Source organism: Sebastes fasciatus, chromosome 1 (genome assembly GCF_043250625.1).
Source record: "Sebastes fasciatus isolate fSebFas1 chromosome 1, fSebFas1.pri, whole genome shotgun sequence".
Lineage (NCBI taxonomy): Eukaryota > Metazoa > Chordata > Actinopteri > Perciformes > Sebastidae > Sebastes > Sebastes fasciatus.
Window position 1 is genome coordinate 14738806 of NC_133795.1, and position 62841 is coordinate 14801646.

General features: G+C 38.6%; 2 protein-coding genes and 1 pseudogene across 12 annotated transcripts; 1 reads left to right on the forward strand and 2 right to left on the reverse strand.

Annotated features, from left to right (window-relative positions):
* Positions 1 to 4715: 4715 nt before the first annotated feature.
* On the reverse strand, positions 4716 to 30597 carry elmo2 (engulfment and cell motility 2). Of its 4 annotated transcripts, none has more exons than XM_074631330.1 (24): positions 30280 to 30597; positions 23932 to 24001; positions 23502 to 23599; positions 22655 to 22695; positions 21976 to 22048; positions 21841 to 21891; positions 20240 to 20409; positions 20007 to 20106; positions 19439 to 19584; positions 17925 to 18003; positions 14796 to 14831; positions 14413 to 14463; positions 13522 to 13644; positions 12366 to 12485; positions 12144 to 12248; positions 11949 to 12057; positions 11660 to 11796; positions 9655 to 9818; positions 9445 to 9557; positions 9246 to 9353; positions 9017 to 9099; positions 8836 to 8913; positions 8066 to 8269; positions 4716 to 4805 (listed from the first exon to the last, which is right to left on the reverse strand). In XM_074631330.1, the coding sequence occupies exons 3-23, from the start codon at positions 23577 to 23579 to the stop codon at positions 8069 to 8071; spliced, it is 2166 nt and encodes a 721-aa protein (XP_074487431.1). In that variant the 5' UTR covers positions 23580 to 23599; positions 23932 to 24001; positions 30280 to 30597; the 3' UTR covers positions 4716 to 4805; positions 8066 to 8068. The 4 variants fall into 4 exon arrangements, with proteins under 4 accessions (XP_074487431.1, XP_074487426.1, XP_074487439.1 ...); XM_074631325.1 differs by having other exon boundaries at positions 19433 to 19584; XM_074631338.1 differs by lacking the exon at positions 14796 to 14831.
* Positions 30598 to 35073: 4476 nt separating this feature from the next.
* Positions 35074 to 51030, reverse strand: arfgap1 (ADP-ribosylation factor GTPase activating protein 1). Of its 8 annotated transcripts, XM_074631345.1 has the most exons (14): positions 50789 to 51023; positions 46784 to 46854; positions 45689 to 45798; positions 45430 to 45601; positions 44587 to 44687; positions 44415 to 44501; positions 44210 to 44324; positions 44047 to 44103; positions 43886 to 43918; positions 43616 to 43645; positions 42720 to 42776; positions 40573 to 40632; positions 39980 to 40035; positions 35074 to 39418 (listed from the first exon to the last, which is right to left on the reverse strand). In XM_074631345.1, exons 2-14 carry the CDS (start codon positions 46841 to 46843, stop codon positions 39079 to 39081), a joined length of 1278 nt encoding a protein of 425 aa, XP_074487446.1. In that variant the 5' UTR covers positions 46844 to 46854; positions 50789 to 51023; the 3' UTR covers positions 35074 to 39078. The 8 variants fall into 8 exon arrangements, with proteins under 8 accessions (XP_074487446.1, XP_074487453.1, XP_074487459.1 ...); XM_074631352.1 differs by lacking the exon at positions 43616 to 43645 and having other exon boundaries at positions 50789 to 51030; XM_074631358.1 differs by lacking the exon at positions 40573 to 40632 and having other exon boundaries at positions 39980 to 40029.
* Positions 51031 to 53563: 2533 nt separating this feature from the next.
* LOC141765329 (ammonium transporter Rh type B pseudogene) lies at positions 53564 to 55357 on the forward strand (annotated as a pseudogene).
* The last annotated feature ends 7484 nt before the right edge of the window (positions 55358 to 62841 follow it).

A 62841-nucleotide genomic window follows, 5' to 3' on the forward strand; every position in this document is an offset into this window, starting at 1 on the left:
TAAAAAAATAGGCTTTAGCATGTGGTTATTTCATATAGACAATTTATTTATTTATTGAATTACCAGAAAACAGGCTATATCGTGATATATATTATCGAGATATGAAATGACCTATATCGGGATAGAAGATTTAGACCATATCGCCCAGCCTTACTTGTACTTAAAGGGACTGTTGGTAACTTTGTAAGCGTATAAATGTAGCGGGTCGGCACACATGCGCGCTCGCATATTCGCGTTCGCGTGTAGCCACTGTACCCTCCTCCTCTGCCTGCTCGCCTTCACTCAGACAGCGCGCGCGTTCTCGCTCAGCTTGCTCCACCTCTAGACGTGAACGCGCGCTCACTACACACTGCAGAGTTAGTTTAGCTCTGAGAATATCTAGTGAATGCAAAGGGGACGTTTGTGCAGAAATAAATGCTGCAGCTCCTCCAGACCAACAGAGGTTTTCCGTGTCTTGTGAAATGACAGAGCTCTGCAGGGAGTTACGTTGTCTTCTCGTTACCGACCGGGTGCCGGTGTCTCCTCTGCTCTCTCAGGCTGCGGGCGGAGAGCAGGGAGACACGCTGCAGAGCCCCGCTGCCTCAGCCTGCACTTAGGCAGGAAAAGCCAACACTAGGGTCAGATCTAAATCATGTTCATGGAGAGACCTTCGTCTGGTCAGCTAACATTACTGCCAAGCAGCTGAAATATAGAGTGATATTGTGGTTTTAGCTGACGTGTGTCGCCTCACTGTTTTGAGCGATGCTCGTTCAGGTATATTTAGAGCGAGCAAGCGCGAGCCCGACGCTGACTTTCGTTGATTTCACGGCCACAGGTGTCGCTGTTAAGAAGCATTTCTGAAAGTTACAAATAGTCCCTTTAAGTGAGCTTATGAATATGGGATATATAGCTTTAAAATAAAATGTAGATAAAAATGTAGATAAAAATACCAAATGTAGATAAAAAAAATAGCTTCAACTTTGCCAGCTACAACACTAAAATACTACTTTACAACAATCAACATATGAGATAGATGTGATGGCAGGGGCTCTCTGCTTACATTTGTGATGTGTTTGGCTGCTAATATTTCTGTACCTTTACTGAAATAAACTGAATGAATTCTGAACTTTTACTTTCCATTTTAGTTTAAGGGGTCCTGAGTTTTCTTCTAAATGAACAAAAGTTATATTTACATTCATGTTTTACTCACCAAAATGCATTGTGTGAAATCCATGAGCTCTAACCAATATGCTGAATTAATTCTGTCCTCATAACACAGTTTTAAAGCTGATTTTTAAAGTATTTGTTTAAATCCAGCATTGTTTACATCCATGTTTACTAGCAGCATGCAGTCTTCTTCTTCTTCTCTGCCTTTACTGGCACAGTGCTGCACATGTTGGTGTGTTACCTCCACCTGCAGATCAGTGGGATAGTGCGACACCACTGGTCGGACTGTGTATTGTATCAGCAGAGAGCGCGTGCATGCATGCGTGTGATCGTGCGCGTGCCCGAGATGAGCTATAAACGGGGACGCGCATAGAGAAACAGCTCCACTAGAGGATATAACACACCACAGGGAAACTTTATGGAAAATATCTGAATAATTGTAACACTACACTGTCAAACGTTTTTTATTTTTTATATTATAAGCACTGCAGTAAAACTGTCCACATTTTCATTCTTTGAGAAACACAAATCCTGTGTTTCAGTTATATATCTGAATATATTTTAACCCTCTGAGACCCACAATAGACCCATTTTTGTCCTTTTTAGGGGGTACAGGGGGTCTTTAAAGGGAGATAGCAGGTCAACTGTAGATGACACATAGAGGTGGTGTACATCATCTGAAAGCTGGGAACCTGGAGATTAATTTAAGATGCAGCTCAGCACTGTGTGACAAGTTGTCATAAATCACAAATAAACATGGAATTACTAATTGATTATTCAAAAGGAATAGTAAAGTGTATAAGGGCTTAGAACATTATGATAGAAGTATGTGATGGCCATTCCCATGCTCACTTGTGTTTGGGTTGATATTTGTTACACAGATTTGGTGCTAAATTTAACTGTTTTTTACCACTGGAGAATTAATAAAAATGATCAATAATCCCTCCAAAATACTACATTAAGACACCAAGACCTTGAGGAACACCATAGAAAAAGCCATGCTGTGATTTGGGATCAAAAACTTTTGACATTTGGAGATTTCTGCAACAATTGCATTTTTCGGTGATTGGATGGCGAACACTTCTGTTCTGGAAACTGCTCAGAAACCCCCTTATTGTCAATCTAGCTAGGAAAGCCATCCATTCCCTGAATGCTCTAGGTCTTTAGTTTATGGTTATAAAGTTTCATGAGGTTGTGATTATCCTAGAGGTCACCACAGGTCATTTTATACAGGGAGCTCAAATTAAAAAAAGAAATGGTCTCACTACAATGAAATGGCTACTATGGGGACTAACACCATCATCACACATGAATACAGTCGGGCTCATTGGATCCACAAGAGTCTCAGCTTTACAGTGATACCTAATTTATGTAATTCCAAGACTGTTTATGGATCCCAGTATGCAGAAATATTCAAACATATCATTTTAGAATAGGTGAAAATAACACATTTATACTGCATAAAAGAAACTGCATGGGTTTTGTCCCAAACTGCATGTGATTATCATAAAGTGGGCATGTCTGTAAAGGGGAGACTCGTGGGTACCCATAGAACCCATTTTCATTCACATATCTTGAGGTCAGAGGTCAAGGGATCCCTTTGAAAATGGCCATGCCAGTTTTTCCTCGTTAAAATTTAGCCCAACTTTGGAGCGTTATTTAGCCTCCTTCCCGACATGGTAGCATGACATGGTCGGCACCATGCCTCTGAAAGACAGTTAAGTCAGTCGGGTCTCAGGGGGTTAATTTATGTGGTTGATTAAATCCAAGTTTAATCAGAAAGGTAGTTACGGAAAATCACTGGCCAGTAAAAACACACTTTGAACAGTAGTTAGACTCTGTATTTATTCACACAAAACATAATACATTTTCTTCAATAAGGCAACACAATACTGTATATACATACAATGATCTATATGTATACCATATTTAGATTTGATGTTGTTATTTCTCATCTAACAACATGTCATTCTTTACTATCACTAGCAAGTGTAAATAAATAGTTTAGCAAGTCATGTAAAAGAGTCATACTGTTAGTACATCCAATGCAACAATCCTTTACTCACTGTGGTACTTCGTGGTTACTTATATATTTTAGCTGCAGTTCAATGACTCACTGGATTATAAAATAACATTTTTTAAGCAGTTAAAGGGGCCCTGTGGAGTTTTCTTGTAAACAAACAAAATGTTTATATTCAGTGTTGCTCACTAAAACACATTGTGTGTCCTTAAGGTCTAACAAGCGTGTCATAAAAGTTGATTTTTTTAATCATTTTAAATCCAGTATTGTTTACATCCATGTTTAATAGCTTGCAGAATTCTTCTACCCTGCCTTTTTCTGGTGCATTGCTGCATTTTTTGGTGAATTCCCGCCACCTGTTGGTCAGTGGAGTAGTGTGATGTGAAACCATTGGCAGAAATGTGTACCGCATGTGCATCCTCGTTTACGTGCACGAGACAAACTAAACGGGGACCCACTCCGAGAAAAGCAGCTCCACAGCACCACTAGAGGTCTGAAACTCCACAGGGAACCTTTACAACCTCCAACATCAGTTAAAAACCAAACAGCAAAAACATTATTTGAAAAAATTTCAAATATTTCTTTTTCACAAACAGCATCAACAATAATGGCAATTTTCATTATTCCCATTAGCATTATAAGATACATTAACACTGACATCATCGTTAGGTGCTGAAGTGGGTGTCATTCCTAAACAATATGAGGTGCTTGTAGTGTGAAAACACGGTTGTGACCATAGACTGTATAAAAAGATGGACGACATGACGGCTCCCTAAAGTAAAGCCAAAACATCTGGATCGCCCCCTGGTGGCTGGTTGCAGTATAGGTAATAAATCCCGCCCCCTCTATGTTAGCGGATGGAACGTGGGCCAAACTAAAAAGTCAAAATACATCAAATACATTTTTCCCAAAGATGGTTTCTGTCATTTTAGGTAGTTCTTATCACGCTGGTGTAGGTTCAAGTGTTAATTTTTCTGATAAGTTTGGTTTTTATTAGTTATTTGATGCTATAAAAAGTGGTTGAGACGTCATGATTGGCTGCTGTGAGTCTTTCTCGCTAACAAGCTCGCGATTATTTCGGGCGAGTGACCGCAAATCACTCACTGCGCAGACTCTCGCTCCAAGGATATTTTGTCTTCATTTCTGTACAGTGGGAGGAAGCGTAGACGCGTCATCCATTTTTATATACAGTCTATGGTTGTGACTTTAAAAAAATATGAAGACCAAAAACATTTTGGTCATGTCCTTCCACAGTAAATGAGCGTGCTGAATGTACCGTACAGAGCGACGCAAAGTAAAAATGCTGTTAGTTCGATACCCATTCTCTTCACAGCTGATAAGATTGTACAATCATTTACAAAAATATAATTCTATTCTGCATTAACAAGTGACAGTAGTGATTAATACATTAAGTGACGTGAATAAAATACACAAACCAAAGACACTATGGAAATAAGAAAACGACATCAAGCAAAAGCACTAAAATTAATCTCACTGTATACAAAGCACAGAATACTGTCTGCTCATATGATACATGAGCAGCACTAGATGTCTCTCAGCTGTTTCTGACCTGCTTCCAATCATTTGAGGGTCGAGCTTCTAAAACAGGTCAACAGATCTGCTCTATGGTCCCGTTCGCCTGAATAGTGTGACAAAAAAAGTCTAAAATCAAGCCTCAAAACTGCTGATTCATTCAAACACAAGGGGCATCAAACACTCTTGGGATGTCACGTAAGTTTGTTTAACCGAAAATAAACATCACTGTAACGTCACTATAATCTTTACAAATATGGTAACACTATATTTGAACGCAAACCTGGTGTAATTTAGCATTTATAAGCAGTATATAAACAATTCATTATAATGTAGTTGTAGCAGAAATGAGGAGAATTTTAAGTTTTTATTAATGTCTTTGTTAACAACTGTTAACTCCTATGAAGCATTCAGAACTGGTGAATTAACAGTTAATCAGTGTTTAATAACACAGTAGTTGTAATAATACTTAGTCATATTTTCAGTAATTTTATATACACCTTTAAATAGTTTTAATCCTGCTGTACATAGGGCTGGACGATATGGTCAATTTTGAAAATATACCATATCTCGATATATATCATGATATAGCAGGTTTTCTGGTGGTTCAATAAATAAACAGTCTCCATGAAATAACCACATGTTAATACCTATTTTTGAATACTCCTGTGTGAATTAAATACTTGACAAATGAAAAGTATCATCAAGAGTATTTTCCAATTGAATTAAGAACTTTAGTGCAAAATGAACATAACAGTTTCAAGTGAAATTATAGAGAAAAAATAAATAAATATTTCCATATATGTTCTGTTTGTTAATCACATTGAACTGAGTGGTGATGTAAAGTGTGATGTAAAAACAAAACCGCAGTATTCAAATGTTATTCCCTCAAAATATTTCACATCAGATATCCAGATAAATTAGTTTGAGCTTGTTATCATCAATTTAGACAACGTAATTGTGTATCACGATATCTCGATATATTATTTCATCATGATACAATTACATTTAAAGACAATCAATTATATTGAATTATCGCCCAGCTCTAGCTGTACATGTATACAGTCCATGTAAACAGTTAAATGATTTATAACACACTGTAAAGTTGTTATACTGTAAGCCAATATACAGCATGACGAATTGTTAACTATTGAAGATATATGATTATATATTATTTTAACTGTTTTACTGTTATCAAATATTAATTAACTGTTCATCCATCAGTAATGAACGCTTCATAGGAGGCGTCATAGTAACACACAATGTGTTAGAAACCATTCATGTACTGCTTATAAATGTTACCCAAAACATATGTGACTTTGACTGATAAGGCAATGCTGTGACTATGATTCAACAAAAAAAGGGTCATTCATGTATTTTAATGTGTTGGATGTCGGAGCTTTGACCCTGTCTTCCATGAGCCTCACGCTCATAATATCATAATATATTCCTCCTTACATCGCTCAACATAAACGACTTACACTGAACCTCAAAATCTGCACACACACAGACACATAAAGTAGGCAATGGTATCTTCACACCACGTACTTGAACAATTTCAGCTCAATAGGATCCGTCTACTCACAACATTTAACAGGCTATGTTAGTCTGAGGAGAGAAGTGAGTCAAGCGATCTAAAGCAGCATGAATGTCGAGTAAACAGAAGCTGTAAGAAGGTATATGCTGACAACAACACTTTTGTGCAGCTGAAACGAATATCGAGTATCAACTGATTATTTGATGGACAGAAAATGAATCTGCAAACATGTTGAGAAACACTTAATCCTTTCAAGCAAAAACCTCAAAGCTTCTCAGATAAGACTATTTGCTGTTTTTCTTTTGACTTCCGTAATAGCAAACTGAATTTTATGTTCACTTGAGAACTTCTCTTCTGGGGAATTATGGTGAGTATTTCCTACTAATTTATGTTGTTTCACAGATCAAATGATCAATTCATGAAATTCATGAAAACAACGTCCTCGTACGACGGTTCGTATGACATCTTATGAAAAGTTATTCCTCATTTTTTGTGCGTTTTCCTACGAATGTCCAGCAACACATCAATATCCGCTCATTACATGCATACAGTCTTTTCAAAAATAAACTTCTGTCTTCACTTGGTTAGGTTTAGGCAACAAAGCTACTTGGTTAGGTTTAGTAAAAGATTGTGGTTTGGGTTAAAATAACTACAAAAGTGCCGCAACTAATGTATGGAAGTTACGTGACAAATAAATCAATGTTAACTTCTGGTTTCACACGGGGTACAAACACCGGTCTCCTGGGCAAAAGTCTGGTGTTTTTTGACAGACCCATCCAACCCGATCTCCTCCCTACGCGCCTCTTGGTACTTCCTGGTTCACGATTACGTGGATTACATACAAATTGATTTTGTGGGACATATACGGATTACAGTGCATTACTTTTCGTAGGTATAGATACGAACGGTGCCTGACAGCAGCCTGATGAAAATAATTGTTAGTTGCAGCCCTAGGCTTCTGTGTCCCAGTAAAAACATGATAAAAGTAACAGATATTATAATAACACCTTATCTCCCTCTGCTTTAAAACAAGTTGATTTTTCTTTTTAAATTGCGTTTCTATCTCTCTTTATCACTGAATTTCAACAAGTTTCTTTTTCAATACTGAACTGCTGGTCAAATATCTTCACATTAAAGAGACCTCGATGGGCAGCAAAACAGTGTACCGATTAGGGAGACCGTCCTTCCACCAGATGTTTTCGACTATCCCTCCTACTGAAGTGACCTTGAGCAAGACCCTGGCTGTGTGAGTGTGTAAACTCTCGGCCCACTCACTCTACCCTGTGTGACGTTTCATCGTACGTCCGTCATGTGGAGGGACAGACCTAAAACTGGAATGGCAGCCACTTCATCTTCTGTTGCCATGGAGACCGTACGCATGGCTTGACTGACCGGTAATGCCACAATTTGAGAGAAATATACTTGATTAAAGACTAATTTGCAGATTTGTGCAGCTTGTCATCCATATTTTCCCATCAGACGCAGTATTCCTTCACTTTATAGGCAGGTTTATATCTTTTAAATAGTAAATAAAGAGTGGGGAGATGTTGCCTGGAGACTGCACTGATAAATGAGATTCACTCACTGAATCCCTACCAGCTCCAGGAGTAACTGCTCTGTAGTGGACCCTGACTTCTGAACTCTCTGTGAAGCTATAAACACATTCCTCCTGTTTAACCATACAGCCTCACAAACACGGATGGAGAGAAGTCTCCTGGGCTCTGAAATGTTAAAAAAGTAACCTTTTACATCTGCGGCTAAATTCATCAAAAGATGCTCATCCTTGACAAACACACACATGCACTGTAAACACACACACACACACACACATCTCAGCTGTAGTTGTAGGTGAAGTTATACGAGCTAGGCTCCTTCGGCACGGGGGGCGGGGCCTCTGGGATGGTGATGTTCTCAAGGTCGAGGAGGCGGAGCTTCATCTCCATGCTGATGAGGGTATCTAGGTCACTGCGCGTCAGGTCGCTGCCCATCTCTCTGCCCAGCAGCGCACACAGCCCGTCAGTCCAGATGCAGTACTGCTCGAAAAACATCACACAGAGGAACATACGTGAAGGCTGAGAATAGTGCGTCAGTATTTACATGGTGATATGTAAGGGAGGACTATGGGGGTTGCCTGGACATGGACAGACAAAGAGGGGCCCAAGGGACAGCAGCCGGGAAACCACGCCCAGAAGCACCAGGGACAGAGCGACAGGGGTAAGCAAGGCCAAGTTTGCACCCCTGCTTTAGCTGCTAAATGTTCCAAGTTAGCTAATCGCTAACTGTGTCTGTCTGCCGTATTGGACAGGTGACGTACTGTGGGTTTTTAAAACTTTTTCTCTGATAATAGCTGCCTGCTGCAGCTGGAAGCGTAGTTGATGAAAGCCGGTGAGAGTGAACCAAAACAGCAAAGTTACGGTCAAAACAATGAGCTGAAAGATGCTAAAATGGTCATTAGAGCCGGGAGGAAGTGCAGAGTCAGGTGATCATTCTCTGTGGGCTCGTCACTAAAAGTGACACCTCTCCAATTACACATATTTGGCCCATTGTTCAAATTAACATTGAATAGTGCAGCTTTAAGCCTCACTGTTGCTGAGCTTACCTCGTACTTGTTGGGTGCAACAAAATTGAGTGTCTCATCGGGATCATAGAGGACAGAGAAGGCTAACTCCAGCACCTCCTGAGAGAAGCAAACAACACACTCAGTGACAGCAAGGAGTGAAAAAACAGCCAGGTGACTAGAATGACAATAATAATAATAAAACAAATTAAAACAATATTACCTTGTTTTGTTTCAGAGCACTTTTTTCTTTCATATGAGGGCAGTCCTTCCCGGTCACCACAGACTTGATGTCAGAGACGGGAACTGAGAGGAATATAAAAGAGAGGGTTTATTAAGGTCAGCCTGCTGACAGATACAGTGTGATCGGCTAGTGAATGTGTCATCATGCGTGTAATGAAAGGTTTATGAGTTGGGAGATTGAGCCACTCGAAGAAATAAAGGTGTCTTACTCTTGTCACTGAGCAGCTCGAAAGGCACTTCACCCTGAGGTGACTCGTCGAGGTCTCCATAGTGCAGCACTTTGTGATTCAGCGAGAGCCTACAGAACCAAAACTTCTCTACAAAAGAGGCAGGGTGCACAATGTTTAGCTGATAATCTAACAGCAGCAGCAGAAAACAGCAAAGTGATTGTATTGATACTGTATGTACCTTGCCTTCGGCGGTTCCCCAGCTTGCGGAAACAGCTCCCCTCACACAGCCGGTTGAGTCGCTGCTGCTTGATGAGCTCCAGGATCTCGGGCTGAATTCTCTCCCGCAGCTCACTGGAGGACAAACACAGCATGAGCAACAGGGACAAACACACACAAATGTGTACAACACCATACTATTGACTATTCTTTATATTTACGACAGACTGACATGATGGGAGGAGACTGGAAGTCGTCCTGGCTCATTCTCTCTGACTGCCGCAGACGCAGAATCTCCGAATAGTTGAGGCCTCGCAGTTTATTCTTCAGCTGGTCTAAAGACGATGGCTTCATCGCCAGAGCCCTGGTGATCTGCTCACGGACCACCTGCATCACCTGCTCAGGGTTTAAGCACACAGACGAGTACACGGAATGAGTCAGTTGGCAGATCTAACATTTTCAGGTCTACCTGCATTGGTTTTTAGTGAATACTGTTAAAGTTGTAATTCACAGAACTGTTATTTTCCCATTGAGGAACTCATTCTGCTGACAGATTTCCCCATCGAAAGGCATGAATGTTAAAAATACAACGATCAGCCATAACATTAGGTCAGCATGGGCACCCTACCCGGTCTGCGGCTACGCAGCCCCATACACAACAAACTGCGTTGCACTGTGTGTTCTGACACCTTTCTATCGGAACCAGCATTAACCTTTTCAGCAATTTGAGCTCCAGTAGCTCTTCTATTGGATCGGACAACACGGGCCAGCCTTCACTCCCCACGTGCATCAATGAGCCTTGGGTCTGACCCTGTCGCCGGGTCACCGGTTTTCTTTCCTTGGTCCACTTTTGGTAGGTCCTGACCACTGCTGACCGGGAACATCCCACAAGAGCAAGAGAACATCCTTACGCTTGCCCATTTTTTCTGCTTCCAACACAAAGTTCAAAGGACAAAATGTTCACTTGCTGTCTTATATATCCCGCCCACTGCCAGGTGCCATTGTAACGAGATAGGTGAAGTGAATAACATTCACTGTCAGTGGTCTTAATGTTATGGCTGATCCGGCTGATCGGTGTATATACTAGATGGTGCCAGGTATTTAATAGATTCCTCATCCATTTAAATAAATGTCTGCATGAGCAGTAATTGATTTGAATGTGATCATCTGTTCTTTGACTCGAAATAGACAGCATTATGGATATAATTGTAATTAAATTAAATAAAAATGTATTATTTAAACCAAAAGCCTTTCAGCTGTCAGACAGCTGAGTGGGAAGCTCACTCACAAACAGCAGAATACAGCAGCTACAGTAGTTTTTAAATGTGTTTCATACGGAGCAAACCTCAGTATGAATCCTTGCTGCAGGATTCTTAGTTATGCAGTTCATTCATTCATTCATTCATTTATTCATTTATTCAGCGCTCCTCGTATGGGTGCTTCACCTCCATTTAAATTCCAACAGTTCCGGGCAGATGCAGCATATCCAAACAATTTCCAGTTAGTGGATTTTATTCTATAACAATTTCAGTTCTATAAATAGGGGGTGTAGGGGTGTAAGAAAGAAATATAGAGTATCGCGATATTATGTTTTGTGATACTGTATCGATTCTCAAAAACACGGCAGCGATTTTTAATAGTTTATATGCAAAGATCAACTCAGTCAATTCTTTATTTCATTTGCAAAGATGTACATCCTCTCAGTGTATGAGCCCTCTCAAAGTAGAGCTATGATGCTGGATGTTACAGGAACTGTGATAATTGCAAAAAAAAAGTAAACCTCTTTTGGTAACACTTCATTTTACAGGTCCACAAATTTCATGGTAATAAGGTGATAATTAGCAAGTAACCTATTTGAAATTTATTTGGAATTACTGCCAAATTACCCCAATATTTACCTAAAAATATATCAAAAATTACTTCATTATAAACATTATTTAATAATTATATTTCGCTAAGTTAAGTGTTACCCTTCTTTTTACTCAGATTGTATGCATATGGTGGTGTGTCTTTATACTATGACAGCTATTATCATTGCGATTCAATATATTGAATCGTAACCCCCGTATCATGATGCGTATCAGATTCTCGCCAATACTCAGCTCTAATATTTGTGAGGTCTGGGTTAGGAGGCAAGTACACAATGAAAGTTTGGCCAAAGCAGGGAATGTAAACATAAACATATATATGAATATGAATGTGTTAAAGACGACTGTGAGAGCACTTTATTCTCTGACCTTATTGAAGTCCTCAGCTGTGGCTCTCATCTCCTTCCAGGTTTTATTGAGCAGCTGGATGCAGACACAGAAGAACTCCTCCCATGCCCGGTCATGAGTGAAGAACATGGGGTGGTAGTCGTTGCAGCCCTCATTAGCTACACAGAAGAAAAATATTTCAATTGTAAACAATTTTGAGGCATTTCCTATCCTGGCCTGGAGTAATGAGTGTCTTACCACAATTTCTGAGACATTTTAAGATTGTGAATTAATAAAAGTTACACCTCTCGTCAGATGCAGATCTACTTACGCAGTTCTCCAACCTGGAGGATCTCACACAACATTCGAGTGAGCTCGATGGCACACCGGCCAAAGGGACATTCGTGCTTGTCCTCGCGGCTGCTGTTCTCCAGCACAATCTGTCACGAGTGAGAAGATATGTTGAATGTGGCTGACTTTTCCACCTCTGTGAGAAGAGCAAAGTCATGCACGAGGCCAAACTAACCCTGATGTACGTGTCCTGGTGAACCTTGGCGAGGTACAGCATGTTGTCCAGAGCCAGCATTCCCGGAGGAGTCTGGGTGAAGTCCATGGCCGGATTCACGTGGTTCTGCACGTGAAACAGAAATAACGTGAGCCAAGTGTTGAGTGTTTCTATTTAAATCTATTCATACAGCTGGTGTTACAAGTGTTACAGAGGAAACTGAGATCTGTAGTGAAGACTCACAGTGAATCCCAGCATCTTATAGTCCTTGGTGTACATGGCCTTCCGTTTTTCTGTACCAGTGGGGTCATTTTCTCCATCGAAAGCAATCCTACGCAGCTCAAAGATGATGTCTCTCTGAGCCTGAACCACAGCAAGCAAACATGTTATCAGCATAAATATTGACACTTTTATCAATATAGCAGCAAAATAATAACGATTCTTGACTTTTTTTTTGGAATTAAAAAAATCGAATCTCAGGAAAAATAGATCAGAAATTAGTTTCCTGTCTGTGGAGCTTTTACACGGCGCACTTTGTGCATGCAGATTCAAAGGCCACTTCAACACTGTAAACAAGCACTAAAGCAGATCTATCAGAGTGGACACCCAACTGAGAGAAGGTTGTCTCAAGGATGCAGATCACTGTTTGATTAACCATGTTGTTCATTTGAACATACCATGGATGATTTCTTATTAGGGCTGTCAATCAATTAACATAGTTCATCACAACTAATCGCAAATTGCTCACACATTTTTTATTTGTTCAAAATGTACCTTAAAGGGAGATTTGTCAAGTATTTAATACTCTTATCAGTATGGGAGTGGACAAATATGCTTGCTTTATGCAAATGTATGTATTTATGTATTATTGGAAATCAATTAACAACACAAAACAATGACAAATATTGTCCAGAAACCCTCACAGGTACTGCATTTAGCATAAAACAATATTGCCAAATCATAACATGGTAAACTGCAGCCCAACAGGCAACAACAGCTGTCAGTGTGTCAGTGTGCTGACTTGACTATGACTTGCCCCAAACTGCATGTGATTATCATAAAGTGGGCATGTCTGTAAAGGGGAGACTCGTGGGTACCCATAGAACCCATTTACATTCACATATCTTGAGGTCAGAGGTCAATGGACCTCTTTGAAAATCCAGTTTCTAGTTTTCCTCGCCAAAATTTAACGCAACTTTGGAGCGATATTTAGCCTCCTTCACGACAAGCTAGTATGACATGGTTGGTACAAATCGATTTCTTCTCTATTCTACTTTACATGACGTGATACCAATATCTTCACTCTAGCTTTAAAACTGATTTCGCTACAACCGGAAAGTATCAAGTTCTGTTAATGCGTTAAAGAAATTAGTGCCGTTAAAACGTATTTGTGTTTTACCTGGTCATTAGGATCCATTTTGGTCATCATTCGTTCTTCCAAAAGGTTGAAGGTCAATACCTGCAGCACGTACAGCTGATGTGCCATTTCTGCTTTGATTGGTCGATTTCCTCTGATAACATGCTGATAAAAGAAGAGCAACACATTAAGGGCAAAGCTTCTAACTTGTGCACAAACGACACATCCAGTCACAAAGCACAAAACAAATCTAAAAAAACAATTGAAAACTTAATGGGAAGCTAAAGCTTGTCTGTAATGTTCGGAGAATCCCCTGAAGACTCGAGACAGAAAGCTGATAATGCTAATCATTTTTATAGACTCATAATGTGGCATCATAAAAACACATGCTGAGGGTCCAACAAGTAACCGGGTCTCATTAACAGACTGGCAGAGCACACAATGCTGGAGCTGCTCCAGGATGCTTCCTCGCTCCAGGCAGAAGGAGTGCAGCGTCTTCCTCACTGACATTTGAAGCCAGTTCAGTCAGGCACTTCCAGAGGGGTCGGTGCCAAAAGGAATCATTTTCAGAGCAGATTTGGTTCCACTTCAAGGACTTCATGCCACATCACATTTACTGGTTCTCTGTCGCAGCTCTCCAAGTCAGTAAATCTTTACACTTTCTGAACTGGTGGTCCTTGAGATGAAACTTCCATCCCCCCCCCCCCCAACAACCACCAAACCCCAGCATAGGACAGCCTCAAAGAAGGCTGAACAGAAATATTTTGCTTATAGAATGTTTTAATAGCCACTAGTTTCAACCTCTGTGGGAACTGCTCAAATCCTGTGTTCATACCTGGATATTTCTCAGCCGCCTGAAAGCTTAATAGCCAGTAAAGCAGAGCGTTACCGCCAGAAATACTTTAAAACTTTCATTTCAGACTTGCTACTCACATTGAGGATGATGGATCGCAGGTGTTTCTGAGCCAAAGTGCTTGCCATTTCCTGAGGGTAAAGAGATACATTATTCCAACACACAGCGCAGATGAGGGAAGATGCTTTATCACACAGCAGAGCAGTAAATGGGAATTTTAAACAACTACTGAAATGCAGCAACATTTCCATCGCTGGTTTGAACCATTTGCCCTTCACACCTTCTGTAAAACATCTTCAATCTGTCAAAACAGTCTGTCTGTCTGCTGCTGCAGCAAGTTCTACTTTCATTTGCATGGATTATGCAGTGGGTGTCCATGACACAGAAAGAGACAGAGAGCGAAGGAGGAGAGGGGCTGTGGGGTGGAGAGGACGCTATGAGATGCTGAGGGATGTGTACTCACAGTGAGGTGCTGCTCCAGCGGGTTAGTATACTCCTCCTACAGGTTGAAGGGAGGGAGGAGGGACGTGGGTGCAACAGTGATGGAAACAAAGAGCGCACACACACGGACAATGAGATACAGGGATACATCACCGGCACAGCACGCAACGAAATAAGAACATAAAACAACATGTCAACAGCAAGTAGTCACGACATATGGCTGTTTGAAAAGCCTCACATGGCCTACATGCTTTATCAGACGACCACGCATTTATTGGTTCATCCAACTGGTTTTGAAAGGATTTCACAAACTGAAGAGCTGTGAAATTCTATCAACCCACAGAGGAAAACGGGATCTTTAAACCACCAGTTATGCATGAAAATCACTGCGCTGTCCTGGTAGCTCCCTTAGGGGTTGATCACGTAACCTTGTTCTGTCGAGGATTTTATTCACTGTAAAAATAAACTGGAGACAACTCATCAGTGATGGTATGATGTATTGGACTGTGCTACGCTGCTGCCAGAATTACTGCATGATTTTAAGGATTATTTTCACTTTCATTTGAAAACGATTAAAACTGCACAAGTGTGAAGAAAAAACATGCATAAATCTAAATTTTAAAGAGTATCTCCGCTGTAATGTACTTAATGTTAGTACTGTTTGTGATCTGCTCAACACTGCGTGTCTCTCTGCTGCATTTATCTCAAAAGAATTGACTCAGTTCGCCCTCCAGTGGTCAACAACAGCAGCTGGAGATGAATGCACGTTCAAGGACAACTATCCGAACATACTGTGTGCGTCATATGGCCCTCATACAACCCACAGTAAAATGAAGGCAAATACTCCCCCTTCTCTTCTCACAATGTCATCTAACCCTCCGCCTTCATAACTCTGCTTCATTTTTCATCAACACTTTCAAAACTGAGTGAGGACTCAGGATTTGAGGAACTTTTGCATTTGGAATATTAATATTTTACAATATTAATTTTTTCAGTCTCAATTTGACCTAAATTCAATGTAAAGTGTTGATTTACAGTGAAGCTACTGAAGCAAATACATCTTTCAGTCAATCAAAGTCATGTTTCCTGAAGCACGAATCAGTGACATCTGAACATCTCACTGCTTCGTCCATCTGATGTCGTTATTTTGTCACTTTTGGCAAAATTAAAGTGACCACCATAAAAACATTTGATCAAAGTGTTCGGACTCATTTTTAAAAGGAGGTCATGAGCGGCATTAACGTAGCTGTTTGTCAAACATTTAACATGTAAGCATTTATCATCTCAGTATTTGCTTTAAACAGCCCCTGTCCTTTTCCTGCATATCCTCAGCTCTGACTCCATGAACTATCGTTACTAATTTATATATAAATTGCAATTTACTGTTTAAGTGTTAATTAAACAGTTAATTTTGTTACTGAAATCTGACATGCAAAAGCATAGATACACAGATTGGAGAGGAAAAAAAGATGTCTGTCATAAGTTTTTGTATAATTTGTTGATGAAATGAAAATAAAGTTTGAGTTCGATGTAAATGTATGGTATTTAAATTATACTTTATGACGGTGATCAGACTGCTGAAATTCATAATATTTTTATTGTTTTATTTAAGTGAGATTTTATTGTGCTGTAGGATGTAATTAGTGAGTTTCTACTGTTCAATTCTCGCTCTTGTTCCTCGTTTTCCTCCAATTTAATTCCTGAGATATTATTCTCGAAGGCTGCAACTAACGAATATTTTTATTGTCGATTAATCTGTTGATTATTTTCTTGATTAATCGATTAGTTGTGTGGTCTATAAAATGTCAGAAAATGGTGAAAAATGTCAATCAGTATTTCCCAAAGCCCAGGATGACATCCTCAAATGTCAAAGATATTCAGTTTACTGTCATAGAGGAGTAAATAAACCAGACAATATTCACATTTAAGAAGCTGGAAACTGAGAATTTGTACTTTTTTTTCTTTAAAAAAATTACTCAAACCCGATTCTCAACTCAAAATAGTTAGCGATTAATTTAATAGTTGACAACTAATTAATTCATCGATTAATCGTTTCAGCTCTATTATTCTCTAAGTCTAGTATTGAATATCTTTATAATAGAACAAGGCTTTAAAGTGTTTTTTCCACGGTAAAAATGCAAAAATACATAACACGTACAAATCAAATTTCAACATGGAGAACCGTAATTATAAACGAGACACACAGGGGGCAAGTGACGACGTATGAAACAGGATGAAACACTGCAGGGTGCTAGTGGTGCACTGTGTGAGCTGGGACAGAAGTTATCACTGCAGGGTGACAGATGAGACATTATGACAGTGATGATGAGTAACATGCTGGACAGACATCCAAAGAGGCACTCGCTCCTTTAGTCTCTGTACATTTGGCTGTGCTACAGAGATATTTCAGAATCTGTTTGGGATGTTTCTGTCTGACTTTGTTAAACGGAACTTACTGTCATATTTTAATATATTTGGATGTTATATGAATAATCTTTCACGCTACATTTTGTTAAATCTTGCTCACACTGGCCAGGTTTCACTTAATCATCTCAGTGGATTATTTCACACTCTACTCTCCATCATAAGCACATAGTGAAGAATGTCATATAGTGTACCACTGGCTGGCATCGAGTCCAATCCTTGAGTTTAATAGAAATAAGCACTTTTAAACGAATTTAGCCGATAAAATGAATCCTTAATTACTGCCTTCTGCTCCGATCCGATCCCAAGCTCTTTGTCTATTTGGCACAAACACTCATCCTTCATCCTTGGTCTATCTCGCTGAGCTATTCTGAAATAACTGCAGCATAACAAATGTGCAAACTTCAAAGGAAAGCGAGTATTATTTTGAGTGAGTGTGTCATTACAGCGATGGCTGTCAGACAGAATCATGACAGCTGGCAGACAGACATCTAATTCATGAGATTAGCTTCAGTAAGTAACCCACTGCTGCAGCCAGGGTGAGGCAATATCTGCAGCTCTCTGACACCAAAAGACATGCAGCTATTATGAATAAATGTCAGTCTATTATTTATGGAAGGCTTATTTTAGAGCGTAATGTGAGGATGAAACATTATTAGTATTCTAGCTAGGTCTATCTATTATGCACACTCAGTTCTCTTCTCTAATGCAGCACACTGACACTGACCTGCCGTCTGTCCTCTGGAGCCTTCAGGAAAAGAGCGTTGATGAGGGCGATGGCGTAGGTTTGGATCTCCTGGTTTGACCTGAAGAAATATCAAGCATCGTAACAACCAGTTAGAAGCATCGTGCTCCACACATGTCCTTACAGAGTTCAAACTAAAGGCTAACAACTACGCTACATAACAATTCGTCTTACTTTTATCGCTACTAATACTTGGGATTGGTGCAGGATTTTTAGAAGCCCCTCTTTCACACCAACAGTTTTGAATAATTGTAAGTAATTCTTCATTTTGTTATTCGAGCAATAAAACTAAGAGTATCTTGGAAATTTTAAAAGTCATTGGTAATATCTTTACTTCCATAAAAAGACCAAAACCAACGAATGGATCCTACTAACAAGTATTGCCTGATATAGTTTTTTTCTTCTGTGCCACAGAGCTCCATTGTTATTCAGAAACTATTACAAAACACATCTAAGAGCCAGACTGGGTGACATGTTCCATTAATACAATTAACAATGGCATTTTGTGTTATTTTTAGCAATCCCACATACACCGTCCTGCTGCTGTAAATACTCACTAGAGAAGCTGTTCTCAACCAGTGGGCCGAGGTACTGCCGTGGTGTTAGATTCATTTTTTTTTTTTTTTTTTGGTCATTTACAAGGAAAGTTATTGTTATATCTAAATGTGCTCAAGAATTTACATAAATAAAAAATGTCAAGTTAAAATGCATAATTTCAATCACCATGGCAATTATGTCCCATCATCAGGTAGAGACAAACGTGTTATGCCACTATTGGCTAACTAACGTTCCCACACAACAACCCACACACACACCAGTAAAATCTCCAAAGTGTGTGGTGAGGAAATATGACCCTGAATACATTAAATTTTAATTCATACTGGCAGACAGTGATGGGTGAGGGTAAGCAGAATATTTATTTTGGTCATTAAAGCGGACAGTGGCATACCGCATATATACAGCACAGTTTATTCTTCTCCCTTTTTTGTCATGTTGTTTTTTTCTCATTTATTTTCAAATAACAATCAGAAGTGGGCCTCAAGTTACCGAATGTTGAGAAACCCTAGACTAGAGTACCAAATGTTAATGTTAAATATTAATCCGCTGCTGAAAGTAGTCCCGAACAAGAGTGAAAACTTTTTCTGATTGAGCAACGTTTGCTAAAAGCTTAAAGTGCCCAGCTGTTTTAGAAAATTATGCACAAGTGATGGTGACCTGTTTTTTTAAGGTTTACGATGTCTTCAATAGGAACCAGTGGGCTCGGGGCTGAGAGACACGAACGGGATAGAGAAGTAGGAAAGTATTGAGAGACAGACTAATGCATTGGTGTTTGATAGGGGTCATCTAAGCATCCTGAACTCACCCTTTAAATAGTGCCACGAGACAAATATCATGGCAAATTATATTTAAGTTACCCCACACTGCAACATTTACTCATCGCCCCCCAATATCAGAGTGCGTGACGCCCCTGTGCATGTGTGTGTGCTCACACTTGCAGGTGCCCGATGAGCTGTCCCACGGTGATCTCCTGTGCGACCCGGTGGTAGAGGCTGTGGCTGTTCAGGACCATGCTCTCCAGGATGGCCAGAGAGCGCTGCAGGATGGACACGTCCACCATCGGTTGGTTCACATAGCCTGCGATCTGAGCGAGGAAAGAGAAGACCAAGCAGCATGAAGAGAACTCTGAACCTTTAACATCATCAATTCAACAAGAGCTTGTAATCCTTAAAAGATTAAAACCACCAAAAGTAGAGTTCCCTCTCCTTATGCAAATGTAAATCTATCTGCAAAAGAAAACTAGATCAAGAGTTCAGAAAGTTTTCAGAAGAAAACTAGTCACATACTGTACATACTGAAGGAGCTGGAAAAAATGTTGCTAGGCAACTGCACCCACTCATTTCCGGCATGTGGGAAGAAAGGTTGGTGAAGTAATTAAATAAAAGCGTTTGAATAAAAATGAATAAAAAAGACAGACCTTGAAATCTAAAACCGTTTCAAGCTGTCCGGTGGGCTCTCTGTGAAACTAATGTGTCGGATGAATTGCTCTTTTGTTGAACAAGGTACCTGTTTGATGAAGGAGAGGGAGATCAGGTCCCAGGACACAATGCCGTGATCCATTAGCTCCAGGAAGGCAGTGAGAGTGAAGGCCAGCATTTCACCAAAGCTGAAGGAAGCAAAGAACAGTTAGTAAAGGGCCTTTTTCAACTGACCTTGTCCAACTACCAAGAAATAATAAAACATGTATAAAGAAGTAAAAAAAATATCATCGCTGTCAGAAAAACAGAGTTTGTGCTCACTGGGTGCCACTCTCAACAAGACGTGCCAGCGTCCCAATGCCCTCCATATTGATGAACTCTGCGGCAAAGGTCGGGTCTGCAGACAGCTTGGCGAGCTCTTTTAGAGCCTCCAGGCGAGCGTCGATACCGTGGGACTGGATCCTCTCCAGGAGCTGACGAGCAGCGCGAGCCTGTCGGACACAATAACCATCACTTTCATGTAGGGCTGTCAATCGATTAAAATTTTTATTCTTGATTAATCGCATGGTTGTCCATAGTTAATCTTGATTAACCACAAATTAATTGCATTATAGCATTTTTTATTTGTTCGAAATGAACCTTAAAAGGGAGATTTGTTAAGTATTTAATACTCTTATCAACATGGGAGTGGACTAATATACTTGCCATATGCAAATGTATGTATATATTTATTATTGTAAATCAATAAACAACACAAGACAATGACAAATATTGTCCAGAAACCCTCACAGGTACTGCATTTAGCATAAAAAAATATATGCTCAAATTATAACATGGCAAACTCAAGCCCAACTTTATTATGGCGATAACTTTGACAGCCCTACTTTCATGATAAGTTTACCACTTACCCACCCAGTCACTGAATTATGATTTTAAGGCTATGCATCAGATCATTTTTAATCAGACCTACGTAGAAGTACTTCCAAAAGTTTGTTGTTGTATTTGTACATTCTGTTGGTTGGTAATTGACGCATTGTCTCCATATACTTCCAGGGCTAAACAACTCTAATGTGTAAGTGCTAACCGTTTAAATATTACATACTGTATGTTGTCACCAAACATGTAATTCTTAATTTAAATTTTTATTCCAATACCATTTTGATATAAACAGTCATAAAAAAGTCATAAAAAGAAAAGCTGGGCGAAAAAAAAAGGAAAAAAAATGTGTTTTAGTTCTGCATAAAAATGTTTGCATTTCAAGGAAACTTTTAGCTGTGGTGAAATAATTTGGTGAAACTACAATCTAATGTATGAATAGCAGTACACATGATTCATGTAATGACAGGTGGGTCTGAAGTGTCACTACAGCTTCAACTCAACATACTTAACGAAGCCTGTATGATATAAATGTTCCTGCCTTTGTCTGAAGTATTGTTTTATGTTTAGATGACTTTCAAAGGCTAGCAAGAGAACTTCAAAATCAAACATGAAGGGCTCTACTGATGGGAATCTACGCACAGAGCATGAAGAAATGCACGGCTGCTTTGAACGTGAAAGGTCAAAGTCGAACCAGGAAGAAAAAGTTGTACTAAATCCGAATTACTCTTTAAAGAGCAGCCAAGTGCACGCAGTGCGCCGGGAAGCACCTTGCTGTGCATGTTTTGGTGGTGGCGACGTGAGGTGCACCCACAGTGCTTTTGGGAGGAAGGGTGGGATTAAGAAGAATATATTATCATTCATTATTATTGAGTGTGTTGGGAGGAGGCTGGTATCAACTATGGCAAATCACATCAACCCCTTTTAAAAGCAATCACGCAAAAAAATCACCATCATGTGCTGATAGTCAGGTTATAGAGTACAGACAAGCGTGTTTTCAGAGGAAACCCTTTCAAGTTCAACAGGGATAAACAAAGCTGACTCACAGGTGAAATGGCTAATCGAAGGATGGTCCCGTTCTTGATTTCACCACGGCTCTGTAAGATAATGAAGGAAGAATGTTTCTACACGTTCAACACTAATTTACAACACAAACTTAGGGAGAAACTAGTCAAGCTCACCTGCTCAGTGATATAAAGCTGAGGGCCGTCAGCATAACGCAGAGCAAACTGCTCTGAGCCTGATAAAGACCAGCTGAGGATGAGGACACAGAGAAGTGAGATTTGAGTGGTACATAGCAACTAAAGAAGCAGTGGGACTTGTTTTAATGCAGCATACTGTAGTATGCACGAACATGCTGTTGAAAGTCACATTTCTCCCTCCAGCAGTTGTATTTACAAGAAAACCGAGAGATTGTGGAGGAGAATTATTCAGTGGGTGTTAACAGTAAAGTGCAAAGAATTCTCAGATTGAACTGGAAAAGGGAGGCAGTGGGTAGATACAGCCAAGAGGTGGACGGGTAAGATAGAAAAATTGCAATATTCATCACTAAAGTACACGACAGAAGAGCAAGTAAAGACAACAGTGAAGCGTTAAGACACAAGTAGACACGATGACAGATAAAAGAGAGAAATAATGGGTTATGTAAGGTGTCAACAGTCAGATTGTATCTCTGTGTGCGATCCACTGGAATGCTGTGATACAACTGGTGTCTACATAACTGTGACAGGACTGGCCATCACAAGTTTAACAACTGCTATTCTCTGATTTGTTTCAGTCTTACATCATAGACATGCACACATTTCATCATTTGGTAATCAAACAGAAAGTCAGAGACAAATGTGTGGGAGTAATGCTTACCCATCACATACTTCCCGTATTATTGAAGACAAAGGTCTTTTCTGCAAACGGAAAAAAAAACATCACCAACAATGGCAGCTTGTGGTAAGGACACATACTTTTAAAAAGCAAGACTACATTTCCTAAATCTGTTACTCACAAAGGGTTATTTATTATAACAACCATTAAGGTACTTAGCTGTATTCTGCATAACTAAAACACATCGCAGCATTATTCATGCATTTTACATTCAGAACAAATTAAAGCACAATTCACCCGTTCAATAATCAAATTACTCTCTAAAAGTTTAGCCACTAACAGCTAGCGGAAGGCGAGTTATTAGTGGCAAACTGGAGATGTGTTTAAAGGGCCAGTGTGTAACATATCGGGGATCTATTTCCATAAATGGAATATATTATTAACAACTATGTTTTCATTAGTGTTTAATCACCTGAAACTAAGAATCGTGTTTTCGTTAGTTTAGAATGAGCCCTTCATATCTACATCGGGAGCGGGTCCTCTTCACGGAGTCCGCCATGATTTTACGTTACCTGAAGGCCACTGTAGTTCTCAAACACGCTTGTGAAACTGCGGTAACATGAGCTGCAGAGTGCAAAACCGTGTTACCGCCATCCTCCATCTGACTTCTGTTGCTCCTAAAGTAGTGTTATTACAGTATGGATGGACTCGGAGCGAGGCGAATGGCGCTACCACGGTTTTGCGCTCGGCGGCTGACGTTACCGTAGTCTTGGAAAGGGAGGAGTGAGCAGAGGGAAACTCAGCTGGTTGCAATCTGCAACCACACCGCTAGACGCCAACAAATCCTACACATTGTACCTTTAATGTCACGTTTTACACAAATACAGACCTGGTCCATCTCTATCAGCTGAGCATTAGCACCAGGCCATTCAATAGCCACCTTTACGATGTCAGCTGGGGGCGGCATGGCGGTCTTATCGCAGCACCCTGCATAAGAAAAAAGAAATTAGTTTTATCTCTAGTACAACTTCACCTGTTGGGCAGTATTTGGGCTGATAACATCAGTTATTAAAACACTTCTGACTTCAATTAAACTTACAAATATGTGACATGAATGCCATTAAAATTATGAATAATGAATCATGTTTGACAACTCACTTGTTCAGAATGTCATAGAAGTACTATTTTATTGTTATAACTCCTTATTCTGCACTCCTACAGTATGTCAAAATGTTTGGATGAGTAAAAACATTTTTGGGGGTTTTCAGTCTGATGATTGATTAACTTGAGAATAAGATGAACTAAAGGTTATACATCACCTAATGGAGCAGTGTTGGAGGGGTCAATCACTCTCACAGCTCTGCTGTAGAAACCGCTGAGTCAGCTCCCCTGTGAACACAGAAACCCACACAGCGGTCGTGTCAGTGCAAAACCTTGTTTTCCTTAAAGCCCAAAAGCTCGGCTTGCTCCATCCATCCCTGCATTTTCTCTCCTCTGAACTGAATCTGTCAGAGAACGGATCAATAAGCATGACTGTTTTACAAAACCACCCACTGCACACGAGCACACACAACCAGACTGGGTCGAGCCTTCTGCCTACTGTGCTCTGGGTTTGCTGTGCTTCGTTGCTCTTGACATGTAATTATTATTTCCAATAAATATGCCAAATATCTTGACACCCCAATTGTGTTACATCTTTCTTCACCAACTTTTTTTTTACATTTTACTTTTGGGTGTTGCAGCTTGAAGAAGTCAAACTGGGTTTCTGTGTTGGAGAAATAAAAAAATACACAACTTAATATGCAACACAAGTCTTTCATTGGGGGACCTATAGAGTCTGACCTCTATATTATCGCCCAATTTTATCTTATCATAGATACATATTTGTTGGCCGATAAGTAAACACCAATGATGTGTTTGAGGTCATTTAGAAATATCTTGCTCACAATTCTTTAACAGACAAATGTAAGGTATAATGCTCCATCAGCTCTCATATTGTATATTGATATAGCTATCAGCCTCAAAACCCCAGTATCGGTCGAGCTCCAGAAGTATAAGAAAGAAAACACCATGATAATATTAATATTTGTTGTCACAGTGCTTGAAAAAAACAGGGTCCACAGATTTATTCCAGTTTCCCCAGATAGTGTCACATTTTGCATTTGAGCAACGAGTAAATAAACTCACAAATAAATCATACGTACAGCATGCCCCAAAAAGCTGTGCAGAGACAGTTACCAACAAAATGGAATACAACTGTCTGGCCATCTGCTCTTAGATTACATTTTAATGCCATCTCTCATGTAGATCACATATTTATACTAATTCAACTTTTACAACTGTTTCATTTACCTCTTTGCAAAAGCACTCTATTATTTACCCACAAACTTTTCCTGCTAATTTTATCAGCCACATTACCTCCCCGTCAATACTTTTTACTGGTGCACTGACGCTTATTAAACTTGTTTCATTATTTGCTCTAAAATACAAGAGGGAGAAGAACACGGCAGTGAAATAGACCTCGCTCTCCCTCCCTGCTCTGACATGTGAGCATGAAAAGCTGTCTGACAGATTCTGCTGGTGATTAGAAGTCGGTGGTAAAGAAGAAAAAGACACTGCTGTTCTCCAAATAGCTCTTTGCATTCAGGGTACAAAACACTTTGTACGGCTTACAGCTGCTCATTTGAAAATCTTAATCATCACCAGACTGTTATGGGTGAAACAACCTGAACCAGCCTGAATCAACGACCGTCTTCCCGAGAGGTTTACCACAGTTGTAGTACATTTCTAGCACTGCAGCAAAGTCTTTTTTGTCTGATTCTATAAATATGTTCACCTGTCAGTTTACATCAACAATGGCTCTGACGTCTGACACTGTCGTCCTTTCATCATTCATAAAATAAAGGATACTCTCAAGTTTATTCTTTTGAGATAACAGACTCGGTTGTCAGTGTATCATTGCACTGCAGCTGCCGGCTCCTTATGATGAAAACATCTCTGAAAACAAGTTTGTAATAAAAATTTAAGCTGTGGTATGATAAATAATAAGCACGCCTGAGTCCTTTCATCTCAATAACTTTGAACCACGGGATCATCGCATCACATTCTCCAGATAATTTGTCACAAATTATAGAGATTGACAGACTGAGGTAGAGTGATGTATATGTGATTAGCATCAACAACAACAAAGTGCCAATTCAATTCAGAGTCCAACCAGCCATGTGATGGAGAGACTACCCAGCCTCTGCATCCTCAAGCAGACTGCCCATCACATCGCATGATGTGTGATCTCTCAGCCCTTTCTGAAAAGTTTGTCTTATTTTGCACATGTTCTGGTGCTAATCTACATTTTTAAGCACTGACATTTGGCTAAAGATTTGCACAATGTTAAGCAGAAGCGTTATAGCTACGTTGTCATCTATGCATCATAGTTGTTTTCCTGTGTGCCCATATTATTGTGCAGCATGTACTATTCATATTTATGATTTATCATCTATCACTAACGTTATAATACTTTTTTCCTACTACGCATAATGATAAATTATATGTCTAAAAAACCATGGACTGTATATAAGAAGTGGACGTAGTCACCGTGACATCACCCACTGGTTTGTGAACTGCCGTTTTGAAGCCTCAAGTTCGGTATTTTGGCCCTTGCTATCTTGTTTTTTTGCAACCAGAAGTGACACAAGAGGGTGGAGTTAAGCACAACCTAACGCTGAATAACACATTTTTAGGCGACCAAAAGGGTTATAATTATCTTTCATGAACTGAAAACACACTGTGAAAGGGTTAAAGCTGTAAGACGAAAACACGGACAATTCCCAGACCGGACAACGCCGTGGTAGCAACCTGTCAATCACAAGGTAGCCACGCCCTAAAGCATACCCTGCTTTATGTTTTATTTGACTCTAAATGGGACCATAATTTACTAAATGAACATCATGCTGTATTGAAGAAGACTTGAAACTAGCGATTGAGACCATAAACTCATGCTTACAATGTTTACTGAGGTAATAAATCAAATGAGAAGTAATGTCATTTTCTCATAGACTTCTATACAATCAGACTTCTTTCTCAAAATTGAGAATGCAGCTGAAAAAGAAAGTTCAGGTTTGACACATTATCATGCAGTCAAATGAACATCAAGTAGACAGTTCAAGAGGTGATATGGGTGTAATTGTGTTAGTCATATTATTAACTTTAACGATGGCTCTAATAATATAAGGTATCTTGTTCCAATTAATATGTCAACAAGACCCTCAAATTTGGTTTTAAACATATCAGATCACTGTCGACCAAAGCCATACTGATAAATGATTTGATTCTTCAGCATAGTCTGGATGTGACCGGTTTATCTGAAATATGGTTCTAACCAAAATTTCCTTACATGACTTCACTAATGCCCATGTTGCTCTGGCTACTAAACAAGGTGGGGGTGGTGTTGCCTCAACCTCTTCAATCCCAAGTCTCTTTTCTTCTCCATCAACTATGAATTGCTTTGTAAAGTAAAGCCTTTCTAGTGCTTCTTGACTTGATCCTATCACACGGGATAGAAGTTGCTGCTCTGACTGTCTCTCGTGTCACATCTGTGCTGTCAGATCACTTTCCAATTCGAAGCAACACTAGCCTGTCCTTGTAACGTTGGTGCTAATGTATTCACCACTTGTCACATTGGTCCGTCAACTGTACTTTTTGAGCGATTGCCTGTAGCCCTGGCTCCTTTCGCTGCAGTGACAGGACCTGTCAAAAATTGTGTTAGTGACTTAAACACAGCACTTTCTAGTCTTCTTGACTCAGTTGCACTTCTTTCTACTAAAACAAGATTGTCAAAGAGGTCTAAACCCTGGTTTAATGATGAAACACGTGACCTTAAGCAGGCCTGCAGGAATGCAAATGGTGTAAATCAAAACTGTTTTCTTTTTAGTTTTCTACGACTCTTCGCAAAAGTGTGTATCGGATTACAAGCATACTCTGTCCATGGCTAAAGCAGCCCATTTCTCTCGCTTTATCAGTAACAATAAACACAATCCTCGATGTATTTTTCACTCTCTAGCCAAACTCACCCAAAATCAGCCGACTGTTAGCTGCTCACCCTTTTGCTCATGACTTTTTCAATTTTTTCTTCAGCAAAATAGATGAAATTAGATACAGCTTGTCTGCAGAGCAATATTCACATGTTGAATCCTAGATAGTTTCTGTTCTGACAAATTTTGAGACCATCTTGGCCGTCCTAGGACCCATCTCTCTCTCTCTCTCTCTCTCTGCTGGTGCCCCATTCCAGATGTTTTGGATCTGGATCTTTGTCCAGATCCAGCCTCTCCTCTTGTCTCTCTCTCCCTTGTGTGCATGTTGTTCTTGTCTCTCTCTCCCTTTGTGTGAATGATGTGCTTGAGCTTTGCCTCTTGTGTATATGTGTAGTCTGTTCTCTGTCCAAATCTCCATGGTGGAGAGGAGGTTGTGAGGTTCAGGATGTGTTTGGTGCCCTGGCACAAAGTTGCTTGACGTCCTCCCTGATCCATATTCTCCATATAGGTTTACAATCGATCTAAGATTTTGTCATCCTGATTGTCCATACTTTAATGTTGGTTTATTCTGTACACACGTGTATTGCATGTCAGTCCGTCCTGGGAGAGGGATCCCTCCTCGGTTATTCTTCGTGTGGTTTATTGGATTGTTTCCCAGTTGAAGGGGTTCTTAGGGGAGTTTTTCATTATCCAAATGAGGTTTAAGGACAGAGGGTGTCATATCCTGTAAAGATTGTAAAGCCCTTTGGGGCTAATTTGTGATATTGGGCTATATAAATAAAATTGACTCAACCCAGGGCAAATGAGCCAGCATGCAGAGTCCTTGAACCGACAGACCTGCAATTATTGTTATAAATTACACCTGTGCTTCTCCTGCTATGACATTTTTTGGTGGCTCAGTACAGGAAAGAACAGAGATGCATGCTGATGGCAACTGCAAAATTAAAGGTCCCATATTATGCTCATTCTCAGGTTCACACTTGTATTTTGTGTTTCTACTAGAACATGTTGGCATGCTGTAATGTTCAAAAAAAACTTTATTTTCCTCGTACGGTCGGGCTGAATATACCTGTATTCACCCTCTGTCTGAAACGCTCCGTTTTAGCACATTTTGACGAAATTGCAACAGAATTACGTTGCTAGGCAACAGCTTGGGTCCATATGTACTTCCTGTCAGCTAATGACATTCACATACACTGAAACCAGGAATAAACTGGGACACATTTAGAATGTTTACGTTTAAAACTGTGTAAAGGGTCTAAATATTGTATATTTGTTACATCACAAATTGACAGAAATCCTGACAGCTTGTTTCAAATGCAGAGTTTCTGAACACGGGCTGTGTGTATTTCCCTGGGGATTGAGCGTTTCGATACTTTCACAGTATTTATATAGGACTTAAGCCTGCTTTATAATACAAAAAACATGAAAATTTAACATTTTTATAATATGGGACCTTTAACCACTTGAACGCCATGCATATCGTGTACACGACTTCCGAAAACATGAGCTCACGAGTTCCATTTGAAGGCACCATAAATATTGTAGATTTGTGACATCACAAAATCCTGACAGGGCTGTGTGTATTTCTCTGTGGATTGAGCGTTTTAATACTTTAACAGTATTTATACAACACTTAAACCTGCTTTATAATAATAAAAAAAAAGACGTGAAAATCTCACATTGGGACCTTTAAGTGATGGGAACAGCTTTCTATCCATAACACTGTTGTTCTACAGCCTTGTCATCATCTGACTGCTATATGAGTCTACTGGGTGTACTGGGCTGCTGCTGTACTGGGAGGTTTTAACCACTTAGCAACAGTTATTTAGGCTGCACGCGCTGCGCTGGTAGCATAGCAACAACTGCGAAGGAGCTTCAGCAGCCTGAACAGAAACCCCCCCGTGTGGTCTGAGCTCCGTCTCTAAAGACCCACAACTTCTTGTGTCCCCCTCCAGCACCACCACCAGCAACACCACCACCACCAGCTACTTTCCACCGCGACCCGGATGTTTCTGACGCCATTTTATACCATTCTTATAATGTGGTTAGGGGGCTTCTGTCTGTCTCTAGGCTGCCTCTAATAAAACACTCACACACACATGTAGGCGCCTAACTTTTATGATAGCTAGTTGGCTAACGTTAGTTGAATATGCACACAGGGCGCCCCCTCTGGTTATACTTATTATTAGGAGATGAGTGGAGGAAAAACAGCCTCCTTTTTTATCTTTTTTCGCATAAAAAAATTATTAAATTAAGACAGTCATATATAACAGTGCATGCTGGGATATGGAACGTTGGTAGATGGAACGTTGGTAGATGGACCGTTGGTTCCGTTAGCTAACGTCTCGCAGACGGTTAGTCACCGTTAATTACCGTTAATACACGTTTTTTTGTATCATAAACTTATAAATAAAAAAAAGGCCTGATTATTATAGGTGATACATCAGGCTGGGCTGAGATAACGTTATATGAAGTGTAACCACAGGGAGCTCACACACTGATGCACCAACGGCAATTTAACTGTAGCGAATTCAAATCACAACTAACGGTCGGTATATTAAACACTAACGGCTAACACAGACAGTGCTGCCTCCCTCCTGCTATTCTCAATAAAGTGACAATAAAGAGAAAACTCACTCGCTATTCCAGTCAGTAAGCAGCGGTATTCCTCTCGGGAAGGCGGCCAGTGTGTGTTTTTTCAGTCATCCAGCCAGTCTCTGCTCCTCCATTGCAGTCATGATGCAGCCTGAGTCTCTCTCCCCCGGTGGTCACCGGTGCTCTTCAGATGATGTCCTGATGCTCTCTGGCTCGACTCTGTATGGTTTTACTGACTGAAGCCTGCTGCTGCTGCTTCTTCTGCTGTTAATGTCGATGTTCCTCTGGCGGTGAGTGAGCCATTGATGATGATGCTCTCAGTATCCCTCTCTCTCTTTCTCATACTTTTGGAAAGGAGACACATATGTCCACGCCTTGTGGGCGGGACACAATGTAAATGTCACTAATGAGGCCCTTCATCTATTATTATTATTATTTGTGTGCACACTCAAAATCGTTTTCAAATGCAGTCTGGTAGGTACTGTAGTGAGGATGTATGTGACACCACTCTTTCTTATGTAGGTGCAGCAATCTTAAACAGATAAGACATGTTATCAAACACAGGATGTTTATAGTCCTTTTTAAAGGTCCCATATTATGCTTATTTTCAGGTTCATACTTGTATTTTGTGTTTCTACTAGAACATATTTACATGCTGTAATGTTGAAAAAAACCTTTATTTTCCTCATAATGTCAGCCTGAATATACCTGTATTTACCCTCTGTCTGAAACGCTCCGTTTTAGCGCATTTTGACGGAATTGCAACAGAATTGTGTTGCTAGGCAACAGCTTGGGTCCATGTGTACTTCCTGTCAGCTGATGACATTCACATACACACTGCAACCAGGAATAAACTGGGTAACATTTAGTATGTTTACGTTTAAAATTGTGTCAAGGGTCTAAATATTGTATATTTGTGACATCACAAATAGGCAGAAATCCCAACAGCTTGTTTCAAACTCACAGTTTCTGAATACGAGCTGTGTGTATTTCCCTGTGGATTGAGTGTTTCGATACTTTCACAGTATTTATATAGAACTTAAGCCTACTTTATAATAAAAAAAACATGAAAATCTCACTTTTTTATAATATAGGACCTTTAAACGAACCAGACTCAGTTCCCTGAGAGTGGACCAACAGAAAAGGGACTTCATCTATTATTATTATTATTTGTGCACACTCAAAATTACATCTTTTTCAAATGCAGTCTGGTATTGTAGTGAGGATGTGACACCACTCTTTTTTTATGTAGGTGCAGCAATCTTTGACAGATTATTAGTTATTAAAAACAGGATGCGAGTATCCATAGGGGGGTGTTTCACATATAGTCCTTTTTAAAGGGACTGTTTGTAAGAATCAGAAATGCTGGTTAACAGCGACACCTGTGGCCGCTAAGTCAACGAAAGTCAGCATCCTGTTGCTCGCGCTTTTGCTCGCTCTACATAGACATGAACGAGCATCGCTCAAAACAGTGAGGCGACACGTCAGCTAAAACAGTTATTCTCAACCACTGGGCCAGGGCCCAGAGGACCACCTAGTGGGCCGTGGAGGACCTGCCAAATGTTTAGATTAACCTCTTCAATATCCGATGGCTGCTATTCTGTCTTTCAGAGGTCTTCAGTTTTAAAGCTACTAGTATCATAGGAAACTGAAAAACCTAAAGAATCCATTGGTCCCAACCATGTCTTGCCTTCTTGTCGGGAAGGAGGTTAAATAACACACCAAATATACACAGAATTTTGACGAAGAAAAACTGGCATGGCCATTTTCAGACGGGTCTCTTGACCTCTGACCTCGAGATATTGGAATGAAAATGGGTTCAATGGGTACCCACGAGTCTCCCCTTTACAGACATATATGTCTTGGATGCAGTGACACAAAGTTGAGTGGTTTTTGAAACGAAAAAATGTTGTTGAAGCACAGTTGGTAATTTATTTGGGAAGGTAGGCCTCAGAAATGTTTTTAACAATCAGAAGTGGGCCTCAGGATGCAGAAAGTAGAGAACCCCCGAGCTAAAACCACAATATCACTCTATATTTCACCTGCTTGGCAGTAATGTTAGCTGACCAGACGAAGGTCTCTCCATGAATCACTGCTGATCCTAGTGTTGGCTTTTCCTGCCTCAGCCTCCCGACCGCGGCCGGAGGGAACAGGGGAGACACCGGAGTTTTGGTCGGAGACGATAACGTTTCTCGCTGCGGATCCCCGTCACTTCACAAGACACAGAAAACCTCTGTTGGTCTGGAGGAGCTGCAGCATTTATTTCTGCGCAAACGTCCACTGTACATTTACTAGATATTCTCAGAGCTACTAACTCTTCTGCAGTGTGCAGTGTGCAGTGTGCAGTGTGCAGTGTGCAGTGTGCACGTATGCACATGAGAGTGGAGGGAAAACGCGAGGACGAGCGCGGTGTGTGAGTGAAGGCAGGCAGGCAGAGGAGCAGAGTACAGAAGAGACACTGCTGACCAAAGCTACGGTCTCCCCCAAGTCCTCCGACGGCGGCCAACACTGTTTTGCAAGACGGGCTTCACTAGATATAACTTTGCGGTTTTGGTGCTTCCGTGTAGTTTGTGTTGGAGTCTGAGTCTGAACAGCGTAGCCACACGTGAGAGTGCATGGGACACCGACCCGGATTGATTTATACGTGTAAGAAGTTACAAACAGTCCCTTTAAACAAACCAGACTCAGTCCCCTGAAAGTGGACTAGTCAGTTCATCCTGGCTTAATTGGTTTCACGAAAGCCAAGCCAGGCTCAGGAGGAGCGACTAGGTTGAGCCAGGTGTTAGTAATTCAGATAGATGCGCGTTCACTGCTTTCCTCAACAGACCACGAGGTCGATCACAGATCTACTGATGCTGATATGGAGTAAGCGTGTTCCGCGTACTTTAAACCCAGTGAGAAACAGCTTTTAATGGAAGATAACGAGGAAGTTATATAATATGTAGAAAAGGAGACACGGCTGTCGGCTGCTGTAATAAATCAGTGAGATTACAAGCAGTCCCTTTAATGGAAGATTACGAGGAAGTTATATAATAGCCTATGAATATGACGATACCATATACTGTATAACAATGATTAATACATTATATTACATACATGCTTACAGTGTGCACTGGGATGATCACTTACTTCTCTTTGTAATGTCCTCAATGTCTTCCTTTTTTATCTCCAGATCTCGGTCCAAGTCCTGCAGGTTTTTTGTGGTTTTAAACATCGACTCTTTTTAAATAAATCCCTTTTTTCATTGATATTTGCACCTCTGCAAACTATATTTGCTTTTTTTAAGTGTGTGTGCTGTATGCCTAGACATCTGACAGTTTGTCAATTAGTTAAAACACATAGCACAGCAGGAATTGTGCATGGTCTGCCCTATTACTCCCATTATTTATATAGAAAGAAAGAAAGAAAGAAAGGAGGCTGGATGTAGCCTATGTCAATGGACATACTTATCATCAAACCTCTAACAATATGAACAGCAGTCTTCATAAACACAATATAACCCTAATAATGATTATCACATGAATGATTATAAAAATAAAAATTAATGATGATCACAATGTTAAAATAAAAATACTTAACTGAATGGTGGTATGTATTCATTTAGTTCGTATTTTTATTAGCCTGCATTCAAAAATAGTATTTAAATGCAGGCTAATAAAGATAAGGCAAAATACATCCATAAGGTCATGGACTAACTGTAAAATCTCCATGGTAACTTGTGTGCAACTGCGTTCGTGAAACCAAGTCAAGGCTAAACTGAGCCAGGATAATTGGAAAACCCCGGCTTAATCCGTTATCTTGGCTTTGTGAAACAGGCCTCTGGTACTGCATTTAGCATAAAAAAATATGCTCAAATCATAACATGTCAAACTCAACAGGAAACAACAGCTGTCAGTGTGTCAGTGTGCTGACTTGACTATGACTTGTCCCAAACTGCATGTGATTATCATAAAGTGGGCATGTCTGTAAAGGGGAGACTCGTGGGTACCCATAGAACCCATTTTCATTCACATAATGTATCTTGAGGTCAGAGGTCAAGGGACTCCTTTGAAAATGGCCATAACAGTTTTTCCTCGCCAAAATTTAGTGCAATTTTGGAGCGTTATTTAGCCTCCTTCCCGACATGCTAACATGACATGTTGGTACCGATGGATTTATTAAGTTTTTATAGTTTCATATGATGCCAGTATCTTCACTCTAGCTTTAAAACTGAGTCCGCTACAACCTCCGAAAGATAGATTGCATTAATGCATTAAAGTAATTAATGACGCTAAAACAAATTTGTGTTAATGTGTTATCGCGTTAACTTTGACAGCCCTAATTTTAATCTAATTTTTAGACTAGTTAATTTTCTCAAAGTCACAACTTTTGTAGCAATAACAACTTCTCATCAAATATCTATCTTTTACTCTCTTAAAGTTCTAGACAGTAATGCATTTCATATAAATTAAAAATAAAACACTGTATGGTTGGAGAGCCCCACATTAAACATGCCAGGCTAAACAACACCCAACATGTACAGTAGTGTAGAGGATGAACTGATGATGTTGTAATTATCAGCTGATAGTTCCTTATCGGATCAATAACATACATTTTCTCATTTATTTGAGAATATTGACCATCAACATATTGAGCATCACTAAAGAGAAAAATTTTCCCAAACAAACTAGCCCATCATTTAACAACTTTAATCCAAAGCAACCCTTTTCCCTAACATTTTTTATTTCGCTGAAGAAAACTTAAATCAACATAACCATGTTGTGCGTCAAGTTTCTCTCCTGAACAGGGTCAACAAATGCTTCTGTAGATTCTGCACCACACAGGCAGCAAATGGCATTCACGGCACAATACATTTTTATTGAACACAGAAACCATGTGTACAGGTAAAATATCCACAGCCTCAACTGAGTAGGTAACACTGGCTCACCTCATGGGATGGCTGCTGGTGAAGGGGCAAGCAGACAACTGCACTTAAATTCACTGAGGAAAATCAAACAACAGCTGAATGCATTTAGCTCCACGTTACATCTCATGCATGACATCAAAAATAGTATTTCTGACATAACAGTTTCATCAACAAACACGGACACACCCAATCTCAAATGTTCGACAGGCACAGACACTGAGCCAAACTGCTGCTCTGGAAAGTTTAGAATTAGCTTCAGATTACATCGGGTTTATAAAAAATAAAATAAAAAAATCATTACCTTAAATCAAGACCTATTGGATGCATTTCAGTCAATAGCACATTCTGCAATTTATCCGTGAATCAAGTGTAGCGGAAACCCCAACATTCACCAATAAAAAAGTCAGAACTATGAGCTCTTACAGATTTCAGACAAGTAGCTGTTCAAATATTTCCCCTTTTTAAAACGTGAGATATCACAGCACAAAGTCTTTCATTCATTTCCTGGCAGTTTATATGTTTTATGTCATGCCATCATAGTTAAAATTAAAAAAAATAATAACTGACATAAAGATCAAGTAGGGAAGGCTGAGGGGTAACAATATATATTTGATGGTGGTTTTACTGACATGTACACCGCACTGCATCAGAGACACACGAGCAAACACATCAGTATCAACAGGAAGCAATCACAGCGGATTTTAAACACATGACCAGACAAACACAAACGTGACTGCAGAGGTTCAGCGACACAAATATTCCAGGAGTGATCGTTTTTTTTACGTCATTGCATCGTCACTGAGAACACACCAACGCCGTAGACCTGTTGCTTTGCTTTGACACACTTCCTTCAGCAAAGACTAAATGAGGGTCTACAGCAAAACAATGCTGAAAGGTTCAGGAAAAAAAGGCATGTTCAAAAAATCTGCCGTAAACTGAAGACTTCTTGGAGGTAGGAAATGGGCATGGAATAAAGTTCCCAGGAATTAGCCTTCACACGTTAAAACCTGTGATAATAAAATTTAACTTTTACCAATCATGAAGCCCAATGAGTACTGCCTATAGAAGTACAGCAAAGTGTTATAACACCCTAATAACAAACAGCAATCCAGCAGCTTTATTGCACTGGTAGACTGCTCTGTGAGCAGTTAATAATTAAAGGTGCTAAATGCGAGATTGGGAGCGAACGGTGGAAACAATGGCAACAGTGCTGACAGCCAACAGTGTTAACCGTTGGTCAGGATGGTGTTATCAGGTGTAACCGCCGTATGAGAGGAGTGCAGGGTGGCGGCCGTGAGCTAGCCAGTGGGGCATGCTCACAAGCACTAAAAGCCCGCGCGACTGGCCCGGCTATGTCATCAAAGAACAGAGAAGCTCACATTACAACACACACAGAGGGAGAGTGACTTCATTCTCTGCTCAGGTAGACATTACTCCTCTATATCTTTACATAGCAATTTGTTATTTGATGCGATATTAATACTCTGGTTATCGCATTTAGCACCTTTAACTACTGGCCCATGATCTCAAAAACACCAAGCCTCAAAGAATTACGTTAAAATGTCTTCTGATATTAGTTATTAACTTCATCATCTGTTGTAAAATGTTAAATAAATGTAGGCATCATCTATGAGGACTGGGTATCTGTAGGTTATTACATGTACAGGCAAATTAAACTCTAGTCATTTACAGTATGATAAAGTTACAACAGCTTATGTTGTAGGGAATTAAAGGCCACATAGGGAAGTTAGGGTCTGCACAATTTCTGAACAGCTCATTTGAATTTTAAGATTACCAGAGGCTTGTAAAATACCCAATTTCACACTGATTACATTCCCACTTGTTAAAATAATGAGCTTTTCATGATACATCTGCATCTACAATGAACAATGGGAGTGCAGCTGCCAAATTAATTCATAACAAGTGTTGTGAAAGCTATGACCGTCTAAGCATCCAGCATATAATGAGCCTCATTAACATTACTCCACAATTTAGATGTTGATACAGAGTGTGAAGATATCTGTGACACCACAATCCTCACGATACACAATGACCGAGGTGCTGCAATAACACAGACGAGGAGAACGGATCAAATCACACAGAGTTGTTTCCTACGACATGAAATTTACAATGACCTGTCAGTTCAGTTGAGGTCACAAGTTACAGGCTGACAGGCAACACCATGCAGTTAACGTATTGAAACACAACCTCCACACTCGCATACAGTACATACAGAATATCATTACCCGGCAATGAGGGACTTTTGTGTGTAATTATCTACAATAAACTGTATATATAATCATTAGACACCAATAATTTAAAAATACCAAATGTTGCATCTTGAAAATAAAATTGCAAAATTATGGATTGCACAATTGCTGATGTCCAACAAGTGGCTTTCATAATATGAGACATTATTCACTGTTTCTGAGCATCAGCTGGATTCATAAAAGAATGAGTGAATTCAGTCCGTCCTCACTGTGTGAACTCAAATTTGAACGTTTTAATTAAAATAGTATCAGCCAGCCTCAGAAAAAGAAAAAAACAAATACATGGCATAATATTACAATAAATCCCCCAGTAGATCAATAACTCTTTGCAGGTATTGGGACATTTTATTGTAATTTAATGCTTCACAATTTGATTTCTGGCCTTTTTTTGCCTGATAATTTTCAACCCTAACAGATCAATTTAAAATGTAAAATAAAAAAAAACAATGTGATACCTTGCTTAATGTTGCAGTATAAAATAACATTACTTGAGTAGTTGCATAACAAAAAATAATCCTAAAATGATGTTGGGCATGTGCTTGAAAGAATATTTGAACTTTGCAATGATTGTTTGAATGGGAGTCGCAGACAGGTCTTGAGCTGTTGTTAACAGACTTTGAGGATGGAGAAAAGTGACAGTACAATCACAATATTGTATCAATCAATCAGAATTAGTTTCAACAGCTCGCTGATGTTAAATTAAAATACAGTTTAAGTCAGCATGACACCGATGTGAAAAATGTATTTATCCTAAAGTAACTTAACAATTTTACAATTAAAAAGGGGCAATTATTGATAAACTTTATTTGTTTACTTTTAAGCATCCTGTCCATTTTCTGGTCTTGATAACATGATAATGTATCAGCAGCTCTCTGCTTCAAACCCATTGACTATTTGCACATTTTAACCAAAAAAAATGAAGGAAATTATACTATAAAATGGTCATTTAGCTCCAAGTCATTACACATTAGATGAGTTCATTTAAATTTACATATTTATCCACACACACTTGATTAATGATGGCCAATTTGTTACAGTGGTTATTTGTTCCTTTGTTTAATGTAACATTTAGTGAGTACAGCATGGAAAGAGCTCTAATTCTGTCAAAAATGCTTTTCAAAATCAATTTTACAAGAACAAAATGTGCAAACGGTCCAGGGGCAGAACTTTGATTGAACAAACAGAAAATCATGTCATTAGTGTTTAGTCAATCATACTGTATTTACAAGGATTTATATTTACACTGTCAGATTTTCTCTGTCATGCATGTTTTTTATGTAGTGAATTGAGAACCAGTATCAGTAAACCCATACCGTATGATCACTGGCTTATTCACCATTAAGAGTATTATATTTATTTGGGGAGCCCAGGCAGAAAGTTATGGCCATATCTACACTGATTTCTTCTTCATTGCTTGTGATGAAGGTAATTTACAATAAAATACGACTGAAAGTCAGTATAGTTGTACATTTTAAGAATATTACTTTGATGATGAGCTCAACTTAACCCTGGGCCTCTTTTATAATAAATATATTTTTGAATGGATTGACAGGGACTGAGCTGACGCAGCTCTTTCCCTAAAAGTGCCAGTGAGATGAACTGAGAGAGACAGAGGGAGAAGGCCAGAGTGGGGAACAGGTGAGGAGATGTATGGTTGTGAGGTCACTACCAGTCTGCATTATCCCAGGTTTCCTCAGCAGGTTTTGTGGGACTCTTCTTCGTCTTACTCTCTGCGTTCTCCCAGTTGTTGTCCCAGGCTTCCCAGCTCTCCTCTGTGCTGTGTTTGTTGTTGGACGCCGCTTCGGAGCCCCAATTGTCCCAACTGTCAGAGCTCTTCTTTGCAGAATTATCTGGGATGGTCCAGCTGTCGCTGCTGGGGGATTTCTTGGCCTTTAAGGAGTTGTTGCTGCCAAAGGTTTCCCAGAAGTCCTTTGAGGCAGGCTGGCTAGAACTGCCCTGATATCCCTCAGTGGCATCCATGTTCTGGTAGCTCTCTCCAGTAGACCTGGACACAGTCACAACATGAAAACATGTTGGTAATGCTTCACATTAAAGGGATAGTTCAAGTGTTTTGAAGTGGGGTTGTATGATGTATTTCTATCCATAGTCAGTGTATTACCTACAAATCAATATCAGTTTAAGTGTACGCTATATTTAGAATGTTTTCATCAATTTTATTTTGCCATCAGACAGCCTTTTCCGATGGGGAACTGAACTGAAAGTGAAACTTATCTATGCTCTCTCCAAAGCCAGCCAACTCTATTGACAAAAACAGTTTAGATACGTTTGACTTTCAGTTCAGTTCTCCATCGGAAAATATTCTAAATTTAACGTACACCTAAACAGATATTGATTATTTTAGGTGAGCCTTTCTTTTAGGTACTCCTGTCTTCTTCTCCAAACTGGGGGCATGCCGACCGTCATCTACTGTAGGTAATACACTGACTATGGATAAGAACCTCATAAAACCTCACTTAAAAAAAACAAAACTATCCCTTTAAATCACAAAGTACAAAAAGGTTTTGTATGTGGGAGATTTTGTGAAATTGTATGAAGTTGTTATTACCCATCCTCCGGTTTTCCCGAGAATAGATTAGTCAATTTTGAACCAGCTCCCTGAACCTAAAGAACAGAGACAAGACTTTAATGCAGTTGTTACTTCAAGGGTTAAAACATTGTGACATCATAAGAAACAAATGACTAATACATAGTATTGTACTTAATTGGAAAATCAAATCCAAAAGTAAAAATTAACGGTGGTAGAAGTGACAATTGAAGTAATCTAAATATCATAAACAATCAATATTTGCTACAGGACACGTGAAAACATTATGGTGAATCTAGTTTTAGCGACAGTTAGAGGCAGTAATAATAAAACTGCAAACGGATGTTGGTTTTCTAACACTTCACATCACAATGGTTGACCACCAAGTACTCACCACCAGATATAAAATGGCAGCAAGAAAAATGAGAGATGACATTATATTAGAATTGTTCAAACATTCATCGTCACAGCAAAACCAGTCTCCTTTGAGGGTTATGATGTCTGCACTGAGACACCGAGGTATTAATTTACAAGTGTTGGATCAGAGCTGCTGCTGCTGGCTCAGGAGACTGGTTTTGCATCTGTACAGCGTGGCAGAGGTCTGCCAATCCTACCTTGCTTGCCAGCTCAGTGATGCCGACTGCCATTTCATCTAGCAATTTGCCATCTTTTACCTGAATGAGCCAAATTATTATTAAAAACTTCATCAACAATCTCCATCCACATATGTTTGTCTAATTTACATGTAGTAAGCAGCAGTTTGTTTTTGATCGTGAGAAAAGTGATTTGTTAAGGGCATTGATAATCAACATGAGAAAACAATAACATTTTGTTTGAGTTTAACAAAAGGTTATTCTTCTCAAGAGAAAAGAACTCCAAAGTAAAGCAGCTACAACTGTTCAGCAAGAAAGCAAGAAGACTGTTACAAAAGTGCATACTATAGATGCCTTGAGTTACCAATGCCAACTGTACATTAGAGGACAAAAACATTTAGTTTAATTCTGGTTTCTCTCAGTCAATCACACCTAGAGAGTAAATCACTACACGGCAGGGGGAAAGAGATTTGTAACTAAAAGTAAACTTATTTTATCTTCCTGTATTTTGATTTATGAACTCATCTGCTCTCATTAAAAGGCACATCCAGGAGCTTCTCACTTGACGGTAAGAGTTAGAGCAGTTATGTGGAAACAACGGTATGGTGACATATTCAGTTCATACGTGTTGCTGAAAACAAGGCCAAACTTGATGCAAAAGCTCAAACACATTGAATCTGCAAAGCCAGCGAGCAAATAATTGTGAAGTGAAGAGCTCCAGGTTGTGTCATTTCATGTTAACAGAACATAAATTGTAGTCCTATTTATAATTTACATATTTCTTATTTATATTTTCTTATAAATTCTCTACCATATGCATTTCTATTCCAGAATGGGAGCAACTGTAACATAACCCAATTTCCCCCCAGGGATCAATAAAGTATTTCTGATTCTGATATTTATTTATAGTTTCCTTGCTGGAGGGAGAGAAGATCTAATAGATCCCACAAGATGCTACACTATTTCTTTAAGATTACAACATTTGATGCAAATGCAACATGCTTTGTATGTTAAAGTGACTATTTGTAACTTTCAGAAATGCTTCTTAACAGCGACACCTGTGGCCGTGAAATCAACGAAAGTCAGCGTCTGGCTTGCGCTTGCTCGCTCTAAATATACCTGAACGAGCATCGCTCAAAACAGTGAGGCGACACACGTCAGCTAAAACCACAATATCACTCTATATTTCAGCTGCTTGGCAGTAATGTTAGCTGACCAGACGAAGGTCTCTCCATGAACATGATTTAGATCTGATCTTAGTGTTAGCTTTTACTGCCTCAGCGCAGGCTGATGCAGCGAGGCTCTGCAGCGTGTCTCCCTGCTCTCTCCGCCCGCAGCCGGAGAGAGCAGGGAGACACCGGCACCCGGTCGGTAACGAGAAGACAACGTTACTAGCTGAGGAGCTCCGTCTCTTCACAAGACACGGGAAACCTCTGTTGGTCTGGAGGAGCTGCAGCATTTTTTTTCTGCACAAACATCCACTGAACATTCACTAGATATTCTCAGAGCTAAACTAACTCTTCTGCAGTGTGGAGTGAGCGCGCGTTCACGTCTAGAGGTGGAGCGAGCTGAGAACGCGCGCGCTCTCTGAGCGAAGGCAGGCAGGCAGAGGAGAGGCAGCGGCCACACGCGAACGCGCATATGTGAGCGCACATGTGTGGCGACCCGCTACATTTATACGCTTAAAAAGTTAGAAATAGTCCCTTTAAAGTGTAAAGAAGGCTCATGTAACTGACATTCAAAACTACTTTAATTGCTATTGCTATAAAAAAAAGAATGTGTGTATAAGACATTCAATAAATTATCATTTGAAACCCAAAACTGGATGCCTTAAAATGGGCAGGATATCTGAAAAATGGCTCCTAAAAGTACTTTTAAGCCTTTGTTCAGTGACTGAAAGTTCACATCCGTTCCCAAATAAACAGTTCACAGCTGCAAGTTTCTGCAAATCCCATCAGTCTCTAGAGTCACTAACTTGGAGAAACAGAAGGTTGGATTTTTTTTAATTTTTTTTTGCATCCTTGAAACCACAGCTTTTGTCGTTTAATGTAAGCTGGCATAAAGCAGATAAAGTGGCACAGACAGACAAGCGGCGTAGAAAATAGCACATTCACATCTGAAGCTGTCCCACCACCAAACCAACCAACAACTTCAAACATCAATGTTACCTTTTCTGTGGTGGGTTTGATAACATTCTCATTTAATGTCTGTCCTAACTCTGTGGCCTAGTTGGGAGTCAGAGGGGAGAATTCACTTGAATGAAACACAGTTTAACATTCACAGTTAGAGCAAGACACACTGAGCTGCTTGTTCTGCAGTCGCATGAAGTGACTGATCATTCCCATTTATCACCATGACACTTAACAAGCACTAGAGGGTGTAATGGTTCAACAAAAACTTGCATCATCAGTGTAAACTGAGGCAACACTACATACACTTTTGTCTGTGTAGTTTGGTGAAACACTAGAAGCCTTTTAAAGTGTACATCTGTAATTCCAAATATTAAAAGACAACATCTTTGCTTTTTTTACTCTGCAGAGCATAAAGCACAAAGGATTTAGGATTTCTTGTTGCCTTATTTACAGGGAAATAACAAAATAGTTGAGCAGCCAACACCTATAGCAAAAAAAACGTACTAAAGCCAAACTTAATTGCTTTTACATACCATTACACCTCTACGGCACGGTTAGCAGTCAACACAAAAACTGTCATGCATGAAAGGATAACCCATTATCAATGGATGTGAGTGAACAGTTCATGGAACAACATTTCTATATTAGGGGTAGGAATTAAAGGCAATCCCCATCCCACAATACAGTTACCAACTGTCTTTCACAGGTTATCCATAAACTCATAAAGTACAGGCACCAAGAAAAACACAGTATATCCGAGCAGAAGCGTGTGACGATAGCGTTCACCATTTTGCAAAATGTTTGTTAAACTGTGAAAAAAAAAAACTGACTGAAAAACTGACAAAAAGAAAGATAATGAGTAATGTGTATATTAAACAAAAAAAAAAAACATGATGCGGCATGAAGCGCCATGCACCTATTATCTGCTTTACCGGTTCTGGGGGTGCTTTATAGCCCTTTAACTACATCCAGAGAAGGCAAAGAGATTGAAGTGGTGACACAGTTAATGCAGCTTAAAAGTTGACATTATATGGTGAGAGATTTACCAAGCAAAATGGCACTTAGTTTGTTAACACTAAGAGGGTACTACACAATAAAACAGGCAGATAATGTCAGAGGAAGACTTCAAATGTAAACCCGACAGACAAAAACCTTTATTAGCAGTACTGGTAACGGGTTAGCCATGGATATATCAGTCTTACCTTTAAGGTTGCTTGGTTTGCCAGTTTAGATGTCTGTATGAGGGGGAAAAAGACAAACATGTGAATATATATTATTCATAAGGGTTGTTATTTGAATTGTTAATTTAATTTTTTTATCCAGAAATTCAGACTCAAATTCAATACAGCACAAATACACTTACATTATCTTTAGCGATAGTGGCAAATTTGCTAGCTCCAACAGCGAAACTGCTCCAACCCTGCAAAAAAAATAAAATAAAATAAAATAAAATAGCCACAGGGGAAGAAAAATACAACAAAAAGTACAACACAGACAAAAGATATACTTTATATATCATGACCTACTGAATAAATAGAAGACATGGCATTGTTCATGAAGTCATCCTCTTTCTTCTCTGGGGTCACTGTGTTGCCAAAGCCAACATACCGGTTCTCTTGATTCCCACTGTAGCCCCCTCCGCTGAAGAATCATAAAAAAAACCCACTTCGTTTAAAGAAAATAACAGAAAAGCGAATACTAACAGAAATGTAAAGAGTGTGAGGCTCTCACCTCTGATATGAGTTAACGTCATCACTCAACCAGTCTTCAAAAGCTTTGTCGCCAGATTTTGCTGAGCTTTGTCCCGGTCCTCCAGGGCTGTACGACAGAAACATGAATTTACGGTCCTGTAATCTGCCATTGCACATAATGTGAGCGCGTTAAACATTTCCATCACTTTTACCGATGAGAGGATGAAAGGCTGGTCTTGGGTTGTGGAGATGTCCAGTTTCTGGCAGGGGATGTCTCAATGGACCACTCCTTACCCTCTGCTAAAGTTACAACCTGTCAAATACAATTATATATAATTAATCTGATGAACAGAAGACACCTTCACAGGCTAGTAATCTCACAGAAGCCTCAGACAAAACTAGAGCATTCTGTGAATAGTTTTCAATTACATTCATTATTTACAGTATGTGTTTAGCCCTTATGCATGGACAAATGGATTACTAGTGTGACAAACTACTAACATGCTTTATCAGGATCAGAATCAGAAATACTTTAATGATCCTCGGGGAGAAATTGTAATGTTATGATTCAGGGAGATTTTTAAGAAATTTCAAATAAGTTATTTGCTAATTATTATCTATTTATCAGCAGACATGGAAATAAAGCATATCAATTAACTTTATATTATTTTCCTGGAAACGTATTAAATAAATTACCAGCTATTGGGAAATGGCGGGAAATAATTATTAAATAATGTTTATAATAAAGTAATTTTCGATAAATTGTGAGGTAAATATTGGGGTAATTTGGCAGTAATTCCAAAGATAGGTTACTTGCTAATTAACATCTAATTACCATGAAATTTGCAGACCTGTAAATTGAAGTGTTACCGAAATATGTACAAATATTTGCATGAAGACATGCAATATACAGTATAACATATAACCACAGTACAATTAAGTATATACAAAATGCTGAGATGACTTTAACTCTCTGAATGAGATAATGGAGAATTTAGTCCTAAATGTGAAATGTGTAGGAATTAATCATAGACCGTTGAGTGTGTACACCTCACCTTGTCTCTAAAGAGTGCAGCAGCTTTACTGTTGTATTTCTCCTGTAAATTCCATGTGGCATCATAATCATCTTGGATTTCAAGAAATAGGCGGAACTTTCCATTTCCTCCCGCTTTCATCTTCTCAAGCTCAATATCTTTCCACTTGTCCATGGTGACAGAGCGCACAAAACTGCAGACAGAGAGATAAATGAATCATTATCAGGCTGTGCAGGATCTCCAAAATCATCAACACCATAATACATGCTACTATTCTTACCTGAGATGTACTCCGAGACCCCGGTGCTTTCCAGAGCACTCGAGACAAATCCAGATCCCGTAGGTCACACTGACCCACTGAGGGTTAAAAGCCGCGCACTCAAAACATAGCTGAAAAACAACAACACATCCGTTCAGTAAAAACTACAGAGATGGATTTACAGACTTTTGTATATTGAAGATTATATGTAGCCTGACACTGCATTTATAAGGAAAATATCTAAGAAATAGCTCATTAAAACATGTATTTTAACATTGTACAGAATAATTTCACACTGAATGAAGTTCTTGGGATCAAAGATCTAAAAGTTCTATTCTTTTTAAACCTAACTTGTCAAAAGCAATGACTTTTAAATAATTACATTAAAAACATCTTCATATGTTAAAGGGTAACTTTGTGTCACAATGGATGTATTCCACTATTCCACCATTGTCTTCCAGCAACACCTCACATCGCCAGATTTCAGAACGAGACTTCTCCTTGAGCAAGACTCTTTCCATAATGTTGTCAGAAATTTATAACAACAATCAGAGCCTGTCATGGCAAAAACAAGCACTTTTAGTGATTGTAAATGAGGGCGCCAGCTTGCATCTATAGGATTACAATGCAGCTCATGAGCAGCTGTCAACAGCATTATCCCTCAATACTGGACACATTTCAGAATTTGTCCCTATGAGTAAGTTAGACACAAAAACATGGGAAAATGAAATACCAAAGTTACCCTTTAACATTTACTTGATTGATGTTTAAACATTATTTTCTTTAAGTCAGTTAAATAAATAGAACAATAACACATGTATTTATACAGTTCATTTATTTTTAGGTTATGAGACATATCTGTTTACCGTTATTGCCAAAGACGCAGGCCAACAAGATGTCCTAGCAGTGAAATTCCCACCTAAAATTACTCCCACCATTCATTTGAACCAGGATGAAAGCTGGGACATTTTGTGAAGGATTGTGTAAAGGTGCTTCTGTACTTTTCAAGCCTCCCAAACACCTGCTACCACCAGCAATGTGAACTATAATGGCCAGTTAGGTGATACTATTTTAAGTGAAATTTAGCCACATAGATAAGTTGCTGTGAAGACTTACATTATTCTCGTCTGCGGTTCTCACTTCCTTCAGAACTCTTCTGGTCCTTGGACTCGCCATGTCGACCCACACTGAAAGAGAATGGTAGATTTAGTTTAAAAAACACAACAGAGTATTAAGACATTTGTACAAATCTGTTCAAAAGACACAAATACTCCTGAGAATTAAAACTCCTGAACCCAACTTTGTGTTACTAAGCTACACCTTGAAAGATGAATCCATGATTGAATAAAATCGTATCAATACCAGAGCACTATTTCACATATTGAAATCACACATTCCTATTTTACTGTCTCTTCAAGAGAAAAGCCACCCTTAAATAGAAGTGTTACCTCTTTATTATATAATAGAGGTCAGTTTTAATTGGTGAATCTGAACCATCCTCTTGTTCAAAGCTGATAGCAGTGAGAGAAACTGTTTTGATGATGTCATCTAAAACAAACCCTGGACTTGCTCCAAAGACAGCAGGCTTGTTTGAGATGAACTGTGCCTCGCCTGGAAAGTGGATGAAAGCCAAGAGAAGTGACAAAAGGCTGCAGTAAAACCTTCCCACAATGAATATATCCAACATTTTCAGGTCACAAATAATTGTTAACTTATGTGGATATTCTGAGGGATAAGCCATATGAGAATCTCATATATCATTACATCTTGTGAGTAGGGCTGCAACTAATAATATTTACAAAAATATAAGGATCGCCTGATTCATTTACTATCTAATCATACAGCAGTAATTTAAAGATACTGATGTTACTCTTAGAGCTGCAACAATTAATCTATTAGTTGTCAACTATGATTCGCCAACTATTTGGATAAACAATTAATCAGTTTGAGTAATTTTTTAAGAAGAAAAGTAAAAATTCTCTGATTCCAGCTTCATAAATGTGAATATTTTCTGCTTTCTTTACTTTATGACAGTGAACTGAATATCTTTGAGTTGGGAACAAAACAAGACATTTTAGAGCGTCATCTTGGGCTTTGGGAAACACTAATTTTTTTCACCATTACCTAAAATTTTATAGACCAAACAACTAACTGATTAATCGAGAAAATAATAGACAGAGTAATTCATGTTTAAATAAATTATTACTAAAATCACAGTGCCCAGCTGTTTTAGGAAGGAACTTAGCAGTTTGTTGTTGTTGTTGTTTTTTAATAAACTATATATTTGTGTTAAAGATTTACGTATTGGGTGAGAATGCATGGTTGGTATTGTTCTTTTCATATATTTGATGACGATAACAAAAATATAAAAATTAGTCTTAGATTTAGTCTATAAAATGTGAAACAAAATCCAATTAAAATTTTGCAGAGCCCAATGTGACATACAAAATGAATGAAAACAGATGAAAACCCAAATACATCATATTATATTTACAATAAGATAATGTAGAGCTGCAACAATTGATTCTTTGTCAACTATTACATTAATACATTAATTTATTATTATAATTATTTTGATAAACAACTAAATGTTTTGCATGATTTTTTAAGGGGAAAAAAGCCTAAATTCTCTGATTTCAGCTTCTTAAATGTGAATATTTTCTGGTTTCTCTACTCCCCTTTGACAGTAAACTGAATATCTTTGAGTTGTGGACAAAACAGACATTTGAGGATGTCACTTATGCTCTTATGTAATCATTACAGAAGTAAGATACTGATGTTACTATCACAGAAACCATACAATATACAGTACAACTTCTGTATTTGGTGGGATTTGAACTGACAGATGTGATCACACAGTTGTGTGATGTTTTCACAGAGAGACACTGTTTACAAGTCCATACAGGCATTCAGGTGAATCTGAGGGATAGCATCAGCAAAGAAAACTCTCGACTGGTAAGTTTACATTCCTCAAACCGGCATTGCTTCTGTGAACAAGTCAGTCTTCATTTGTCCTCAAGAGCGACGGTGCTGGTTAAGTCACTTGAATAAACTGATTAAGAAGGACGGCTCCGTAACTGGCTGCAAACCAGCCACTTTTGAAGTTGTGGTGGAGGTGAGGACACTGAACAAACTGTTATCCATCATGGATAATCCTGACCACCCTCTCCACCACCTACTGGACAAACAGCCGAGCTCTTTCTCTAACAGACTGATTCAGCTTCGCTGTCACAAGGACCGATACAGGAAATCTTTCGTGCCTAAAGCAATAACTCTCTTCAACAGCATCACCTCTGTCTAACAGAGAACTCTCAGCTTTATAGTTTCTGTCTCAACCAGACTCCATTCTGTCTTAGTCTGTAATAATCTTACACATGTGGAATTTGCACATTGGTTTACTACCTCATTTAAATTTCTTCTAAAAGAAAAATTGTAACTTGCACACTTTGCTAATATATAGTATGTCAGCGGACATGTGCAATAATCTGGCAAAACTGTCATCTCATCATTATACATATTGTATTTTTATATTTTATATTGTATTATCTTTTATATTTTTTATATTTATATTGTACCATCTCTTTTTTTATTGTATTATCTTTTCATTAGCACCTATGGGATTGTCACAATCTAATTTCATTGCACTACACATTGACAATAAAGGGCTTGAATCTTGAATCTTTGTATCATTGCACACTTTGCTATTATATATACTATGTTATTGTTATTCTATGTTCATATTTTATATTTTCTAAGCTAGTTGTAGTAGTCTGGTATATCTATAGTGTATTCTAATATATTCTTTATATTGTGTATACTATAGATATTATCTCTAGTGTATATGTGTATTTACTGTCCAATAAAGTACATCTATCTATCTATCTTTCTATGTATCTGTCTATCTATCCATCTATTTATCTATCTATCTATCTATCTATCTATCTATCTATCTATCTATCTATCTATCTATCCATCTATTTATCTATCTATCTATCTACCTATCCATCTATCCATCTATCCATCCATCTATCTGTCTATCTGTCTCTCTCTATCTATCCATCCATTTCATCTATCTATCCATCTATATATCTATCCAACTATCTATCTATCCATCTATCTATTTATCCATCTATCTACCTATCCATCTATCTACCTATCCATCTATCTATCAATCTATATATCTATCCATCTATCCGACTATCTATCTGTCTGTCTGTCTGTCTCTCTCTCTATCTATCCATCCATTTCATCTATCTATCCATCTATATATCTATCTATCTATCTATCCATTTATCCATCTATCTACCTATCATCTATCTATCGATCTATCTATCTATCTATCCATTTATCCATCTATCCATCCATCTATCCATCTATCCGACTATCTATCTATCTGTCTGTCTCTCTATCTATCCATCCATTTCATCTATCTATCTATCTATCTATCTATCTATCTATCTATCTATCTATCCATTTATCCATCTATCTACCTATCATCTATCTATCGATCTATCCATCTATCCAACTATCCATCTATCCATCTATCCAACTATCTATCTATCTATCCATCTATCCATCTATCTATCCAACTATCCAACTATCCATCTATCCAACTATCTATCTATCTATCCATCTATCCATCTATCTATCCAACTATCCAACTATCCATCTATCCATCTATCTATCTATCTATCCAACTATCTATCTATCCATCTATCCATCTATCTATCCAACTATCCATCTATGCTAATCAGATTTTATAATCAAGATTCACTTGTAGCAAGGCCTAAATGCAAATAGCCACAATTATAAAAGTATTCGTCGCATCAGGTCATGATGAATTCAGTCTCTTGAGGAAATGTACTCACTAACGTTGAAACTATTGAAGATACCTCCATGTAGCTAACTGTAGTCGTGTCAACGCTCCTCGACTCGTACCACCAGCTACAGATGTCATATATCAGGTTTCTTGTATATTTAACGACATGACGTTAAATGACTGTTCGATGTCTTACTTCAGCTCATCATGTAACTCTTATTTCCACATCGACATGTTAACATTTAGGTGGATAGATGTGGTAACTAACGGCGACGCTAGCAGCTAGCCGACTGATCCGTTACCTGTCTGTGACTGATGAACAACGGAGAAGACGCTGCTTTCAGAGGCTCTGCTGCTCCACCGGCCAACTCTACTGAACTCTGTTCTCCTTCAGTAGATATGTTATCTAATCACAGACCGTGTGAGGCGAACAGAAGAGTGTTTAACGACGGACTGCTGATGTTAAGCACCGGTAGCCATGTTCCTGTTTGCATACGTTGGCAGTGCGGTGCATCATGGGAGTCCGTCTTCCTCTTCTTCTTCTTTGGTGTTTATTGGCGGTTGCTAAACCAGCTTATAGGTGCCATGGTTACCATCACCTACTGGACTGGAGGGTGGAGCAGGAGACAAAATAAATATATAATAATAAAATAAATAAATAAATAAAACAAAAAAACAACAACGCAAAAAAATAATAATTATTAATAATAATAACAATAATAATAATACTAGTAATTATTAAATTCTCTCCATTATTCCTGTTGCCCTTAAGTAATTAATTAGAAGATTCTGTACTTTCTACTTTTTTTTGTAGATTGGCAGGAAAAATGAAAAAATAAATATAATAATAAAATAAATAAATAAAACAAACAAACAAACAAACAAACAAAACGCCACCTACTGGACTGGAGTGTGGAGCAGTAGATTGGCAGGAAACAAAATAAATATATAATAATAAAATAAATAAAACAAAAAAACAACAACCCCAAAAAAGTATAATTATTAATAATAATAACAATAATAATAATAATTATTATTAAATTCTCTCCATTATTCCTGTTGCCCTTAAGTAATTAATTAGAAGATTCTGTACTTTCTACTTTTTTTTGTAGATTGGCAGGAAAAATAAAAAAATAAATATAATAATAAAATAAATAAATAAATAAAACGAACAAACAAACAAAACGCCACCTACTGGACTGGAGTGTGGAGCAGTAGATTGGCAGGAAAAAAAATAAAAAATAATAATAAAATAAATATTATTATTATTATTTATTTTTTTATTATTTGCACATATATAAAACTGCACAAAATCCAGTCAATGAAAAAACAAACAAGAAATGTGTCAGGCGAGGTCAAGAAGCCACAGGCGTTTACAAAAGACCTCCCCCCAAACCCCAGGCGAAAAACTATAACAAAAAAGGAAGAAAGATCTAAACTAACATAATTTAAAAAATACAACAAAAGTTAAACAACAACAAGAAGTACACAAAATGTGCAGAAAAACCCAACCAAACAGTGGAAAACAATCCAATGAAAACAATCCAATAAAAACAATGAAATACATACAAAAAACAGTTCATATAAATAATTATTAATAATAATAATAATAATAAAATAAAATAAAATAAATAATTACTAATAATAATAACAATAATAATAACAATAATAATTATTAATTTTCTCCATTATTCCTGTTGCCCTTAAGTAATTAATTAGAAGATTGTGTCCTTTTTTTAGATGTCTTTCCTAGCAGATTCCCCATTGTAATATTATTTTTTTATTGCCTTTATTTCACAAACTGGTCATACAGGTTCAATTACAAAGACATGTGCAAAACTGTAAAAGGAACAACAAGACAAAATAACAGATGCCAGGGGATGAACAGCTTACAAGTACAAAGCCAGGGAAAATAAACATTTAGATAAATATATTAAAGGAGGTGCATAAAGTTACCGTCTTAATATGTCTTTGTCATATTTGTTGCACTCTATAAGAACATGCTTGACAGTTTCCGGTTTATTACAGTGCGTGCATAGTCCAGTTGGGCATCATGGGAGTCTGTCTTCCTTTTTCCTCAAGAAGGGAACCAGCAAACTGGGGGGAAACTCTCGCGAGATTGTTAAAGTATAGGATAGGTCCTCGGGAAGCAAGTCTCGCGATAGATCATTTCGCAGTTTACGGGTTACCTTCTAGACACGACACCTTCCTCGTCTTCATTTTGTTCACTGACACCTCTCTCTCTGTTTTCTGTCTCTGCTGCCTCCGTTGCTTCGGAGTATGAACAACATGCACCGTGATATCACATAGGTAATCAAAATATAGTTTATCCCCTCTCAGTGTTAAAAATAATGTCTTTATCTGGGCAGAATTAGCAGAAATGTGCATATTTCTAGGCTAAACTGAGATGTCTTTCTCCTACTAGGCTACTCCAAATAGGCTAGACATTTTGACTTCCCTTACCAAAAAGAAGTTTATTCTAGTGTACTATTAGTATACTTCTTTTAAACTTAAAAGTATACTTTCAGTTTACTTTTGATGTACTTATCAAAGATATACTTGACAAGTATACAGAAAAGTATACTTATGCTTATACTAACTAGTTTGCTAGTTTTTATTCAAGATCAATTGTCATTACATAAACCCAACGCAAAAGTAATGTTATCATGGTGTATTATTATCATTTGTGCAATGCAACACACAGCAATAATAATGTTGTAGGCTTTGAAAATTAAATGAACATGAGAAAACTCAAGGTAATTGTGAGTTAAACTGAATTTCAACAACTGCCAAGTGTCACAGCATTTACTGCCAGCCTCACATCTTTGTTGTGTCAAATGAACTCAAGCCTTAGTTTTACAGCACCCTTATTAATTATTAATTATTATTAACCCTACTCTTGTAATCTACCTTCAGAGACTTAATGAGGAATCTGAAGGATTAAAGTACAGTCTGCACTCACGGTGCTGAAGTGTTAATAATGGGGTTAATGGGGTTATTCTCCTCACCCAATGTCACCAGCTGCTCTTATCTGATCAAATAGAGGCTGTATAAAAGGGTTGATGCTGCAGCTGGTGGAGCGACTGTGAGCTGTGCATCATCATGAACGTGTCTACAAGTTTGAGGGTGCGCCTGCCGGTGCTGGTGCTGGTGTCGGAGGTGGTCATGATGGTTCTTTATGCTGTTTTTGTCACTTACAACGACAATGCCAATGCTAAGATGCAAAACAACGAGACCAACCCGATGGAAAACTCTGTGTATCGAGACTATCCATACTTTGCCGACGTGCAGGTGATGATCTTCATAGGCTTCGGCTGCCTGCTGGCCTTCTTCCGATTCTACGGCTTCGGTGGAATGGTCTTCAACTTCCTCACGGCCACGTTCGCGATCCAGTGGGCGATCCTGATACAAGGTTTCTTCCAGTTTTACTACGACGGTAAAATCCACCTGGGAGTGATCAACCTGCTGAATGCAGAGTTCGCCTGTGCCGTGGTGCTCATCTCTTTCGGCGCCGTGCTCGGGAAGACCAGTCCCGTTCAGCTCCTGGTCATGGCTTTGCTGGAGATCCCTGTCTTTGCTGTGACAGAGTGGGTTGTATTGAAATACATTAGGATCAATGATGCAGGTGGCACTATTCTCATTCACCTGTTTGCCTGCTACTTTGGTCTCGGGGTGACGTTTGCTCTGTACCGCCCGGGTCTGAATGAGGGTCACTCTAAAGAGACCACTAGTTATCATTCGGACATCCTCTCTGTGTTGGGAACCTTGTTTCTGTGGGTGTTCTGGCCCTCATTTAACTCTGCTCTGACCTTTAAGGGTGACGATCAACACAGAGCAATACTCCACACTTTTATAGGTCTCAGCTCGTCCACTATCACCCTCTTCGCACTCTCAGCAGTGTTCAATAAGCGAGGCAAGCTCACGATGGCTGATGTCCAGAATGTGACTCTGGCAGGTGGTGTGACTGTTGGAGCTTCAGTCGACATGATGATTTCTCCCGTAGCTGCCTACGCGCTGGGCGTCATGGGCTGCACGGCCTGTTTCTTTGGATACAGGTACCTGACCCCCTTTTTGGCCCGATACATGAGGATCCAGGACCAGTGTGGTATTCACAACCTGCACGGGCTCACTGGCCTCATATCGTCCACAGCGGGGATCTGTGCCATCCTCCTTGCCACTGAGGAGACCTACGGGCCCAGCATGTACCAGATCTTTTCCCATCGCGCTCCACCTGTGGGAGATCCAAAGCTCCTGGAGCTGCAGAAGCTGATTCCCGGGCTGAAGCCCGGCTTGGGTCGTACCGCGCAGGAACAGGCTCTCTACCAGGTGGCAGCTGTCTTCGCCACCATCGCAGCGTCTGCAATTGGCGGGCTGCTCACCGGTTTATTTATGAAGATGTCCTTCATGGCGGCCCCGTCTGACAAGGACTGCTTCGATGATGATCTTTTCTTTGACATGCCCTCTGACTTTGACAGTGTAGAAGCGCTCAAGACCCCCATAAGCTACGATGAAAAGTTACAAATGAGCTCCATGAACGACGCACAGAGGCCGTCATAATAAGTCATTCCATTTTTTAATTATTGTAATTTCAATTATTTCAAAATGTAGATATTTCTCACACTTGTTGCAAGTGTTACAGATGTGTTATTGGTTGTTTGAGAGATGAAATGTATTTCAGATTTGAAATAAAGGATTCTTAGACATTAACCCTTAACCAAAAGCTGTTTACCGTTGCAGTTGGGGTTTTGTGTGAAATGACAAAGGGCATGTAAAAGTGTAAAATATGACAGTTATTAAAAAGGGAAGATATGTAATGTAATTTCATATTATATTTTAGAAATTTCATTTGAAATAAAATGATTTTAAGAATACACTGATGTATCATTTTTGTTCTTTTGTTGTAGCACATTTTCCTATGCAACATATTTATCGATATATACCGTGATCGAATTAAAACATCGTCTCGATTTCAAAATGTTTTCTTACATTTATAATTAATAGTAACTCAGTTCTTTCTGCCTACCTGCTGAATTGGTCAACATTGCAGTTGGGGATGAAAAGGTTTGACGTCATCAGAGTTGGACTCCACAGTCTCCACCAAAAGAATGGAATTTTTTTTTTTTTAGCTATGCTCCAAATTATGGAATACCCAACCAAGAGTTATATAATTTTATTGGCTATTTGCCCTTGTTTAAATATGTTATATTTTTATTTTTTGTAAAGCACTTTGAGCTACATTTCTTGTATGAAAAGTGCTCTATAAATCAAGTTCTTCTTCTTATGATTATGATTATTATTGTGATTATGATTATAGTTATTATTATTATTATTATTATTATCATAATAAGAATTAAAGTATAAAACATGTCATTTTTAATGACATGATGTTTTTGATATGATAATCTCAAGGATTACTTCAACACTCTCTAATGTAAAATCAGAAACTGCTTTACGGTCTGTAGACACAAGTGTTACAGTTACAGTCAGGCAATCATCCGACTGACTTAGATTTGAAATTCAAACACACAACAAAAGCATCCCCTTCTCAACTGAGAATATAATGAAGAGTGAATAACGTCTCATATGATGTCTCCTCATCACCATGGTTACGTTTAACTTACTAGAAGGAACTAACTGATCATCTAACCTGACTTTGTGGTTTACTTAATTGAGTATTTCTGAGCATCGTCACTACGGTTACACATACATAATTTGATGTGTAAGAATGTATAAGCTACGATTTGAAACTAGACATTTGAATGAGTTGACAGTCCAGTCACATCTTGGACTGTGACTGGAGTTGTTTTCTTTCTCACTATAACACTTACAATCACAATATGACACGACAGGTCATTCTTATATTATAAGTTGATGGGGTGCTGTTTTTATCCGGAGGTTGTAGACCTTACTGTACCTGACGGGGACCAATGTATGATTTACTGTAAATCAGGCAACATCTGATCAATTAACAAGCCAACAAGACTAAGAATCTGAACAAGTACGCGACAGCATTTGACAGTTTTCAATACTTGGTTCTAGGCCACAGTTTGATATCACTACCCAGCCCTAATAATAAAGTATATGTCCTGCTCATGCTAGCCAAAGACTGTAAAACATCAAGTGTCTGAGATGTCGTTATCTCACCTATAAACACCTACTTAATGCCAAATCTCCAGCGAAAGTTTATTGATTTACACTGTAAGCCCTTGTATTTTTTTTATCTATAGATTATTGGGCCTCTTTATCTCTTTAGATTTGTACCTTAGGAAAATCAATGACGTGTTTGAGTCCACAAAATGTTTATTCTAGTTATAAATACCAGATAACAGGTATTGTTTTATCAGGTTGTTTTTATCAGTCACTTTTATTAACTGCTGGGGTCCACAATGTGCTTTATCGAATCACAGACAATGGGAAAGCAATTTCTTACTCGGTGTGTTCCATGTAAATTGCATTGATATAAAGTTTATAACTTTTAATAGTGCTATGGATAGATACTTTGATGTTGATTTGATTGGTCCTCTTCATGGAAAATTACCCCACTGGAATTTGTGTGTCACATTTGCTGATCACAAAGAATAATTTGGGGTATTAAATAAGCACACACATCAATTGTGATTGTTTTAAGTGTTTTCAGCGTCTCTGCTTTTTGGCTTCTCACTCTTGTTGCATGACTGATTTCAAATCACTGACTATGGTGACAGCACTGATTCTGAATTAGATTTTGCAGTGATTTAGAAACTCAAGTTCACACTATTTGAAATGGGGATCACAAAAAGAAGTGGAGACAATGGAGGGCAATCCCCTTCCCTCTGTTGGAGGACGATGTAACCACTGTCCTGCTGCAACTACGCTGTTAAGAATATCCCAGTAAAATAACAGTAAAGAACTGGCAGCAGGGTTGCCTTTATGTTACTGTAAAATTAACATTATTATACTGTCGCTGAAATTTACAGCTTTATACTGTTAATGAAAATACAGTTTGAACTTTTTTTTTTATTCATTTCACAGTATTTTACAGTTAATTTACTGTTTAAAGATACATTATATAGCTGTTTTTCACCTTTCTTTTACATTATCTCACTGATTTGTTTTAATGCGCTATTTAGGTTTTATTTTTTACATACATTTTAATAAACATAATTTTTTGCTTAGATGAATAGACTTAGCAGGTTACAGACATAGGAATAGTCACACTAAATACAATTAAAGGCACTTGTTAGGAAAAAGGCTATAATAGACTTGTTGACACTTTTCCCAAAATGTGTGTCTATAGCTGAGTACAGAATGCAAACCATAACAACATGTGAGTGAAGAACAATAAAGCTAATTCACTGATTTTACAATCATGTACAATGTACAAGCCTCACATGTGCAGATCAGGTCCCAGAATTAATAACATACTGCATGAAACTGTTACTGATGATACTTTAGACAGCTGATCAGCAGTAAAGTGCTGTTTTTTAAGAATGCATTATAGTTCAGTTAAAAAACGGCCTATGAGCGTAATTTAACAGGTTTTCTTTTGTATTAACAGTAAAGCACTGTTTTTAGCAATAACAGGTTAACACTGTTGAAATCCTGCTGTAAATTAGCAGCAATTGTTTACAGCGTAGCCATCAATCATTATCTTTATAATAAGCTTATTATCTTCCTGGTTATTGCTTCCTTAACTGCTATCGCTGCCACCATGTGAGGTTATGTGCTGTAAAATACAAAGTACAGAACAAAATAACATTTCTTCCGCAAGGCCTAATGAATGTGTGTTTAACAATATAATTAGATTTTATGGCTTGAAGCAATGAGTGAGGTGCAAAGGTGCAAAAACAAATGGACATACAGTATATATAATATCTTCTGCTCTAGCTAATGTACTTGCATTTTTTTTATGTATATCGCAATACATTTTTACAGAACTGACCACTGAAACACTGAAAAAAAAATGATAAAAGATAAAGACTTACTTTAAACAAAGTTTAATCTTTAAATTCAGTTGTATTTAGAGCTGCCTATTATTGCAGTGACCCTTTGTGTTGGGTCGGATCTGACAGGTTTAAACATTAACCTATCAAAAGAAAGTGACATTAATTGACCCTCAGGAAAGATTACAGCAAGGAGAAGGAGCTGACATGTACAGTATAACACCACTGACCTCATCAGTAGAGAATTAAAGGGTCAGCAACCTTTTACTAGTCAGATATTGATCGATGAGCTCATGAGACAAATTTTAAAGCCCCCCTTCACTCAAAATTTAATTTTTCTCTTTGTTACTCCTGTTGGAGCTTCACGGTGAAAAATAATATCATGTGCTGAAGGGGGAAAGTTTCTCTGTGCTCACCTTAAATCTAAGTTTAACTTGTACGTACGGGCATGATTTTGTGACATCACAACTAGTTTGGAAAACGAGCGTGATGATGAGAAAACCGGAAACTAAACTTTTTGGTGGAGAAAAAAACCCCATCAGAAACAAATTTTTATTCAAAGCAGAGCATTTTTTTTATGTCTTAAAACATGTCAGGAGACAATCTGTACATTTCAGTAAAGATCACACAATTAACTAATCCCAGTGTGATTTATAGGAAATCAACAATCAAATGTGTCGCTCTTACAGAAACATCAGCAACACCAAAGCAGGTCCAAAAAAATGTATAGAACATTCTCTAATAACAAGTACAATTCAGTTAGTGTGCATGAGCGGTATATGACATGCACTATAAGTCATTTTTTATAGATTTTTTATATAAACAGTGCCATCCTGTGGAGGCAGGTCAAGCTGCACGAAGACCATTCATGGCATCCTCAGAGGTGATTGGCGTAGCCCTCTCCGCTGTCTGCAGTGTCGACGGTTTTGGTGCGCTGATTTTGCACAGAAGCGTACAGATCAGACATGGTGGAGACGGTGTCTGCGTTGCCTTCATCTTCCTTCTCAGACTCAGGCGGCTCCTGTAGATGAACTACATCAGAGTACTGAATCTGTGGAGAGCTGCGGCCAGACTGCGGCCTGGGAGGCTTCAGGGTCAGGTTGGCATAGCATTCCTGAGTTTTGGACTGGGAGAAACAAAAAACAATAATGTAATGTCTTCACACAACATTATATGTACAGGACAGGTCCAATATGACCCAAAACAATCTTGTCCTGTCCTTACAAAAGCCTTCGGCACCAAATTTCCATCAGGTGAGACCTCAACCTTTAAAAAGCAGTTTAAAGTCTCTACCTGTGAGTCAGGATTGGCTCTGTGTGGATCCCTCAAAGATGAAGAGTGTTGTGGATCAACTCCTGTGAACGAAGTCGTGCCTGTGGAAAACAACACCACACTGTAAACACACACAGATGAAGGAGTATATTGAAAGAGACACACATGGACGATGCTCTTACTTGTCTGCATGAAGCTTATGTTTCCATAAATGGGATTTTCTTCCATCTGCCTCGGGCCCCGTCTTAAATGAGACAAAGAAAGAGGAAATATGTTTTTTTTTTAATTTTCAGTTTGGCAATGACTTCTGAAAGTGCAGACCATTAAAGAGGAAGATCATTGTGATCACAGTGAATGTATGGGCTACATACCTTTGTCTTGTCCTTAGTTTACATATCCCCTTTCCTGTGGCAGTATAAAGAACAATACACTCACATCAGATACAGAAAATGAGTTTGTTTTCACTGGATTTTTCACAAGCTAATAACATAATTACCTGAGCAAAGTTTTGATACACAGCAAAAAATATTCCCAAACAATGAGAGGACCAGCATTGCGCTGATAACACAGAACAGCACCCGTAGATTTACTGGCATACAATCAAAGTCCGAACCTGGAGAAACAGAGAAAAACTATATTTATTATGCTATTATATTAAAATATGATATCATATTATTATGGATCATTTGAAATAACACGTTTTTACACATGTGAAAATACTCCTCTTTCAATAATCATTTGTGTTGGATTTGGGTTTTACACCAAAAAGTTCAGCTACTTATTTAAAAATTCATAGAATTACATTGACTCCTCTGAGAAAACCAGAATCTATGAAAACATGAGACGTCCGTTCTTAGTCTGCACAGTGAGGTGACAGTACTAACCTCTACCACAATGTGGCCAACTCAGAATTAAATCGTAAATTTTAGAAACGAAAGGAAATTGCAAGTTTATTTATAGAGCACATTTCGTTCACAAAGACAGTTGAACGCACAAAAGGACAAAACATCTAGACAATATTGTAAAAGACTGATTTGTGTCCACTGTTACAGTCAGTATGCATACATGCATTTTGTCAGAAAAATATCATGTAGTTTTTGGTTCATCTGCTGCTATTTTATAACAAAATCTATGTCTGAGCCCATTCCTATCCTCATTATAAGGACAGGATAGTTGGGCACATAATAGGAGAGAGCTGTAGGCTCTGATTTGTGTCGTTCAAACCTGGAGCCACAGTGGTCAGCTGACTGAATGCAGCTTAAATCTGGGTCCTGAGTCCTTTGTTGGGTTTGTCACATGGACTGCAATGCTAGCTGAAACAAGGTTTGTTTAAAAAGATGCCCAACAGTTAGAGGTGTGAGCCTCTGGTCAGCAGACTGTTTCAACCCCTGCTGGCAAAACAAGGTAATAAAACAAATCATGGGATCAACACAGCAGTGTTGCCCTTCATTTACACCACCTATATATGTGTCCTCAGTGGATTTGCTCAGTCGTCTGCAGCAGAAGATGTGGTTTCTACTGGGATGCTCGCACATGTGAAAGTGTGAGCTGTGTGATTGCACAGTGCAGAAGGTTTCTGTTGCAAGAATACATGCTCAGCAAAATTTGTTGGATGCATTTCCTATCTCAAAAACACATTTGCAAAGCCTTGTTTCAGTCCAACATACTGCAGTAAACTCTAACATTTCACTGAACTAAAATATTCAATCAATACACTATTTCTTTATCTTCACCACAACATTAAATTTAAATATGCTTTTCAAAATCCTATTTTTTTCCCAGTAACTTTTATTGTTTAGGGCTGATCTTCTTAATAAAGTCTCTCTGAACGTTGTTCTCTTATTGTCTAAATCCAGATGAGAGAAGAGTTGATGAAAACGCTGATACACTCTTCTTCTCATATTTCCTCCTTGTGTATTAAATATGGTATATATAATATAATACACATACATAAAATAATATGAATATTATTCACATTGTGCCATGATAATAAATAAATTAATAAATAATTAAATCCATTCTGTGCATGGCGTTGCATGTCGTCGCCTTTAGGCAAAGCAGCACCAACCTAATTAACCCCGTGAGTGATACTTAGACATGCATCTGACTGTGTTTCACTGACTGCCTTCATTTAGTTACAGTTTCATCAGAGAGTTTCTGAAAGGAATAATTAGATCACATCGTTACCATGGTAGCATCCAGTGATGGAGGATTTATTCAGATCCTTTAATTAAGTAAAAGTGCTAATACCACACTGTAAAAATACTCTAAGTCCGGCATTAATTATGTAAGCATAATGAGGAATGTGTACTTATTATCTCCCATAGCATTAGACTCAGCTCTTCAAAAAGAATATGGACTGAGACCTTTCTAGTCTCTACACTATCTAAATGTGCCATGTTACTAGTTACTAGTCGCTGTAGTGATCACTGGCTCAATGTTTTCTAAGACGTACTTAATGCAGCTGAATATGTCATACAGTAAATGCCTTTTCAATGTCACATCAACCCTCACATCAAGAATGATCACGTTAACGTCTCACATTTAGATGACGTTTTCTATATAAGACTTACCGCGTGGTTCTGTCCCGTTGCAAAATCCTGCCATGGTAATGAAGCTTTAACCAGGACAATTCTCTCTCTCTCTCTCTCTGTGTCTCTCTTACTATACTGTAAATGTGCTAAACAAGAGCATCTGTTACATGTTTATCCTCACACAGTGTGATGCAAATACTCGAGAGAAGAAACAGTTTTTTTCTCCTAAGGACTGTTAACACGTTACAGGATGTTTGCTTTTGCAGAAAACCACAAACTTTTTTTAGACTGCAAACAACATCAAGGCAACACGTAGTGAAACTGTGAACCTCTTTTGACAGCATTAAGGAATATGATAGTTAAAACAACCCATTTTCACTTAAATTACCCTGAAATTCCTTCTTGAGAATGTAAAAGATCACACCACCCCATATAATACTTATCATTTTGTCATTTTTCAATATTTTTCAAGAGGGTAAAATCCCCTTCAACCCTCAGCATTCAAAGACACAGGATATATTTCAAATAAAAATGACACATCAGTAAATGCAATGACACATTTGCTGTTACCCCCGAGCTCTTTCAACACCTGTAAAGTCAGTCGTGCGCTGCTAGGATAAAAATACT

Bases quoted from the DNA above. Each gene is read 5' to 3' on its own strand.
- arfgap1 (XM_074631345.1), bottom strand. From the start codon at position 46,843: ATGGCGAGTCCAAGGACCAGAAGAGTTCTGAAGGAAGTGAGAACCGCA. The intron at 45,602-45,688 runs GTAAGAATAGTA...CTCTGTCTGCAG, and splicing joins GGTCTCGGAGTACATCTCAG to TTTTGTGCGCTCTGTCACCA. The intron at 44,502-44,586 runs GTAAAAGTGATG...TCTGTCGTACAG, and splicing joins AGCCTTTCATCCTCTCATCG to CCCTGGAGGACCGGGACAAA.
- elmo2 (XM_074631325.1), bottom strand. From the start codon at position 23,579: ATGCCGCCCCCAGCTGACATCGTAAAGGTGGCTATTGAATGGCCTGGT. The intron at 20,107-20,239 runs GTGAGCACAAAC...TGCTTCCTTCAG, and splicing joins CTTGTTGAGAGTGGCACCCA to CTTTGGTGAAATGCTGGCCT. The intron at 9,819-11,659 runs GTCAGAGAATAA...AACCCTGAGCAG, and splicing joins CAGCTGAGGACTTCAATAAG to GTGATGCAGGTGGTCCGTGA.